The sequence below is a fragment of the Pseudophryne corroboree genome, assembly GCF_028390025.1.
Source record: "Pseudophryne corroboree isolate aPseCor3 chromosome 3 unlocalized genomic scaffold, aPseCor3.hap2 SUPER_3_unloc_34, whole genome shotgun sequence".
Lineage (NCBI taxonomy): Eukaryota > Metazoa > Chordata > Amphibia > Anura > Myobatrachidae > Pseudophryne > Pseudophryne corroboree.
In genome coordinates, this window is record NW_026967524.1 from 729,574 (window position 1) to 801,662 (window position 72,089).

Consider the following 72,089-nt stretch of genomic DNA (forward strand, 5'->3'; position numbering starts at 1 on the left):
TCTGCTGTCTTCCCTGCATTCTCACTCAGATGTTCACTGCTGCCAGTAGCACACGTATGAGAAGCAGAAGTATGGCGGCAGCTGTATAGATTCTGATATGTAATTCTCTATATCATACTTACCGTACACACATCATCCTTATTACTTTTGAGAGAGAATGATGATGGGGATGTAAAAATAGGATTTGAATTACCTACCAGTATATCCTTTTCTCGTAGTCTGTTGGGGATGCTGTGGTCCATTTAGTACCATGGGGTCTAGACGGGTTCTTTGGGACCAACTGGCACTTTAAGAGTTTAACAGTGTAGGCTGGTCCCTACCTCTATGCCCCTCCTACCAGACTCAGTCTAGAAACTGTGCCCGAGGAGACGGACATACTTCAAGAGAAGGAAATACACAGATAGTGGTGAGATTCACACCAGCTCACACATAACAAAAATCCAAACTAACCAACTTGGAACAATTCAGCAATGGCTGATCCAACAATACTGAACCAAGTAACAATGCAGTAATACGAAGCACATGGCGGACACCCCAGCATCCTCTACGGACTACGAGAATAGGATTTATCGGTAGGTAATTAAAATCCTATTTTCTCTTACGTCCTAGAGGATGCTGGGATCCATTTAGTATCATGGGGATGTACCAAAGCTCCCAGTACAGGAGTGAGAGTGCTGAGGTTCCTGCAGAACTGATTGACCAAACTTGAGGTCCTCAGAGGCCAAAGTATAGAACTTGTAAAACCTAGCAAACGTGTTCGACCCTGACCAAGTAGCTGCTCGGCAAAGCTGAATAGCCGGGACACCCTGGGCAGCTGCCCAGGAAGAACCCACTTTATGGGTAGAGTGGGCCTGAACAGATTTTGGAATTGGCAATCCTGCCATGGAATAAGCATGCTGGATAGTAAGCCTGATCCAGCGTGAAATTGTCTGCTTAGAAGCAGGACACCCAATGTTGTTGGGATCATAAAGTACAAATAGTGCGTCCGACTTCCTGTGATGAGTAGTTCTCTTCACATAGATTTTCAAAGCCCGCACGACATCCACGGACTTTGAGGTAATTGAGGTGTCAGTAGCCACTGGCCCCACAATAGGTTGGTTGATATGAAAAGCCGACACAACCTTATGGAGAAATTGCTGACGCATTCTGAGCTCAGCTCTATCCTCATGGAAAATCAAGTAGGGGCTCTTGTGCGAAAATGCCCCCAATTCTGACAGGTGTCTGGCAGAAGCCAAGGCCAACAACGTGACCGCCTTCCAAGTAAGAAACTTTACGTCCACCTCCTGTAAAGGTTCGAACCAATCCGATTGCAGGAACTGCAGCACCACATTAAGATCCCGAGGCGCCTTAAGAGGCACAAAGGGTGGTTGGATGTGCAGAATTCCTTTCAAGAAAGTCTGAACCTCAGGGATAGCAGCCAATTGTTTCTGGAAGAAAATAGACAATGCCGAAATCTGGAACTTGATGGAGCACAAACGTAGGCCAACATCCACACCCGCTTGCAGAAAGAGGAGAAAATGTCCCAGTTGAAACTCCACCGTAGGAAACTTCTTTGATTCACACCAAAACACATACTTTTTCCAAATCCGATGGTAATGCTTAGACGGTACCCCCTTCCTAGCTTGGATCAGAGTAGGAAAAACTTTATTCGGAATGCCCTTCCGAGCTAAGATCTGGCATTCAACCTCCATGCCGTCCAACGGAGCCGCGGTAAGTCGTGATAGGCAAATGGCCGTTGCAGTAGAAGGTCCTCGCGAAGAGGAAGAGGTCTCGGAAGATCCGCGTGCTAAGCCTTCCTTGGCCAGTCAAGAGCAATGAGGATCACCGGAACTGTTTATCTTTTTATTAGTTTTAGAATCCTTGGGATGAGTGGAAGTGGAGGGAACACATATACTGACTGGAACACCCACGGAGTCACCAGGGTGTCCACAGCCACTACCTGTGGGTTTCGTGACCTGGAACAGTACCTCCGAAGCATCTTGTTGAGGCGAGAGGCCATCATGTCTATCTGAGGTACACCCCATCTGCGTGTTACCTCTGTGAATACTTCTGGGTGGAGGCCCCATTGTCCTGGAAGAACGCCTACAGTGCCAGCGCGTGTCGTTCTACCCAGAGGAGGATTCTTGTACCTCTGACATTGCATCCCTGCTCTTCGTTCCACCCTGCCTGTTTATGTAGGACACCTCTGTGATGTTGACCGACTGAACCTGCATGACTCGATATTGCAGAAGATGAGCCACTTTTAGAAGGCCATTGTATATGGCTCTTAGTTCCAGAATGTTTATTGGAAGGACCAGTTCCCGGCTTGACCACTTTCCTTGGAAGTTTTCCCCCTGGGTGACTGCTCCCCAAGCTTTGAGGCTTGCATCCGTGGTTAGAAGAATCCAATTCTGAATCCTGAACCTGCGGCCGTCAAGCAGGTGAGAAGTTTGCAGCCACCAGAGTAGTGAAATTCTGGCATTCGGTGACAGGCATATCCATTGGTGCATGTGAAGATGCAATCCAGACCAGTTGTCCAGGAGATCCAGCTGGATGAAGCGTGCATGGAATCTTCCGTATTGTAGAGCCTCGTAGGAGAATACCATCTTCCCCAGAAGCCAAATGCACCGATGAACCGATACCCGGGGAGGTTTCAAGACATCCCGGACCATTGATTGGATCACCAAAGCTTTCTCCACCGGTAGAAACACCCGCTGCACTTCCGTGTTGAGTATCATCCCCAGGAAGGTCAGTCTCCTTGTCGGTTCCAAATGTGACTTTGGAAGGTTCTGGATCCACCCATGATCCCAGAGTAGTTGAGTTGAGAGCGCAATACTCTGCAACAGCTTCTCCTTGGAAGATGCCTCTATCAGCAGATCATCCAGATATGGAATTATGTTCACTCCCTGTTTGCGTAGGAGGAGCATCATCTCTGCCATGACCATGGTGAACACCCTCGGTGCTGTGGAGAGGCCAGATGGCAATGTTTGGAACGGATAGTGACAGTCCTGTAGTGCAAACCGTAGATAGGCCTGGTGAGGTGGCCAGATCAGAATGTGAAGGTACGCATCCTTGATATCCAGGGATACTAGGAATTCCCCCTGTTCCAGACCTGAGATCACCGCTCTCCGAGACTCCATCTTGAATTGGAAAACCCTTAAGTAGGGGTTCAACGCCTTTGGGTTCAATATAGGCCTTACCGAACCATTTGGTTTTGGTACTACAAACAAGTTTGAGTAATAACCCTTGATTTTTGGGTGAGGTGGAACTGGAACAATAACATTTGTTCGTACCAGTTTTTTAACGGCTTCCTGTAGAATAGCACTTTCTGTCTGTGAACCTGGTAAGCCTGATTTGAAGAATCTGTGAGGTGGGAGTACCTGAAACTCCAGTCTGTACCCCTGGGTAACAATATCCATCACCCAGGGGTCTAGGCATGATGACGCCCAGACGTGACTGAAATCTTTTAGTCTCGCTCTCACCTGTCTGATCTCCAGGCTGAGAGGTCCACCATCATGCTGAATATTTGGTGGAAGCAGAACCTGGATTCTGTCCCTGGGAACCTGTTGGTGCAGGTTTTTTTGGATCTTCCCCGACCTCCTCTAAAGAAGGTGGGAGGGGGTTTGGATTTTTTAAATTTTGAGGTCCAAAAGGACTGCAGTGTAGGTGTAGGATAATATTTTCTACCTGGGGCTGCTGCAGAGGGAAGAAATGTTGTCTTACCCGCAGTCGCCGTGGAAATCCACAAATCCAATGCGTCCCCAAATAGTGCCTGACCTTGAATGGCAGGTTCTCCACACTTTTCTTGGATACTGCATCTGCAGTCCATTGGCGTATCCTGAGTCCTCTGCGTGCCGAGACAGCCATGGAAGTAGCAGGCCAATGTCCTTCATGGCCTCCACCATGAAACCTGCAGAATCCTGTATGTGCCGAAAAAACAAGTCAATGTCACTCCTATCCATAGTATCTAAGTTCTCTAGTAAGGTGCCTGACCACTTTACTATGGCTTTAGAAATCCATGCACAAGCAATAGTGGGCCTTAAAGCCATGCTTTTAGCAGTGTATAGTGATTTGAGCGTAGTCTTAATCTTGCGGTCAGCCGGCTACTTTATGGCGGTTGAACCAGGGACAGGTAAAACCACCTTTCTCTGACGTCCTAGTGGATGCTGGGAACTCCGTAAGGACCATGGGGAACAGCGGGCCCCGAAGGAGGCTGGGCACTCTAGAAAGATCTTAGACTACCTGGTGTGCACTGGCTCCTCCCACCATGACCCCCCTCCAAGCCTCAGATTTCGTGCCCGGCCGAGGTTGGATGCACACTAGGGGCTCTCCTGAGCTCTTAGAAAGTAATAGTCTTAGATTTTTTTATTTTCAGTGAGACCTGCTGGCAACAGGCTCACTGCAGCGAGGGACTAAGGGGAGAAGAAGCGAACTCGCCTGCTTGCAGCCGGATTGGGCTTCTTAGGCTACTGGACACCATTAGCTCCAGAGGGATCGACCGCAGGCCCAGCCTTGGTGTTCGGTCCCGGAGCCCGCGCCGCCGTCCCCCTTACAGAGCCAGAAGCAAGAGGTTGGTCCAGGAAAATCTGCGGCATGAAGACTCAGTCTTCACCAAGGTAGCGCACAGCACTGCAGCTGTGCGCCATTGCTCCTCTCACACTTCACACTCCGGTCACTGAGGGTGCAGGGCGCTGGGGGGGGGCGCCCTGAGGCAGCAATAAAAACACCTTGGCTGGCTAAAATACCTCAATATATAGCCCCAGGGGCTATATATGAGGTAAATACCCCTGCCAGAAATCCATAAAAAGCGGGAGAATAGGCCGCGAAAAAAGGGGCGGATTTTATCTCCTCAGCACACTGGCGCCATTTTTCCCTCACAGCTCCGCTGGAAGGAAGCTCCCTGGCTCTCCCCTGCAGTCTACAGTACAGTAAGAGGGAAAAGAGAGGGGGGGCATTAAATTTGGCAGTATATATATTATATTTTATTGAAAAGCAGCTATTAGGGACATAACTCAGTTAGTCCCTGTATATATATAGCGCTCTGGTGTGTGCTGGCATACTCTTACTCTGTCCCCCCAAAGGGCTTTTGTGGGTCCTGTCCTCTGTTTGAGCATTCCCTGTGTGTGTGGGGTGTGTCGGTACGGCTGTGTCGACATGTTTGATGAGGATAATGATGTGGAGGCGGAGCAGATGCCTTTAGCAGGGGGGCAGACACCTGAGTGGATGAGCTTATGGAAAGAAATGAGTGCACGTATAGACTCTTTACATAAAAAATTTGACGACATGCCGACTGTGGGACAGCCGAGTCTTCAGCTCGTGCCTGTCCAGGTGTCTCAAGGGGCATCAGGGGCTCTAAAACGCCCGCTATCTCAAGTGGCAAACGTAGATGTCGACACTGATACTGACACCAGTGTTGACGAGGATGAGTCGAATCTAATGCCCGTCAGGGCCATTCACTGCATGATTGAAGCAATGAAAGAGGTGCTAAACATTTCTGATTTACATCCAGGTACCACAAAAAAGGGTATTATGTTTGGGGAGAAAAAAACTACCCGTAGTTTTTCCCCCTTCAGATGAATTAAATGAGGTGTGTGAGGAAGCGTGGTTTCCCCTGATAAAAAAATTAGTAATTTCTAAAAAGCTACTAATGGCGTTCCCTTTCCCGCCAGAGGATAGGTTACGCTGGGAAACACCCCCTAGGGTGGATAAAGCGCTCACACGTTTGTCTAAAAAGGTGGCACTACCGTCACAGGATACGGCAGCCCTTAAGGAGCCTGCTGATAGGAAGCAGGAGGCGATCCTGAAGTCTGTTTACACACACTCAGGCATTATACTTAGACCAGCTATTGCGTCAGCGTGGATGTGCAGTGCTGCCGCTGCGTGGTCAGATAAATTGTCAGAAAATATTGACACACTAGACAGAGACACGATTCTGCTAACAATTGACCATATCAAAGATTCAGTCTTGTATATGAGAGATGCACAGAGGGAAATCTGCCGGCTGGCATCTAAAGTAAGTGCATTGTCCATTTCTGCTAGGAGAGGCTTATGGACTCGCCAGTGGACAGGAGATGCAGATCCCAAAAGGCACATGGAAGTTTTGCCTTATAAGGGGGAGGAATTATTTGGGGATGGTCTCTCCGACCTAGTTTCCACAGCAACGTCTGGGAAGTCAGCATTTCTACCCCATGTCCCCTCACAGCCTAAGAAGGCGCCATTTTATCAGGTTTAGTCCTTTCGGACACAGAAAAGCAAGTGTGGAAAAGGAGGTTCTTTTCTGTCTAGGGGCAGAGGTAGGGGAAAAAGGCTGCAACAAGCAGCAGGTTCCCAGGAGCAAAAGTCCTCCCCCGCTTCTTCTGCTAAATCCGCCGCATGACGGTGGGGCTCCACAGGCGGAGCCAGGTACGGTGGGGGCCCGCCTCAAAAATGTCAGCGATCAGTGGGCTCGCTCACAAGTGGATCCCTGGATCCTTCAAGTAGTATCTCAGGGGTACAAGCTGGAATTCGAGGCGGCTCCACCCCACCGGTTCCTAAAATCTGCCTTGCCGATTGCTCCCTCAGACAGGGAGGCGGTGCTAGCGGCAATTCACAAGCTGTATTCCCAGCAGGTGATAATCAAGGTACCCCTACTTCAACAAGGTCGGGGTTACTATTCCACACTATTTGTGGTACCGAAACCAGACGGTTCGGTGAGACCCATTTTAAATTTTAAATCCTTGAACAAGTACATAAAAAAATTCAAGTTCAAGATGGAATCGCTCAGGGCGGTTATTGCGAGCCTGGACGAGGGGGATTACATGGTTTCCCTGGACATCAAGGATGCTTACCTGCATGTCCCCATTTACCATCCTCACCAGGAGTACCTCAGATTTGTGGTACAGGACTGCCATTACCAATTCCAGACGTTGCCGTTTGGACTCTCCACGGCACCAAGGGTTTTTACCAAGGTTATGGCGGAAATGATGATACTCCTTCGAAGAAAGGGAGTTTTAATTATCCCGTACTTGGACGATCTCCTAAGAAAGGCACGGTCCAAGGAACAGTTGTTGGTGGGAGTAGCACTATCTCAGGAAGTGCTGCGCCAGCACGACTGGATTCTGAATATTCCAAAGTCACAGCTGGTTCTGACGACACGTCTAATGTTCCTGGGGATGATTCTGGACACAGCCCAGAAAAAAGTGTTTCTCCCGGAGGAGAAAGCCAGGGAGTTGTCTTCTCTAGTCAGAGACCTCCTGAAACCAAAACAGGTATCGGTGCATCACTGCACGCGGGTCCTGGGAAAGATGGTAGCTTCTTACGAAGCAATTCCATTCGGCAGGTTCCATGCCAGAATTTTCCAGTGGGATCTGTTGGACAAGTGGTCCGGATCGCATCTTCAGATGCATCGCTTGATAACCCTGTCTCCAAGAACAAGGGTGTCTCTTCTATGGTGGCTGCAGAGTGCTCATCTTCTGGAGGGCCGCAGATTCGGCATACAGGACTGGGTCCTGGTGACCACGGATGCCAGCCTGCGAGGCTGGGGGGCAGTCACAAAGGGAAGAAACTTCCAAGGACTATGGTCAAGTCAGGAGACTTCTCTTCACATAAATATTCTGGAGCTAAGGGCCATCTACAATGCCCTAAGTCAAGCAAAATCCCTGCTCCTAAATCAGCCGGTGCTGATCCAGTCAGACAACATCACGGCAGTCGCCCATGTGAATCGACAGGGCGGCACAAGAAGCAGGATGGCAATGGCAGAAGCCACAAGAATTCTCCGATGGGCGGAAAATCATGTACTAGCACTGTCAGCAGTGTTCATTCCGGGTGTAGACAACTGGGAAGCAGACTCTCAGCAGGCACGACCTCCACCCGGGAGAGTGGGGGCTTCATCCAGAAGTCTTCCAAATGATTACAAATCAGTGGGGTCGTCCACAGGTGGACATGATGGCGTCCCGTCTAAACAAAAAACTAGAGAGGTATTGCGCCAGGTCAAGAGACCCTCAGGCGATAGCGGTGGACGCTCTGGTAGCACCGTGGGTGTACCAGTCAGTTTATGTGTTCCCTCCTCTGCCGCTCATACCAAAGGTATTGAGAATAATAAGAAAGCGAGGAGTAAACACAATTCTCGTAGTTCCGGATTGGCCAAGAAGAGCGTGGTACCCAGAACTTCAAGAGATGATCTCAGAGGACCCGTGGCCTCTGCCACTCAGACAAGACCTGCTACAGCAGGGGCCCTGTCTGTTCCAAGACTTACCGCGGCTGCGTTTAACGGCATGGCGGTTGAACACCGGATCCTGAAGGAAAAGGGCATTCCGGAGGAAGTCATTCCTACGCTTATTAAAGCCAGGAAAGAAGTTACAGCAAATCATTATCACCGCATATGGCGGAAATATGTTGCATGGTGTGAGGCCGAAAAGGCCCCAACAGAGGAATTTCAACTAGGTCGATTTCTGCATTTCCTGCAAGCAGGAGTGAATATGGGCCTAAAACTGGGCTCCATTAAGGTACAGATCTCGGCTCTGTCGATTTTCTTTCAGAAAGAACTAGCTTCAGTACTTGAAGTTCAGACATTTGTAAAGGGAGTGCTGCATATTCAGCCCCCGTTTGTGCCTCCCGTGGCACCTTGGGACCTCAACGTGGTGTTGAGTTTCTTAAAATCACATTGGTTTGAACCACTAAAAACCGTGGATCTGAAATATCTCACGTGGAAAGTGGTTATGTTATTGGCCTTGGCTTCTGCCAGGCGAGTATCAGAATTGGCGGCTTTGTCTTGTAAAAGCCCTTATCTGATTTTCCATATGGATAGGGCAGAATTGAGGACTCGTCCCCAGTTTCTACCTAAGGTGGTGTCAGCGTTTCACCTGAATCAGCCTATTGTGGTGCCTGCGGCTACTAAGGACTTGGAGGACTCCAAGTTGTTGGACGTGGTCAGGGCCCTGAAAATTTATGTTTCCAGAATGGCTGGAGTCAGGAAATCTGACTCGTTGTTTATCCTATATGCGCCCAACAAGCTGGGTGCTCCTGCTTCTAAGCAGACTATTGCTCGTTGGATTTGTAGTACAATTCAGCTTGCGCATTCTGTGGCAGGCCTGCCACAGCCAAAATCTGTTAATGCCCATTCCACAAGGAAGGTGGGCTCATCTTGGGCGGCTGCCCGAGGGGTCTCGGCTTTACAACTTTGCCGAGCTGCTACTTGGTCAGGGGCAAACACGTTTGCAAAATTCTATAAATTTGATACCCTGGCTGAGGAGGACCTGGAGTTCTCTCATTCGGTGCTGCAGAGTCATCCGCACTCTCCCGCCCGTTTGGGAGCTTTGGTATAATCCCCATGGTCCTTACGGAGTTCCCAGCATCCACTAGGACGTCAGAGAAAATAAGAATTTACTCACAGGTAATTCTATTTCTCGTAGTCCGTAGTGGATGCTGGGCGCCCATCCCAAGTGCGGTTTATCTGCAATACTTGTAAATAGTTATTGTTAACTAAATCGGGTTATTGTTGAGCCATCTGTTGAGAGGCTATGTTGTTTCATACTGTTAACTGGTTTTCATATCACGAGTTGTACGGTGTGATTGGTGTGGCTGGTATGAGTCTTACCCGGGATTCAAAATCCTTCCTTATTGTGTACGCTCGTCCGGGCACAGTATCCTAACTGAGGCTTGGAGGAGGGTCATAGGGGGAGGGGCCAGTGCACACCAGGTAGTCTAAGATCTTTCTAGAGTGCCCAGCCTCCTTCGGGGCCCGCTGTTCCCCATGGTCCTTACGGAGTTCCCAGCATCCACTACGGACTACGAGAAATAGAATTACCGGTGAGTAAATTCTTATTTTTTAGACAGCCTAGATACAGAAGTGTCTGCTATAGGTGGGTTTTCCCACTTCTTTCTATCCTCTTCAGGGAAAGGGAAAGCAATGAGAATTCTTTTAGAGATCTGGAATTTTTTCTCTGGGTTTTCCCAGGATTTTTCAAACAAGGAGTTTAACTCCTTAGAAGCAGGGAAGGTGAGGGAGGATTTCTTATTTACTGTAATATAAGATTCCTCTACTTGTTCCGGAACCTTCTCAGAAATATGCAAAACATATGGCTTCAATCATTAGCTGCACCCCTTTAGCAATGGATGCATCCCCCCCTGCATATCGCCATCACCGTCCCCTGTATCAGAGTCGGTATCAGTGTCAGCTTGCATTATCTGGGCAAGTGTACGTTTTTTGGGGTATGTAGGGGGGGTTTTAGATGAAGTAGTGGGAGCTGAATACTTCAAATCCACTACAGATTGTCTCAAAAACCTGCGTCTCTTTCTCAGTATGTGACATCCTTGTTGAAATCTGGGATATCATTCCCCTTAAAGAATCCACCCATGGGGGTTTGGATTCAGAAGGCTGAGACAACACATTGCAGTCCGGAGTACATGGAATAGACTCCACAGGAGAAGATACACACTCTGCAGCATAGGACACAGAGTCCTTAGACATGGCAATGTGGATATACACTTACACACACACACACACACACACACACACAGGAAAATGTCAGACACAGTTTCCCCCAGAGTACCTTCAGAGAGTCATAGAGTATAAGGAGCCAGCCACACAGCGCCCCTGTAGACAGTTATTATTATAAAAGCCCGGCGCTGACTGACTGACCTTAATAGGGAGGGCAGCGCTCCCTGTCAGTGTTCTAGTTCCTATAATCTGCAGGGAGAAAATGGCGCTGGTGAGTGCTGGATCCACTCTGAGAGGAAGCCCCGCCCCTTGTAATGGCTTCCCGCACTAATTGTTTATACTGGCCTGAGGATTTTAGTGATAACAGGTATATTAGCCCCTGTTATCTGCGTGACCAGTGTAGGGTTTATCCATGCTGGCTCAGGACGCCCCTCAAAGCGCCTACACTGTGTGTTGCTGAGCCTTCCTGGAGCACAGCCTGTCAGAGCTGCGCTCCCACCCTTGTGCCGCCATACCCGCCGGCGACCCGCAAACCGGGTCGCCGACGCTGTACTCAACACTTTCTTCTGGCTTTGTTAGGGGGTGGCGGCCGTACTGCGGGAGTGAGTAGTCGCCCGTGGGCTTGTGATCAGCACCCTCAGGAGCTCAGTGTCCTGTCAGTGGAGTAGAGAACCATTAACTCTTCAAGACGTTGGTTCCTTCCCCCTCCCTAAGTCCCACGAAGCAGGGATTCTGTGGCCAGCAGCCTTCCTGTAACCTAACTAACTCTAGAAAATAAAAAACTAAGAAAACTCCTAGGAGCTCCCCTAGCTGTGACCGGCTCCTCCGTGCACATTTTCTAAACTGAGTCTGGTAGGAGGGGCATAGAGGGAGGGGCCAGCCTATACTATTAAACTCTTAAAGTGCCAGTGGCTCCCAAAGGACCCGTCTATACCCCATGGTACTAAATGGACCCCAGCATCCTCTAGGACGTAAAATAAAGTAGATTATAACCTAGCAGATGATGATGATGATTACAGGGTATCATATGTTGTATTGCAGGTAATATACCTTGTTCCACACCTACTCTGCTGTAGCAATATACCTTATATAAGGGTGAGTAACACATGTACAGGCTTACCAGCGTATGAGCACACACATAAAGGAATGCTACCTTACCAATGCTTCCAGGAGTAACGTTAGGAGACATTTCTCTGATCCATCAGCTCATATGACTGATGTTATTGTTCATCTAGAATCTCCAATTCATACGATATGTTCCCCATCCATTGTTTTACATTGGTGCTGACATAGGACTTGGCGAGTGACTACATCTCCATTTATACTTCATGGTTAGTTACCAGTACAAGAGAGAGATATATCTAAGTCTTATTATAATATTACATATGTTATTGTGAGTGTTCTCAGGAGGGTGGACACAATGATAGTCTGAGACACAATACTATAAAGCCTTCATTAAAAGTTATGTTTTATTATACACACACATTTACAATTAAGTGTCCCAGAGAGTCGTCTTCTCCTATTGTTTACAAGATTAATATTGTTACAGAAAATGTCACATTTCCATAATGTGTTTTATTTCCAGCAGATGGACACACAAGCAGGAATATCTCAGAAGGACATCTAATGTTATCCCCGGATTGTGACATAAAAGATAATGACAGTAGACAGGATTCTCCAGGAGATAATCCCATTACCCCAATTATACATCCAGCTCTATCAGCTGATCCCTCTGATCCTGGGAAATGTTCTTCTGATCACTCTGATATTGGTGCATCTGTTACAGCTCTGACAGTAGATACAGTGTTTCCCTGTTCTATAGATGCCAAATGTTTTACACAGAACACAAAACTTATTACCCATCAGCCAGCTAAGGCAGGACAGAGGCCATTTCCATGTTCTGAGTGTGGGAAATGTTTTACATACAAATCAGCTCTTGTTACACATCAGAGAAGACACACAGGTGAGAAGCCATTTCCATGTTCTGAGTGTGGGAAATGTTTTGCACACAAATCAGCTCTTGTTAGACATAACAGAAATCTCACAGGTGAGAAGCCATTTTCTTGCTCTGAGTGTGGGAAATGTTTTGTACGTAAATCACATCTTGTTATACATTACAGAAGTCACACAGGTGAGAAGCCATTTTCTTGCTCTGAATGCGGGAAATGTTTTACACAGAAATCAGATCTTATTGCACATCAACGAACTCACACAGGTGAGAAGCCATTTCCATGTTCTGAGTGTGGGAAATGTTTTACACAGAAATCAGATCTTATTACACATCAGCGAACTCACACAGGTGAGAAGCCATTTCCATGTTCTGAGTGTGGGAAATGTTTTACACAGAAATCAGATCTTATTACACATCAGCGAACTCACACAGGTGAGAAGCCATTTCCATGTTCTGAGTGTGGGAAATGTTTTGCACACAAATCAGCTCTTGTTAGACATAACCGAAATCACACAGGTGAGAAGTCATTTTCTTGCTCTGAGTGTGGGAAATGTTTTGTACGTAAATCACATCTAGTTATACATTACAGAAGTCACACAGGTGAGAAGCCATTTTCTTGCTCTGAATGCGGGAAATGTTTTACACAGAAATCAGATCTTGTTAGACATCACAGAAGTCACACAGGTGAGAAGCCATTTCTATACTCTGAGAAATAAATCCGCTCTTGTTGCACACAATAGACATCACTCAGGTGAGGAACCATTTTAATCTTCTGGAGTATACTTATCATTGCCATGCGTTGTTCTTCAAGGTTCTTATCCTATCTCCTATGCTTTTTGCAATATACATGTTACCACTGAGCGAAATAATCAGATGTCATGCCCTCATCTACCACTGCTATGCAGATGACCTGTCTTTTGCTCTGGGTACTGAGAACTCAGTACCAATCCTAAATGGTTGTCTAGCTGAGCTCCAGGTGTGGGTGATGCCAGTTGGCTGTGACTCAGTCCTGGTGAAACAGGTCTTTATGATAGAAGCTCACCAACAAAGGGCAGGGCTACAGCTCAGCTTTGCTACCAGCCAGACTTACGCTTGGGGGTTCAGAGTTACAAAATGCTGATCATGTGCGGAATCTTGGTGTCCTGGATGGTGGAGTGACACTTAGACATCAGGTATCAGCCACAATCATATCCTCATCTGAGGAACATAGCCAGACTCCAGCACTTATTTCCCTCAGAAGATCTTCCTACAGTCATACATTCACTTGTATCATCACACATAGACTACTGCAATGTCCTCTACCTGGGTCTCCCAGCAATAGAATTGCACTGCTTGTAGCTTGTACAGAATGCTGCAGCCAGGCTGTTACCTAACCGGCCCGTTCCTGCCACATAACACCCATTCTCTGCTCCCTTCACCGGCTGCCTGTAAAATGGTGACTCTTTTACATAATCTTACTGACTCTCCCAGCCCTACATGACCAGGGTCAGTGGTACCAGAAGCAGCTTCTGCCTCCTTACTGACTTACTGTAGGCCCCTATTACAGAATCTTACTGACTCTCCCAGCCCTACATGACCAGGGTCAGTGGTACCAGAAGCAGCTTCTGCCTCCTTACTGACTTACTGTAGGCCCCTATTACATAATCTTACTGACTCTCCCAGCCCTACATGACCAGGGTCCATGGTACCAGAAGCAGCTTCTGCCTCCTTACTGACTTACTGTAGGCACCCTATTACATAATCTTACTGACTCTCCCAGCCCTACATGACCAGGGTCCATGTACCAGAAGCAGCTTCTGCCTCCTTACTGACTTACTGTAGGCCCCTATTACATAATCTTACTGACTCTCCCAGCCCTACATGACCAGGGTCCATGTACCAGAAGCAGCTTCTGCCTCCTTACTGACTTACTGTAGGCATCCTATTACATAATCTTACTGACTCTCCCAGCCCTACATGACCAGGGTCCATGTACCAGAAGCAGCTTCTGCCTCCTTACTGACTTACTGTAGGCACCCTATTACATAATCTTACTGACTCTCCCAGCCCTACATGACCAGGGTCCATGTACCAGAAGCAGCATCTGCTATCCTTACTGACTTACTGTAGGCCCCTATTACATAATCTTACTGACTCTCCCAGCCAGGGTCCATGTACCAGAAGCAGCTTCTGCCTCCTTACTGACTTACTGTAGGCCCCTATTACATAATCTTACTGACTCTCCCAGCCCTACATGACCAGGGTCCATGTACCAGAAGCAGCTTCTGCCTCCTTACTGACTTACTGTAGGCCCCTATTACATAATCTTACTGACTCTCCCAGCCCTACATGACCAGGGTCCATGTACCAGAAGCAGCTTCTGCCTCCTTACTGACTTACTGTAGGCCCCTATTACATAATCTTACTGACTCTCCCAGCCCTACATGACCAGGGTCCATGTACCAGAAGCAGCATCTGCTATCCTTACTGACTTACTGTAGGCCCCTATTACATAATCTTACTGACTCTCCCAGCCCTACATGACCTGGGTCCATGGTACCAGAAGCAGCTTCTGCCTCCTTACTGACTTACTGTAGTCCCCTATTACACAATCTTACTGACTCTCCCAGCCCTACATGACCAGGGTCCATGTACCAGAAGCAGCTTCTGCCTCCTTACTGACTTACTGTAGGCACCCTATTACATAATCTTACTGACTCTCCCAGCCCTACATGACCAGGGTCCATGTACCAGAAGCAGCTTCTGCCTCCTTACTGACTTACTGTAGGCCCCTATTACATAATCTTACTGACTCTCCCAGCCCTACATGACCAGGGTCCATGTACCAGAAGCAGCTTCTGCCTCCTTACTGACTTACTGTAGGCATCCTATTACATAATCTTACTGACTCTCCCAGCCCTACATGACCAGGGTCCATGTACCAGAAGCAGCTTCTGCCTCCTTAGTGACTTACTGTAGGCACCCTATTACATAATCTTACTGACTCTCCCAGCCCTACATGACCAGGGTCCATGTACCAGAAGCAGCATCTGCTATCCTTACTGACTTACTGTAGGCCCCTATTACATAATCTTACTGACTCTCCCAGCCCTACATGACCAGGGTCCATGTACCAGAAGCAGCTTCTGCCTCCTTACTGACTTACTGTAGGCCCCTATTACATAATCTTACTGACTCTCCCAGCCCTACATGACCAGGGTCCATGTACCAGAAGCAGCATCTGCTATCCTTACTGACTTACTGTAGGCCCCTATTACATAATCTTACTGACTCTCCCAGCCCTACATGACCAGGGTCCATGTACCAGAAGCAGCTTCTGCCTCCTTACTGACTTACTGTAGGCCCCTATTACATAATCTTACTGACTCTCCCAGCCCTACATGACCTGGGTCCATGTACCAGAAGCAGCTTCTGCCTCCTTACTGACTTACTGTAGGCCCCTATTACACAATCTTACTGACTCTCCCAGCCCTACATGACCAGGGTCCATGTACCAGAAGCAGCTTCTGCCTCCTTACTGACTTACTGTAGGCACCCTATTACATAATCTTACTGACTCTCCCAGCCCTACATGACCAGGGTCCATGTACCAGAAGCAGCTTCTGCCTCCTTACTGACTTACTGTAGGCCCCTATTACATAATCTTACTGACTCTCCCAGCCCTACATGACCAGGGTCCATGTACCAGAAGCAGCTTCTGCCTCCTTACTGACTTACTGTAGGCATCCTATTACATAATCTTACTGACTCTCCCAGCCCTACATGACCAGGGTCCATGTACCAGAAGCAGCTTCTGCCTCCTTAGTGACTTACTGTAGGCACCCTATTACATAATCTTACTGACTCTCCCAGCCCTACATGACCAGGGTCCATGTACCAGAAGCAGCATCTGCTATCCTTACTGACTTACTGTAGGCCCCTATTACATAATCTTACTGACTCTCCCAGCCCTACATGACCAGGGTCCATGTACCAGAAGCAGCTTCTGCCTCCTTACTGACTTACTGTAGGCCCCTATTACATAATCTTACTGACTCTCCCAGCCCTACATGACCAGGGTCCATGTACCAGAAGCAGCTTCTGCCTCCTTACTGACTTACTGTAGGCCCCTATTACATAATCTTACTGACTCTCCCAGCCCTACATGACCAGGGTCCATGTACCAGAAGCAGCTTCTGCCTCCTTACTGTATTACTGTAGACCCCTATTACATAATTTTACTGACTCTCCCAGCCCTACATGACCAGGGTCCATGTACCAGAAGCAGCTTCTGCCTTCTTACTGACTTACTGTAGTTCCCTATTACAGAATCTTACTGACTCTCCCAGCCCTACATGACCAGGATCCATGTACCAGAAGCAGCTTCTGCCTCCTTACTGACTTACTGTAGGCCCCTATTACATAATGTTACTGACTCTCCCAGCCCTACATGACCAGGGTCCATGTACCAGAAAGAAGCAGCTTCTGCCTCCTTACTGACTTACTGTAGGCCCCTATTACATAATCTTACTGACTCTCCCAGCCCTACATGACCAGGGTCCATGGCACCAGAAGCAGCTTCTGCCTCCTTACTGCCCTGTTTCTTCCACCTGCAGATGAAGGACTGTTACCAGCAGTACCAAGAATCCCCAAGAAGTTCTGAGATGTCAGAGGTGGAGACAGGGTGGTAGCACTAGTGCTGTAGCGGGGGCTGCCGGAGGCACTGTCTGTGGGTAATATTGTCCCCAAGCAGCGCTAAGGTGTCAGAGGGGAGACAGGGCGGGTGGCAGTAGCGGAAAGAGAGGGTGGATGGTCACAGTGCAGTACCAGGGGCTGCTGGAGGCAGTAAAGAGGTGTATGGGTCCCGCACAGAGTCAGTTGATAATTAGACTTAATGATGATTATACTTCCTTATGTCTAATTAATCCCTTGTATGTGTTACTGTTATTTGCTGTGTCAGCCTTTATGTGTGTTCTGTGTAATAATCCTGAAAGTAGTGCTGCTACCGATCTCATATCATTTGTAGTAACTTGGAAAAGATGAGATATGAGGTGCACTCTGGAAGCTTATAGGGGGTTAATCAGAGATGAACGCAGATGTGACATCACGCAGCCCCCCCGGAAAATGGTCCCGGCCCGCCCACGTTCACCCCTCAGGGATGTGACCACAATGTGTGTGTCTGCGCGGCCGCTGCGTACGTGCATTTTGTCACCACCAGCAAACTGCTGCACGACGCTATTGCGGCTGGTTCTGAATGACCCCCATAGGGTTTTGGCTCCTGATGTGTATCTGTTTTACTTACCTGCAATACTATAATGTAACTTGAATTGTTTCTGTGATTTAAGGACATTTTATCCATGTTGTGCAGAGTAAAGTATTTTTTAAGTTTAAAATATAGAGAAAAATCTGTTTATTAAAGATATAAAATAAAGTTGTTTAAAAACAAAAGATTTCCGTTGAGTCTTTTTATGTGTCTGTGTATTATCTTATTTCCAGATAATTGTCGCTATGATGGCAGAAACAATTTCCTGTTAATGTGTCACTTGTATTGTTACTTTTGTGTCCAGCGGGTGGGCTCGGAAATGTTATCCTTTTCCTCGCAGCCCCAGTTGCTGGAGAAAATGAAGGAGGAGCTGTTGGCGGGTCACGTTCCGCTTGAGTTGACCATTTTCTCACCAGCAGGTCTTTCCACCTAGTGTTCACTCTAGGCTGTTTTAGCAGGGCGCCGCACCCTGCCCGTTTTTTAACAGGCAAAACCCGCCCTGCCCCTTTTGCGGCGCCCTGCTAAAACAGCCGCCCGCTCCCTGCCCTCCCGGCGTGTATAGATGCCGTGCGCATGCGCGCGGCATCCATTCACGCATTGGGAGAGGGCTGGGGGAAGCCCAGTACCGACGGAGGTGCTGGGCACGCCCCCAACAGTGACGTCGCCGGCCACAGACGCTCTCTATAGTAGCGTCTGTGGGTCGCACCGCCCCCTAAAATGACGGAGGCGTGGCCACGCCCCCTAATTTGCGTGGCCGCGCCCCCATTTCGGGCGCGCGCATGTGCCCCCCTGAGTCCGGCGCCCTGCCCCAGTTCACTCCTAGAGTGAACACTACCACCTCTGCAGACTTGTGTCCGGAAAGAGAGATACAACGTAGGCTTTAAACCTAGGATCGAGCACGGTGGCCAAAATGTAGTGCTCTGATTTCAAGAGATTGACCACCCTTGAATCCTGGCAAAGCGAATGAAGGTCTCCATCCACAAGTATTTCCAGGGAAGACGTTAAGTCTGAGGGACTATGCACAGGCCCAAATGATAATTGTTTTATGATCCTTCTATGTATGAACCAACCGATAGAGGGAATAATCCGAAAGTGTTAATACCAAAGATTAGCTAATCTGGTTGGAGGTGCGCCATTAAGCAAATTGCAATGATTGGTTAGGGGGTTTAGAAAAAAACGCTAGTGGGCTTATATCTAAAGAAGTCTTAATATGTGGTGCACTCTTTTTTTCTTTATGTTTCATGAATAAATTAAAACATAACTTTTATTTTTTTATTTAAGATAGATTTTTCAATAGGCATGACATAAGACAATTGATTGTCAGCCTGGAAAGACAAAAAAATGAATGAAAGACATGAAATAATTTATATACCAGCACTACCTATGTATGGGTATATGGGTAGAGCAATAATTGATATAAGCAAGTGAAATATAAAAGGAATTTATACAGGTTTTATTTATCAAATTTATGAGATCCTTTCACAACGGGATTGTGATCTCAGAAAAATCCTGTTTTACAGCTGTGCCCTGCAGAGCGTTACTACTGCATGCAACCTAAGTGCTCCCTGCAGAGCATTACTACTGCATACAACCTAAGTGCTCCCTGCAGAGCGTTACTACTGCATACAACTTAAGTGCTCCCTGCAGAGCATTACTACTGCATACAACCTAAGTGCTCCCTGCAGTGTTACTACTGCTTACAACCTAAGTGCTCCCTGCAGAGCGTTACTACTGCATACAACCTTAGTGCTCCCTGCAGAGCGTTACTACTGCATACAACTTAAGTGCTCCCTGCAGTGTTACTACTGCATACAACCTAAGTGCTCCTTGCAGAGCGTCACTACTACATACAACCTAAGTGCTCCCTGCAGAGCGTTACTGCTGCATACAACCTAAGTGCTCCCTGCAGAGCGTTACTGCTGCATACAACCTAAGTGCTCCCTGCAGAGCGTTACTACTGCATACAACCTAAGCGGCCTTTTCTGATAACCACTATGTCTTACAATGACCACTTTGTTACTACCCGTAGCGTATCACACGCTAAGACAGTGGCCCTCATTCCGAGTTGTTCGCTCGCAAGCTGCTTTTAGCAGAGTTACACACGCTAAGCAGCCGCCTACTGGGAGTGAATCTTAGCTTCTTAAAATTGCGAACGAAAGATTCTCAAAATTGCGATTACACACCTCTTAGCAGTTTCTGAGTAGCTCCAGACTTACTCGGCATCTGCGATCAGTTCAGTGCTTGTCGTTCCTGGTTTGACGTCACAAACACACCCAGCGTTCACCCAGACACTCCTCCGTTTCTCCAGCCACTCCTGCGTTTTTCCCAGAAACGGTAGCGTTTTTTCACACACACCCATAAAATGGCCTGTTTCCGTCCAGAAACACCCACTTCCTGTCAATCACACTACGATCGCCTGAACGAAGAAAAAGCCGTGAGTAAAATACCCAACTTCATAGCAAATTTACTTGGCGCAGTCGCAGTGCGAACATTGCGCATGCGCACTAAGCGGAAAATCGCTGCGATGCGAAGACATTTACCGAGCGAACAACTCGGAATGACCACCAGTGTTACTACCTATAATGTATAACAGTGGGATCGTTCTCAAAGGCACAAAGAAACATATGTTCAATGTTTCACTTGCTTATATCAATTATTGCTCTACCCATAAACCCATACATAGGTAATGCTGGTATATAAATTATTTTATATCTTTCTTTAAGTTTTTGTCTTTCCAGGCTGACAATTGTCTTATGTCATGCCTATTGAAAAATCTATCTTAAATAAAAATAATAAACGTTATGTTTTCATTTATTCATGGAACATAAACAAAAAAGAGTGCGCCACACATTAAGCCTTCTTTAGATATAAACCCTCCATCCACAAGTCCCACATACTTAGCGAAATTGCTCCGTGTTAGCTCCTCCTTCAACACCCTTAGAAAGTTTCTCCCTTTGAAAGCTTTCACCCCACACTGAATCAGCTACGCTGTTTCAGCTAGACTACAAACTAATATCATACCAATCATGTGATGGCGTTGCCGACGGAGACACAATCATCTGCTCCACCTCCTCCTTGGATGAGCCTTCTGCTTCAGACATGTCGACACACGCGTACCGACACTCTCACACACACACACACACATACACACAGGGATCTATCTATAAGAGGACAGGTCCCCAACAAGGACCTTTGGAGAGACAGAGAGAGAGTATGCCAGCACACACCCAGCGCCAACTGACACTGGAAACAATTCCCAGATATAGCACTTTTATATTATGTCAATCGTGTAATACACTCACTGCGCCAAAATGTGCCCCCTCCTCCCCCTCTTTTTCAGCCCTGTGTCACCGTTCTGCAGGAGAGAGTCCGGGTAGACAGCTTCTCTTCAGCACACTGTGGAGAAAATGGCGCTGGTTAGCGCTGTGCAACCAAGCTCCGCCCCGTCTAGTGGCGGGCTTCGATCCCACTCAAATTTACAATTAATGGCGGGGGATAAACATATTCACTGACTCCGCAGCCTATATGTGTCTAATATGCCAAAAAAAGAAGTATATATTGCTGCCCAGGGCGCCCTGCACCCATCAGTGCCTGCCGTGTGTGTAACATGCGGGAGCAATGGCGCGCAGCGGAAACGCTGCACGCTTCCCTTAGTGAAGATCAGAAGTCTTCTGCCGCCTGAGACGTCTTCTTTTTTCTTATACTCACCCGGCTTCTATCTTCCGGCTCTGCGAGGAGGACGGCGGCGCGGCTCTGAGATGAACGGCAGGGGGAGACCTGCGTTCCGATTAGTGATGAGCGAGGTTCGGTTTTACTCGGTTTTACTCGGTTTTACTCGGTTCTCAAAACGGCATCTTATTGGCTATCCAAAACACGTGACATCCGTGAGCCAATAAGATGCCGTTTTGAGAACCGAGTAAAACCGAGTAAAACCGAATCCGCTCATCACTAGTTCCGATCCCTCTGGAGCTAATGGTGTCCAGTAGCCTAAGAAGCAGATCCTATCATTTAAGTAGGTCTGTTTCTCTCTCCTCAGTCCCACGATGCAGGGAGTCTGTTGCCAGCAGAGCTCCCTGAAAATAAAAAACCTAACAAAATTCTTTTATCGGAGAAACTCAGTAGAGCTCCCCTGTAGTGCACCCAGTCTCCTCTGGGCACAGAATCTAACTGAGGTCTGGAGGTGGGGCATAGAGGGAGGAACCAGTGCACACCCATATCTCCTGCCCATATCTCCTGCGGAGCCCGTTTAAACCCCATGGTCCTTACAGAGTCCCCAGCATCCTCTAGGACGTAAGAGAAATAAAAGCTATACAGCAATAATTAGATGCAAACAAAAGCTTTTATTATGAAATCATACAGGGGAGTATCCGCACCATATAGATGTAACATGCAACAAACCACTGCAGATGAAACCTGGGTGGCTCTAATGCACATGATAATGTACAGGGTATATTTGGATCGGATCTTGTATCTGCAAACACTCAACACTCCTTATCAAGATGAGTGTCTGCAACAAGTTAGGCAAACTAGAAGTGAAAACACGTTCCAATGGCCGCCATATTGTCATGCAGCAATACAGATTGTGCAAACTGGTATTAGACATTCACATTTATACAAAGCACAAGAGACCAAATAAACAGCAGAAAAAATAAGAATTTACTTACCGATAATTCTATTTCTCGTAGTCCGTAGTGGATGCTGGGGACTCCGTAAGGACCATGGGGAATAGTGGCTCCGCAGGAGACTGGGCACAAATAGAAAGCTTTAGGACTACCTGGTGTGCACTGGCTCCTCCCCCTATGACCCTCCTCCAGGCCTCAGTTAGGATACTGTGCCCGGAAGAGCTGACACAATAAGGAAGGATTTTTGAATCCCGGGTAAGACTCATACCAGCCACACCAATCACACCGTACAACTTGTGATATGAAACCCAGTTAACAGCATGATAACAGAGGAGCCTCTGAATAGATGGCTCACAACAAGAACCCGATTAGTTAACAATAACTATGTACAAGTATTGCAGACAATCCGCACTTGGGATGGGCGCCCAGCATCCACTACGGACTACGAGAAATAGAATTATCGGTAAGTAAATTCTTATTTTCTCTGACGTCCTAGTGGATGCTGGGGACTCCGTAAGGACCATGGGGATTATACCAAAGCTCCCAAATGGGCGGGAGAGTGCGGATGACTCTGCAGCACCGAATGAGTGTCAAATTTGTAAAATTTTACAAAAGTATTTGACCCTGACCAAGTAGAAGTTGTAAAGCCGAGACCCCTCGGGCAGCCGCCCAAGATGAACCCACCTTCCTTGTGGAGTGGGCTTTTACAGATTTTGGCTGTGGCAGGCCTGCCACAGAATGCGCAAGCTGAATTGTACTACAAATCCAGCGAGCAATAGTCTGCTTAGAAGCAGGAGCACCCAGCTTGTTGGGTGCGTACAGGATAAACAGCGAGTCAGATTTTCTGACTCCAGCCGTCCTGGAAACATATATTTTCAGGGCCCTGACAACGTCCAGCAACTTGGAGTCCTCCAAGTCTTTCGTAGCCGCAGGCACCACAATAGGCTGGTTCAGGTGAAATGCTGAAACCATTTTAGGGAGAAACTGAGGACGAGTCCTCAATTCCGCCCTGTCCGAATGGAAAATCAGATAAGGGCTTTTACAGGATAAAGCCGCCAATTCCGACACGCGCCTGGCCGAAGCCAGGGCCAACAGCATGACCACTTTCCACGTGAGATATTTTAAATCCACAGATTTAAGTGGTTCAAACCAATGTGATTTTAGGAACCTCAAAACTACATCGAGATCCCAAGGTGCCACTGGAGGCACAAAAGGAGGCTGTATATGCAGCACTCCCTTGACAAACGTCTGAACTTCAGGAACTGAAGCCAGTTCTTTTTGGAAGAAAATCGACAGGGCCGAAATCTGAACCTTAATGGATCCCAATTTGAGGCCCATAGACACTCCTGTTTGCAGGAAATGCAGGAATCGACCAAGTTGAAATTCCTCCGTTGGGGCCTTCCTGGCCTCACACCACGCAACATATTTTCGCCAAATGCGGTGATAATGCTTTGCGGTTACATCCTTTCTGGCTTTTATCAAAGTAGGGATGACTTCCTCTGGAATGCCTTTTTCCTTCAGGATCCGGCGTTCAACCGCCATGCCGTCAAACGCAGCCGCGGTAAGTCTTGGAACAGACAGGGTCCCTGCTGGAGCAGGTCCCTTCTTAGAGGTAGAGGCCACGGGTCCTCTGTGAGCATCTCTTGAAGTTCCGGGTACCAAGTCCTTCTTGGCCAATCCGGAGCCACGAGAATAGTTCTTACTCCTCTCCGTCTTATAATTCTCAGTACCTTGGGTATGAGAGGCAGAGGAGGGAACACATAAACCGACTGGTACACCCACGGCGTTACCAGAGCGTCCACAGCTATCGCCTGAGGGTCCCTTGACCTGGCGCAATAACTTTTTAGTTTTTTTGTTGAGGCGGGATGCCATCATGTCCACCTTTGGTTTTTCCCAACAGCTTATAATCATGTGGAAGACTTCCGGGTGAAGTCCCCACTCTCCCGGGTGGAGGTCGTGTCTGCTGAGGAAGTCTGCTTCCCAGTTGTCCACTCCCGGAATAAACACTTCTGACAGTGCTATCACATGATTTTCGCCCATCGGAGAATCCTTGCAGCTTCTGCCATCGCCCTCCTGCTTCTTGTGCCGCCCTGTCTGTTTACGTGGGCGACCGCCGTGATGTTGTCCGACTGGATCAACACCGGCTGGTCCTGAAGCAGAGGTCTCGCTTGGCTTAGGGCATTGTAAATGGCCCTTAGCTCCAGGATATTTATGTGAAGTGAGGTCTCCAGGTTTGACCACAATCCCTGGAAATTTCTTCCCTGTGTGACTGCTCCCCAGCCTCGAAGGCTGGCATCCGTCGTCACCAGGACCCAGTCCTGAATGCAGAATCTGCGGCCCTCTAACAGATGAGCACTCTGCAACCACCACAGGAGAGACACCCTTGTCCTTGGTGACAGGGTTATACGCTGATGCATCTGAAGATGCGATCCGGACCATTTTTCCAGCAGGTCCCACTGGAAAGTTCTTGCGTGGAATCTGCCGAATGGAATTGCTTCGTAAGAAGCCACCATTTTTCCCAGGACCCTTGTGCATTGAAGCACTGATACTTGACCTGGTTTTAGGAGGTTTCTGACTAGATCGGATAACTTCCTGGCTTTCTCCTCCGGGAGAAATACCTTTTTCTGGACTGTGTCCAGAATCATCCTTAGGAACAGAAGACGTGTCGTCGGGATCAGCTGTGATTTTGGAATATTGAGAATCCAACCGTGCTGTCGTAACACTTCTTGAGATAGTGCTACCCCGACTACCAACTGTTCCCTGGATCTCGCCCTTATCAGGAGATCGTCCAAGTATGGGATAATTAAAACTCCCTTCCTTCGAAGGAGTATCATCATTTCGGTCATTACCTTGGTAAAGACCCTCGGTGCCGTGGACAATCCAAACGGCAGCGTTTGGAACTGATAGTGGCAGTTCTGTACCACAAACCTGAGGTACCCTTGGTGAGAAGGGTAAATTGGGACATGCAGGTAAGCATCCTTGATGTCCAGTGACACCATATAATCCCCTTCCTCCAGGCTCGAGATAACCGCTCTGAGTGACTCCATCTTGAATTTGAACTTCTTTATGTAAGTGTTCAATGACTTTAGATTTAAAATGGGTCTCACCGAGCCGTCCGGCTTCGGTACCACAAACCTTGTGGAATAATACCCCTTTCCTTGTTGCAGGAGGGGTACCTTGGTTATCACCTGCTGGGAATACAGCTTGTGAATGGCTTCTAATACCGCCTCCCTGTCGGAGGGAGTTGTCGGTAAGGCAGACTTTAGGAAACGGCGAGGGGGAGACGTCTCGAATTCCAATTTGTACCCCTGAGATACTACCTGAAGGATCCAGGGATCTACTTGTGAGCGAGCCCACTGTGCGCTGAAATTCTTGAGACGGGCCCCCACCGTACCTGAGTCCACCTGTAGAGCCCCAGCGTCATGCTGAGGACTTGGCGGAAGCGGGGGAGGACTTCTTTTCCTGGGAACTGGCTGTTTGCTGCAGCCTTTTTCCTCTCCCTTTGCCACGGGGCAGAAAAGAGGAGCCTTTTGCCCGCTTGCCCTTATGGGGCCGAAAGGACTGCGCATGATAATACGATGTCTTCTTTTGCTGAGAGGCGACCTGGGGTAAAAACGTGGATTTCCCAGCAGTTGCCGTGGAAACCAGGTCCGACAGACCTACCCCAAATAACTCCTCCCCTTTATAAGGCAATACTTCCATATGCCTTTTAGAATCGGCATCACCTGACCACTGCCGAGTCCATAACCCTCTCCTGGCGGAAATGGACATAGCACTTATTCTTGATGCCAGCCGGCAAATATCCCTCTGTGCATCAAGCATGTATAAAAATGCATCTTTTAAATGCTCTACAGTCAGTAATATACTGTCCCTATCCAGGGTATCAATATTTTCTGTCAGGGAGTCTGACCAAGCCACCCCAGCACTGCACATCCAGGCTGAGGCGATCGCTGGTCGCAATATAACACCAGTGTGTGTGTATATACACTTTAGTATAGTCTCCTGCATCTGTCAGCAGGTTCCTTAAGGGTGGCCGTATCCGGAGACGGAAGTGCCACCTGTTTGGACAAGCGTGTGAGTGCTTTATCCACCCTAGGGGGTGTTTCCCAACGTGCCCTATCCTCTGGCGGGAAAGGGTACACTGCCAATAACCTCTTAGGAATTATCAGTTTTTTATCGGGGGAAACCCACGCTTCATCACACACTTCATTTAATTCCTCAGATGCAGGAAAAACTACAGGTAGTTTTTTCTCACCAAACATAATACCCTTTTTAGTGGTACCTGTGGTATTATCAGAAATGTGTAAAACATTTTTCATTGCCTCAATCATGTAACGTGTGGACCTACTGGAAGTTACATTTGTCTCCTCGTCGTCGACACTGGAGTCAGTATCCGTGTCGACGTCTGTATCTGCCATCTGAGGTAGCGGGCGTTTTAGAGCCCCTGATGGCCTTTGAGACGCCTGGACAGGCACAAGCTGAGAAGCCAGCTGTCCCATGTCATCAAACTTCTTATGTAAAGAGTTGACACTTTCACGTAATTCCTTCCATAAGCCCATCCACTCAGGTGTCGACTCCCTAGGGGGTGACATCTCCACTACAGGCAATTGCTCCGCCTCCACATCATTTTCCTCTTCATACATGTCGACACAGCCGTACCGACACACAGCACACACACCGGGAATGCTCTGAAAGAGGACAGGACCCCACTAGCCCTTTGGGGAGACAGAGGGAGAGTATGCCAGCACACACCAGAGCGCTATATATACACAGGGATATCACTATATAGAGTGTTTTCCCTTATAGCTGCTGTTATATGTAATACTGCTCCTAAATAGTGCCCCCCATCTCTTTTTTGCCCTTTTCTGTAGTGCAGGACTGCAGGGGAGAGTCAGGGAGACGTCCTTCCAGCGGAGCTGTGAGGGAAAATGGCGCCAGTGTGCTGAGAGAGATAGCTCCGCCCCCTTTTTGGCTGACTTTTCTCTCGCTTTTTTGTAAAATCTGGCAGGGGTTAATGTACATCCATATAGCCCTGGGGGTTATATGTGATGTATTTTTGCCAGCCAAGGTGTTAATATTGCTGCTCAGGGCGCCCCCCCCCAGCGCCCTGCACCCATCCGTGACCGCAGTGTGAGGTGTGCATGAGGAGCAATGGCGCACAGCTGCAGTGCTGTGCGCTACCTTGATGAAGACTGATGTCTTCTGCCGCCGATTTTCCGGACCTCTTCTTGCTTCTGGCTCTGTAAGGGGGCCGGCGGCGCGGCTCTGGGACCGGACTCCGAGGCTGGGCCTGTGTTCGATCCCTCTGGAGCTAATGGTGTCCAGTAGCCTAAGAAGCCTAAGCTGGCTGCAAGCAGGCAGGTTCGCTTCTTCTCCCCTTAGTCCCTCGATGCAGTGAGCCTGTTGCCAGCAGGTCTCACTGAAAATAAAAAACCTAAAACTAACTTTCTTCTAAGAAGCTCAGGAGAGCCCCCTAGATTGCACCCAGCTCGGTCGGGCACAAAAATCTAACTGAGGCTTGGAGGAGGGTCATAGGGGGAGGAGCCAGTGCACACCAGGTAGTCCTAAAGCTTTCTATTTGTGCCCAGTCTCCTGCGGAGCCGCTATTCCCCATGGTCCTTACGGAGTCCCCAGCATCCACTAGGACGTCAGAGAAAAGACTAAAGCATTTGGGATGTATTATTTAGGAACTAAATAGAGGTACATTAATGAAAAGCGTGAGTAACAGTCACCAGTCTGCTTGTGAAGGTCTCTAGAGTGGAGGGCTCTTGGACTGTGCAAGGCAGTGAGTTCCATGGTCAGGGCTGCAAAGCTAAACATTCAACCCTTAAATGAATTACAGGAGATTCTTGGTACTGCTGGTAACAGTCCTTCATCTGTAGAAGCCAGCAAGCAGGGCAGTAAGGAGGCAGAAGCTGCTTCTAGTACCTTGGACCATGTAATGCTGGGCTGGCATCATCCACCCCTGGCGCTCTCGCTAGACAAACATTTAGGATTGGTATTAGGTTCTCAGTACATGGAGCAAAAAGCAGGTCATATGCATAGCAGTGGTAGACCAGGCCATGATGTCTGATTATATAACCTATGGTAGCATGTATATTTTATAAAGCATAGGAGATAGGATTGACCCTTGAGGAACATTGCACGAGTGATAATTATACTCCAGAAGATTTAAATGGTCCCGTACTTGGGTAATGTCTAATATGTTCAACAAGAGCGGATTTATTTATCTCTCAGCATGAAAATGGCTTCTCACCTGTGAAATCGCTGATGTGTAACAAGATCTGATTTCCGTGGAAAACATTTCCCACACTCAGCACAGGTATATGGCTTCTCACCTGTGTGACTTCTCTGATGTGTAACAAGAGCTGATTTCCGTGCAAAACATTTTCTACACTCAGCACAGGTATATGGCTTCTCACCTGTGTGACTTCTCTGATGTGTAACAAGATCTGATTTCCGTGCAAAACATTTCCCACACTCAGAACAGGAATATGGCTTCTCACCTGTGTGACTTCTCTGATGTGTAACAAAATTTGATTTATATGCAAAACATTTCCCACACTCAAAACAGGAATATGGCTTCTCACCTGTGTGACTTTTCTGATGTGTAACAAGAATTGATTTCAATGCAAAACATTTCCCACACTCAGTACAGGAATATGGCTTCTCACCTGTGTGACTTCTCTGATGTGTAACAAGAATTGATTTCAATGCAAAACATTTCCCACACTCAGAACAGGAATATGGCTTCTCACCTGTGTGACTTCTCTGATGTGTAACAAGATATGATATATATGTAAAGCATTTCCCACACTCAGAACAGGAAAATAGCTTCTCACCTGTGTGACTCCTCTGATGTGTAACAAGATTTGATTTATATGCAAAACATTTCCCACACTCAAAACAGGAATATGGCTTCTCACCTGTGTGACTTTTCTGATGTGTAACAAGATATGATTTCGATGCAAAACATTTCCCACACTGAGAACAGGAATATGGCTTCTCACCTGTGTGACTCCTCTGATGTGTAACAAGATTTGATTTCCATGCAAAATATTTCCCACACTCAGAACAGAAGTACGGCTTCTCACCTGTGTGACTTCTCTGATGTGTAACAAGATCTGATTTCCGTGGAAAACATTTCCTACACTCAGCACAGGTATATGGCTTCTCACCTGTGTGACTTCTCTGATGTGTAACAAAAGCTGATGTCTGTGCAAAACATTTCCCACACTCAGAACAGGAATATGGCTTCTCACCTGTGTGACTTCTCTGATGTGTAATAAGTTCTGATTTCCGTGGAAAACATTTCCTACACTCAGAACAGGAATATGGCTTTTCACCTGTGTGACTTCTCTGATGTGTAACAAGAGCTGATTTGTGTGTAAAACATTTCCCACACTCAGAACATATCAGTGGCCTCTCACTTGCCTTAGCTGGCTGATGGGTAATACGCTTTGTGTTCTGTGTAAAACATTTGGCATCTATAGAACAGGGAAACACTGTATCTACTCTCAGATTTGTAACAGATGCACCAATATCGGAGTGATCAGGAGGACATTTCCCAGGATCAGGGGGATCAGCTGATAGAGCTGGATGTATAATTGGGGTAATGGAGTTATCTCCTGGAGAATCAGGTCTACTATCATTATCTTTAATGTCACAATCCGGGGATACCATTTGATGTCCTTCTGTGATATTCCTGCTTGTGTGTCCATCTGCTGGAAATAAAATACATTAAAATATAAAATGAGTAGACAAGACCCAGGGTGTTACAGGTTACAATATATAATTCTATAACTGACATTTTTTTATCTGTAATCATTAAAAAACAAAAAAGCTAGGATGCTTAGACTGGAGCTTGATCATGTGGGATTACTAGAGGTGACACGGACGCTTGTGTGGGATTACAAGAGGTGACACGGACGCTTGTGTGGGATGACTTGAGGTGACATGGGCACTCATGTGGGATTACTAGAGGTGACATGGACGCTCATGTCTGATTACTAGATGTGACATGGACGCTCATGTGGGATTACTAGAGGTGACATGGACGCTCATGTCTGATTACTAGATGTGACATGGACGCTCATGTGGGATTACTAGAGGTGACATGGACGCTCATGTGGGATTACTAGAGGTGACATGGATGCTCATGTGGGATTACTAGAGGTGACATGGACGCTCATGTGGGAATACTAGAGGTGACATGGACGCTCATGTGGGATTACTAGAGGTGACATGGACGCTCATGTGGGATTACTAGAGGTGACATGGACGTTCATGTGGGATTACTAGAGGTGACATGGACGCTCATGTGGGATTAGTAGAGGTGACATGGACGCTCATGTGGGATTACTAGAGGTGACATGGACGCTCATGTGGGATTACTAGAGGTGACACGGACGCTCATGTGGGATTACTGGAGGTGTCACGGACGCTCATGTGGGATTACTAGAGGTGACATGGACGCTCATGTGGGATTACTAGAGGTGACATGGACGTTCATGTGGGATTACTAGAGGTGACATGGACGCTCATGTGGGATTAGTAGAGGTGACATGGACGCTCATGTGGGATTACTAGAGGTGACATGGACGCTCATGTGGGATTACTAGAGTTGACATGGACGCTCATGTGGGATTACTAGAGGTGACATGGGCGCTCATGTGGGATTACTAGAGGTGACATGGACGCTCATGTGGGATTACTAGAGGTGACATGGACGCTCATGTGGGATTACCAGAGGTGAGATGGGTTTTGCAATAATAAAACAGAAAAGTAGAGAAAGTGCTGTCCTGTTTGCGCACTAAAATAATATATAACCTTTAGTAAGTACAGTAAAGTATGTAAGATAAATCAGTGATATATAAAACACAAAAGTAAATGTATAAAGGTGAATAAAGTAATAAAGAAACAAGTGTATTTGTTGTTAAACATTGGCATGTATATTATATTGGGTGATAACTGATTCAGTGCTGGTAATCCTGGTCAGTAAGAATATATTAATATATTACACCCATACGAGGACGGGCTAAATTACACATTCAATAATATTGTGGCAGAGTTTGCTCCAGCGGTAATCTCAATGTAACATCATACTGTATGTATAAACACTTTATGGGGGGGATTCAGTTCATCGCAAAAACTCCCTAACCAATTAGCCACAAAAAGTTAGTGGTGAAAATTCTCCATAGGTTTTACTGCAAGTTTTTTTATTTTGCGCACAAATGTCTGCGCACTGAGCAGTTGTGCGGTGTTAGGAGGAACTCGTTTAAAAAGCCTTTTTAAATGTTTCCTACTGTATTGTCTTACTGACCTATTGTTTCTTACTGTATTGTCTTACTGACCTATTGTTTCTTACTGTATTGTCTTACTGACCTATAGTTTCTTACTGTATTGTCTTAGTGACCTATAGTTTCCTACTGTATTGTCTTACTGACCTATAGTTTCTTACTGTATTGTATTACTGACCTATAGTTTCCTACTGCATTGTCTTACTGACCTATAGTTTCTTACTGTTTTGTCTTATTGACATATAGTGGCTTACTGTATTATCTTACCGACATATACTTTCGTCTGTATTGTCTTACTGACCAAGTTGCCTTCTGTATTGTCTTACTGACCTATAGTCTCCTTCTATATTGTCTTACTGACCTATAGTTTCCTACTGTATTACTGACCTATAGTTTCCTACTGTCTTACTGACCTATAGTTTCCTGTCTTACTGACCTATAGTTTCCTACTGTATTGTCTTACTTACCTAGTTTCCTTCTGTATTGTCTTACTGACCTATAGTTTCTAACTGTATTGTCTTACTGACCTATAGTTTCTGACTGTATTGTCTTACTGACCTATAGTTTCCTTCTGTATTGTCTTACTGACCTATAGTTTCTTCTGTATTGTCATACTGACCTATAGTTTCCTACTGTATTGTCTTACTGACCTATAGTTTCTTCTGTATTGTTTTACTGACCTATACTTTCTTCTGTATTGTCTTACAGACCTATAGTATCTGTATTGTCTTACAGACCTATGGTTTTCTATATATCCCTCAGTTTAGAAAATTTGACCGAGAGAACAGGACATGATACTATAGCACATGGCGAGGAACCGAACCGTACAACATATCAAACAGCATCCAAGAAACTCTTAACAGAAAAACTAACGCTGTTTGCACGAACTGTTTGAATAAGAACCTTGAACACAGCAGGTTGACAGCACCGAGGTGGGCATCCAGTGTCCCATAGAGGATTCAGAGAAATGGATTTATCGGTAAGTACCAAAATCCTCTTTTCTCTTTCATCCACTAGGTGACACTGGAGTCCTACACAGTAGGGGCGTCCCAAAGTTATCCCCCAGGGAGGGAGTGCTGTCGGTGCCCTGCAAAACTAAACGTCCGAACTTAACGAGTCTCCGGACGCAAAGGTATCAAACTTGTAAAATTTCGCGAACGTGTGGGTTGAGGACCACGTCGCCGCTCTGCAAAGTTCAGTAGTGGAAACACCTCTGGCAGCCGCCCATGAGGCACCCACTGATCTGGTGGTATGAGCACCCGTCTGAACCGGAACCTGTTTGCCACAGGAAATATAAGCTTGCCGAATGGCAAGTCGAATCCATCTAGACAAAGGCTGCTTAGATGCTGGCCAGCCCTTCTTTGGCCCATCATAAAGAACAAACTATGGTCCGACTTTCTGAAGGAAGACGTAACTTGTACGTATACCCGTAAAGTTCGGACAACATCCAAGGACACTTCCCCATCTGCGAGACCCTGAAAAGATGTGACCACAAGTGGCTGGTTTACGTGAAATCCCGAAACCAACCTTAGGAAGGAAACCTGCTCTTGTACGGAGTTCTGCCCTGTCCTGATGAAACATTCAAAGGACTCTTACACGATAAGGCTCCCAACTCAGAAACCCGTCTGGCCGAAACCAAGGCAAGCAATAACGTGACCTTCCAAAAGAGATATTTCAGGTCTGTTCTTGCTAACGGCTCAAAAGTTGGAGATCTCAAAAATTCCAACACCAAATTTAAGTCCCATGGTGCAGTGGTAGGACGAAAAGGGGGTTGTATCCTCAGAACTCCCTGTAAAAAGGTTTGAACCCCTGACAAGCATGCTAACTGCTTGTTGAAATAGGATGGAGAGAGCCCAGCCTCAGTCCTACATCTAGACCGGCCTGAAGGAAAAGTAGAAGTCTGGATAAGTGGAAGTTCGTCGAATTCCACCGACGTTCTTGACACCAGTCCATGTACCTCTTCCAAATCCTGTAGTAGTGCATGGCTGTGACCGGCTTCCTAGCGGCAAACATCGTAGGAATGGCCGTTCTTGGTATCCTTCTGTTTCTTAAGATCCGGGTTTCAATAGCCACGCCATTAAACGCAGCCTGTGCAGGTCTGGGTGTTGGAACAGTCCCTGAGATAGCAGGTCCTCCCTCTGAGGTAACCGCTAAGGATCTTCCACTAGTAACCCTCGCAGGTCTGAGTACCAACTCCTGCGGGGCCAATCTAGTGCGATTAGAAATGCCCACACTCGTTCTCGTTTCAACCGTTTCAGAACCCTGGGTATGAGTGGGAAAGATGGAAAAATGTAAACCCTCCTGTAACACCAAGGAAGTGTTAATGCGTCCACTCCTTCTGCTGCTGGATCTTTTGTCCTGGACACATATCTGGGCAGCTGATGGTTTTGCCGAGACGCCATTAGATCTACTTGAGGTAGACCCCATCTCCTCACCACCATGTCAAAAATCCGTGGATGTAGGCACTACTCTCCCGGATGCATGTCCTGGTGGCTGATAATCTGCTTCCCAGTTTTCCACACCTGGAATGAACACTGCCGAGAGGATGAGGTTTCGCCTTTCTGCACACAGAAAGATCTTTGTGGCTTCCTTTAATGCCATCCTGCTCTTTGTTCCTCCTTGATGGTTTATGTAAGCCGTCATCGTGACATTGTCCGACTGTATCTTTAAGTGTTGACCCATGACTAGGTTTAGGGCTAAGAGAAGCGCACTGTAAACTGCTCTCAGTTGGAGAATGTTTATGGGTAGGCTGCTCTCCTGTAACGTCCATCCTTTATGTCCATGGATACCATGACCCCTCCATGTTCTAAACCCACAATAACTGACTGGATTTATTCCATCTTGAATCTGCAAACCGTTAGGAATTTGTTCCACTAGGACGGCACCCCAACCTCTGAGACTGGCGTCCGTTGTCAGGATCCTCCAATCCCAAATGCCGAATCTCTTGCCTGCTGCGAGATTCTTGTGCAACGACCACCAAATCAAGAAGGCATGGTGGAAGCTGGATTCTTCGATGTAGAAGCCAGTATGAACCTGCTCCCTGAGCAATGAGTTTCATCTGGAATGGTCAGGAATGAAGTCCTCCGTACCGGAGAGCTGCGAACGACGCCATCCTCTTCTCGAGAAGTAGCACAGAGGTGTAGAGAACCCGTCTGTGTCCTTAGTACCTGAGCCACTAACCTCTGTGGGTCCTAGATCTAGTTCTCTGGTAGGAATACTCTTAATTGTATCGTGTCCAAGATGAGACCGAGGAATTGAATCCGTTGAGTTGGCATGAGGTTGGATTTCTGGAAGTTCACAATCCACCCATGTTGAATGAGAAATTGATGAGATGTCTGAGCATCCTTTTTCAGCTGTTTCTGAGATGAGGCCTTGATCAGTAGATCGTCTAGATAAGGTATGATCGTGACCCCTGTCTCAATCCTGTCACCACTATTGCTATGATCTTTATAAAGATTCTTGGGGCTGATGATAGACCGAATGGCAGGGCCCTGATTCGGTAGTGATCCCACACAGGTGCAAATCTTAAGTAAGCTTGGTGAGGGGTCCAAATCGGGATATGAAGGTATTTTGCACTACCAAAAGTTTTGAATAAAATCCCGTTCCTCATTGAGAATCCGGGACTGGCGACTTAACCCTTTGTATGCAGGAGTCTTTGAAGTTGCCTCCTGTAACGCTACTGCTTGCAATGGGCACCTAGGCCCTCGCGCTGCAAATAAATGGACTGTGTGGACGCTCTTGTAACTATCCTGTAACCCTGGGAAATATCTGGTTGACCCAGACTTCTGGTGATGTTTTGGCCCAGGCGTCCCGAAAACCTTCCAACTCTGCGCCCCCAAAGGGGGACCCCGGGTGAGCAGGAAAACCGTCATGCCACGGGTTTGTCAGCAGGTCTGTTCTGCTTTTCTGGTGTCGACTATGAACGACCTCTACCTCTGGTTCCACGAGTCTGTTGCTCCAAAATCTCTTCTGGCTCGGTACGACAGCGATCGAATGAATTTAAACACTGGTCCCGAGCAACCTCCTCTAACGTGTGACGTGGTGCTCGAGTAAGAAGTAGGTAGAAAGGTAGATGTCACTGCAGTTGCCTGCGAAATCCACTTGTCTAACTCATCAAACATCATCTAACCCCCAAATGGAATAGCCTCTACTCTCTATAAAAGGGGAGCGGCAGAGGAGCTGCGCTGCTAGCCTACCAGGGCTTAAGTTATAAGGCATCAGCGTATGAGAATCCCTCGTACTAGCGCCGACGGCGGAAGGAAGTGTGCGGGGGATATAGCCCGGGTCCCGGCGAGTGCAGGGGAAGCTGCGGCTGCAGCCGCGAGAGATATGTCGTTTCAGCGGGCGGCGGGAGGGGACGCTCTTTTCAAGCGCCCCGCTGTGTGTTTAAGAGGCGGCGGTATACGCTGCCGCTGACAGCCGCGCTGTGTCTCCCTCAGCCCTCTGTCTGTAGAGGAAGGAGGGGCAGGCGGGCGGGGGAGCTGACATGAAGCGGGAGTATATAGCCGGCCAGGGAGTGTTTTAGACCGTTTGTTCTGTCACAGCGGCAGCGTAAGGAGGGGGGTGGCGGGGAAGCTGCGCTTCTGAGTCCCAGGGCTTAGAGCTAGAAGGTAGCAGCGTTGTGTGTGGTCCGCGGGAGGAAGTCTGTCATACTGCCTCCTGGATCCATGAAGAAGCTATGGTTACCGTAAGTGTAACTGTAACTAGGGCCCCTTTACAACCAGTACTCACTGCTGACTCTGTGCTCCGGATTCTGAGGAGAGATGCAGATCCCCTTTAGTAGGGATCATTGTATCTCTATTCTGAAGACTTTCATCCCCCTTTACATTAGGGTAACTCAGTCTCAGTACTGAAATGGAGCAGGAGCTCCCTTCTTGTCCTTGTACCTCCTTGGCACAATTTGTCAAACTGAGGGATGTGAAGGAGGAGGAGCCGGCTGTGCAGACAATGCTAATTTTTAGATTGTGCCACACCTCGGTTGCAAGCTTCACACCCCTACTGTATAAGACTCCAGTGTCCCCTAGTGGATGAAAGAGGAAGGAGGTTTACTTCTTTCTTTCCCGACCGCTCTTCTATGTAGAAGGGAAATATCTGCTGTTATTGAGAGATGCTCCCTGTAAGGAATATAGAAATTTGCCACTTGTAGCTGAACGTGCAAAAGACCCCCACCCAATTTGCATCAGTTAAATTAAAGTCTCCCATGATTATGACTTCTCCCTTTAAAACCATTTTAGTGATGTCCAACAATAGATTCCTGTCCAAATCCTGCCCCTGGCCAGGTGGTCTACAGATCACCCCAATGCGAATAATGTCCTTCTCCCCGGTTTCTGTGGTGACCCAAAGGGCCTCAGATTTGTCTAAAATATTTTGTATTAATTGAAGTAGCCTTTATGCTTTTTTTCCACATACATTGCTACCCTTTCTTCTATACTGACCATTCTATCCTTCCTAAATAAATTGTATCCTGGAATAGCTATGTCCCAGTCATGATCCTCATTGCACCATGATATTGCCACAATACCCAGGTTATCCCTTGTCATTATCACAATTAGCTCTGGCATTTTGTCTCCTAAGCTCCTAGCATTTGCACATATAGCTTTAAGAATTATGTCTGTGCATCTGTTATTAGTAGCCATGTCCAGACAGTACAAAATAAATGACAAGTTTAAAGTTGAAATTACCTGTTTGGTGATGTTGTTCAGTATTTGGTATTTGTTTTTTTAACTAATCAGGAATTATACTCTGTCCTTTACACCATGACTACACCTCGCTAAATGTAAAAGATATAAACATGACCACAAATGGCCAAATAGGTCAACTATATACAAGGAATTATTTAATACCTGCATAATCTAACAAAATTAAGGTTATTTAATAAAAGGTTGCTAAACTGAGAAATTTAGATCCCATACAAATTAGGCGCTCCACAAAAAACACACTACTACTTATATATGATCCCTAAAAATAAACTTCTGCTTGTTACATTTAATAACATTATAGTGATGTGTGTAATAACTCTCTTCATCTGATGTTTGTCATGGATAACCTTGTGTTATAAACACCCAACTGAGAACAGGGCTGATGGCAGAGGAGGGTGTAGAATAAAAGATTGCTGTAGTGACTGAGCAATGAGAATATGTGACTTCTGTAATAAGTGTTTATTACTCACCTGTGCTGATATCTGTAGGGATCTCCTCCTCCTTACACTGCTGATCACCCCTCACATACGTCTCTTCTTCTCCCTCTATATCTTCTGCCTTTATATCAGTCACATACGTCTCTTCTTCTCCCTCTGTATCTTCTGCCTTTATATCAGTCACATACGTCTCTTCTTCTCCCTCTGTATCTTCTGCCTTTATATCAGTCACATACGTCTCTTCTTCTCCCTCTGTATCTTCTGCCTTTATATCAGTCACATACGTCTCTTCTTCTCCCTCTATATCTTCTGCCTTCATATCATTCACATACGTCTCTTCTTCCTCTATATCTTCTTCCTTTATATCTGTCACATACGTCTCTTCTTCTCCCTCTGTATCTTCTGCCTTTATATAAGTCACATACGTCTCTTTTTCTTCCTCTATATCTTCTGCCTTCATATCAGTCACATACGTCTCTTCTTCTCCCTCTATATCTTTTGCATTCATATCAGTCACATACGTCTCTTTTTCTTCCTCTATATCTTCTGCCTTCATATCAGTCACATACGTCTCTTCTCCTCCCTCTATATCTTCTTCCTTTATATCAGTCACATACGTCTCTTCTTCTCCCTCTATATCTTCTGCATTCATATCAGTCACATACGTCTCTTCTTCTCCCTCTATATCTTCTGCCTTCATATCAGTCACATACGTCTCTTCTTCTCCCTCTGTATCTTCTGCCTTTATATCAGTCACATACGTCTCTTCTTCTCCCTCTGTATCTTCTGCCTTTATATCAGTCACATACGTCTCTTCTTCTCCCTCTGTATCTTCTGCCTTTATATCAGTCACATACGTCTCTTCTTCTCCCTCTATATCTTCTGCCTTTATATCAGTCACATACGTCTCTTCTTCTCCCTCTGTATCTTCTGCCTTTATATCAGTCACATACGTCTCTTCTTCTCCCTCTATATCTTCTGCCTTCATATCAGTCACATACGTCTCTTTTTCTTCCTCTATATCTTCTGCCTTCATATCAGTCACATACGTCTCTTCTTCTCCCTCTATATCTTTTGCATTCATATCAGTCACATACGTCTCTTTTTCTTCCTCTATATCTTCTGCCTTCATATCAGTCACATACGTCTCTTCTCCTCCCTCTATATCTTCTTCCTTTATATCAGTCACATACGTCTCTTCTTCTCCCTCTATATCTTCTGCATTCATATCAGTCACATACGTCTCTTCTTCTACCTCTATATCTTCTGCCTTCATATCAGTCACATACGTCTCTTCTTCTCCCTCTGTATCTTCTGCCTTTATATCAGTCACATACGTCTCTTCTTCTCCCTCTGTATCTTCTGCCTTTATATCAGTCACATACGTCTCTTCTTCTCCCTCTGTATCTTCTGCCTTTATATCAGTCACATACGTCTCTTCTTCTCCCTCTATATCTTCTGCCTTTATATCAGTCACATACGTCTCTTCTTCTCCCTCTGTATCTTCTGCCTTTATATCAGTCACATACGTCTCTTCTTCTCCCTCTATATCTTTTGCATTTATATCAGTCACATACGTCTCTTTTTCTTCCTCTATATCTTCTGCCTTCATATCAGTCACATACGTCTCTTCTCCTCCCTCTATATCTTCTTCCTTTATATCAGTCACATAAGTCTCTTCTTCTCCCTCTATATCTTCTGCATTCATATCAGTCACATACGTCTCTTCTTCTCCCTCTATATCTTCTGCCTTCATATCAGTCACATACGTCTCTTCTTCTCCCTCTGTATCTTCTGCCTTTATATCAGTCACAAACGTCTCTTCTTCTCCCTCTATATCTTCTGCCTTTATATCAGTCACATACGTCTCTTCTTCTCCCTCTGTATCTTCTGCCTTTATATCAGTCACATACGTCTCTTCTTCTCCCTCTATATCTTTTGCATTCATATCAGTCACATACGTCTCTTTTTCTTCCTCTATATCTTCTGCCTTCATATCAGTCACATACGTCTCTTCTCCTCCCTCTATATCTTCTTCCTTTATATCAGTCACATACGTCTCTTCTTCTCCCTCTATATCTTCTGCATTCATATCAGTCACATACGTCTCTTCTTCTCCCTCTATATCTACTGCCTTCATATCAGTCACATACGTCTCTTCTTCTCCCTCTATATCTTCTGCCTTTATATCAGTCACATACGTCTCTTCTTCTCCCTCTATATCTTCTGCCTTTATACGAGAAAGACGTTCTACCTAAATAACCCAAAAAATACAATGGCATTTGCATACTGTTTGATTAAAGTGAGGAGAAATAGTATAATATCAGTGTACTATACGCACACAGCTTCTCTGAACATCATATAGTGACCGTCACTTTGGTGTATTGGATGATACCCTAAATCCCACCTACCTGATCCTCCTGTGGGATCCTGTGATTCTCCTCTGTACAATCCTGGGAATACAGAGGACGGGGACATCTCTCTGGGGTATCTCTGTTACTGGGTCCATCTGTAGGAGACACACAGTGATTGAGTACAGTGTATATATGTGATTATCAGATGATGTGTGTATATAGGGGGCCCCCATACCTGCTCTCCCCTGTACAATACATGACAGTTTCCTCTTACCCAGTGATGTGAGGGGCCGGTGATTCTCCATCATCACGTCCTTGTACAGACCCCTGTGCTCCTCTATATACTCCCCCTCCTGCATGAAGACATAGACAGTGACATCCTGACACCTTATAGACACCAGACACACACAGTGATACAGTCATCACCCAGACACGTCTCCTGGTGTAACTGTATAATGTCCAATTCCCAGCAGTCACCTCTCCAGTCATCACCCAGACACATCCCCTGGTGTTACTGTATAATGTCCCATTCCCAGCAGTCACCTCTCCAGTCCTCACCCAGACACATCCCCCGGTGCTACTGTACTCCCAAGTCTCCTCAGACCCCAGTCATGTCCCTGTATTATTACTATAGATATAAGTGATGTTATTGTGACGCTCCCAGATCTCCTCACCTCCCCAGTCATGTCCCTGTATTATTACTATAGATATAAGTGATGTCACTGTGACACTCCCGGTCCCCTCACCTCTCCAGTCATGTCCCTGTATTATTACTATAAATAGAAGTGACATTATTGTGACGCTCCCAGATCCCCTCACTTCCCCAGTCATGTCCCTGTATTATTACTGTAGTACTTTAGTGATCTGAAGGCCTTGGGACACTATGAGGGGGCAAATCAATTAATGAATGTGTAGATCTATAAGGTAATAGAGATGGTGCCAACCGATGTATACCATATATGTGATAATAACTTGGATCTTTCTAGTGATCCAATAATGTATAGTGTTTATGCATGTTATTATTCTGTGCCTGCTGAAGGTGAGGGGACTCTGGTTAGCGCGCAGTGCGCGGGGGAGATCATGGAGAAGCTTCCAGAGGTCCCGTGTGCTGAGAGAGGTGGCTGGGCGCGTGTAGTGGCGGTTTTGTTGGTGGGCTGACTTTGGGGAGAGAAAAAGGCTGGCGGCTGAGACAAGGGAGCTTACAGGAAGGCGGTTCCCTGCGAGTGAGAGAGCCCCTGTGGGGGAAAGGAATTGGATGTTTTCCGCTGCGGGTGAGAAGCGCTGTGTTAATTTCCCCTGATGGACGCCGAGTAGGGACGACCCGGTGGCTGGATGTCACGGAAAGTGCTGGGAGGTAGAGCACTGGTGGGGCAGGCTAGTACATGGGAGGAGACCGCAGTGCGGGCAGCAGCTACCAGGAGTCCAGCAGTAGCAGACAGTTTATCCCCGAGGCAGAGCTGTGTCCCTCATCCCATCCAACCCGCAGGGAGAGCCCGGTTGTTGGAGGAGGCGGAGTCGGGGGGAGGTCCAGACCGGGCACACTATCATTGTAAGTGCAGGATACCCCCATATAAATCCTGCTAATCTGCATATTCCCCTATCAGCCTTTAACTATTAAAGTACCAGCCCCCAGCACAGTAACACAGGGACCAGCAGCATCGGTGGATCTGAGGAGTACAAATAGCACCTCTAGAGACTCCATATCCATTACATAATGACCAGCCGGGTAGCAGTCATAGAGTGCGGTGGTGTATAATGATGAAAGCAGCTCGGAGAGGGTGCAGTGTCACCTAAACTTGGAAATGGTACACTAGGGAGACTAAGCTCCCCTCGCCTATCAGAGACAGGTGCCAATAACCGGGACTTCTGTATGTTCTGGAGCCACCCCCACGGATCTACAGTGGGGCTATGCTTATACTGGGACAGGTAACACAGATCATCACCCCACTATATGTAACGAGTAGATCACGGGTGTCCGTGATTCCAGGGTGGAGAGCTCCACGTACTACCTTCCTGTTTCAGGTTGTCTAGGAGCGCTACATTTAGATCTTCCATGGAAACCATGCTGTTCATTGCCGTAAAGTAGGGATTGCTCAACAATCGTGAGGACAATTGCTCCAAGTGGATACCCATATAACCCAGAGTACTTCTTATACACAGACACGAAAGGGCCCCAACCGTGCACGATTATAGTAAGAGAACCCGGGTGGTTTTTCAAACGCAGCCCCACAACTTTCTTGTGGAATCATATTTTATGTATTGTATGCATTACCTTATGTATAGGTGGGGTATATTATTATGTATAGGTGGGGTATATTATTATGTATAGGTGGGGTATATTATTATGTATAGGTGGGGTAGATTATTATGTATAGGTGGGGTATTAGTAGAACGGTTCATGGTTTGAGTATTATATGATATAACTGTATAAGGTGGCCTATAACTTCTTGCATTTTAAAACTAGTATATTTACCGGTGGAACTGTCTCCGTATCTGTGGAAGAGCCTGAAATCACAAAGGAAAGGTACGATAGGTAAATGTGCATAGTCCTATCTGGTTACATCACATACCGACCACTACAGGGGTAGGGTATTTCTTAAGCGATTAGAGTATTGGGCTCTAAATAGCTTGGGTGGAGGCACATTGCACATATACACTGTACCCCCAGGAAAAAGAGGGGTTACATTACAATAGATATGTGATGTCACGGTGACACTCCCAGATCCCCTCACCTCCCCAGTCATGTCCGTGTAATATTACTATAGATATGTCATGTCACTGTGACACTCCCAGCTCCCCTCACCTCCCCAGTCATATCACTGTATTATTACTATAGATATGTGATGTCACTGTGACATTCCCAGATCCCATCACCTCCCCAGTCATGTCCCTGTATTATTACTATATATATATAAGTGATCTCACTGTGACACTCCCAGTTCCCCTCACCTCACCAGTCATGTCCCTGAATTATTACTAGAGATATAAGTGATGCCACTGTGACGCTCTCAGATCCCCTCACCTCCCCAGTCATGTCCCTGTTTTATTACTATAGATATAAGTGATGTCACAGTGACACTCCCAGGTGTGTGATATACATATGCTTCATACTGAGCAATATATTCAATCCCAACAATTACATATAATAACATTTATAATAATAACAATAATAATAAAAATAATAATAATAAAGACACAAAAGGCTGCACCCCAGTATAAAAATAATAACAGATGTCTTTAAAAGCAGGACACCTCAGACCATTCCTCCAGTATTGTAGGACATCACCACCACTCCCAATGTATAATAATAATAATACCAGGACACCACAAGCTGCTCCACCTGTATAATAATAATAATAATAAAAACAATAATAATAATTACAGGACACCACAGGCCGGTCCCCCTGTATAATAGTAATAATAATAATAACAGGACACCACAGACCGCTCAACCTGTATTATAATAATAATAATAATAATTACTGGACACCACAGGCCGCTCCCCCTGTATAATAATAATAATAATAATAATATTAACAGGACACCACAGGCCGCTCCCTCTGTATAATAATAACTGGACACCATAGGCTGCTCCCCCTGTATGTAACAACAGGACAACATAGGCTGCTCCCCTTGTATAGTATTAATAACAGGACACCACAGGCTGCTCCCCCTGTATAGTTTTAAAAATGAGACACCACAGGCTGCTCCCCCTGTATAATAATAATAACGACACCACAGGCTGCTCCCCCTGTCTAATAATAATAACAGGACACCACAGGCTGCTCCCCCTGTATAGTAATAATAACAGTACACCAAAGGCTGCTCACCCTGTATAATAATAATAATAATATCAGGACACCACAGGCTGCTCCCCCTGTATAGTAAGACGTCATTACCTGATCTCCACGGACACTGGGAGGCTGCAGCAGTCGATGAAAACTCACTTCCTGTATGTGGAACGCACAGTCCGGAAATAAGGTGGAACGCACAGACAGGAAGTAGGGCATGATTGGCAAAGGCTGCTTACTGGTTACTGGCCCCTCCCCTCCTTCACCCTGCCAACAGCCCCGCCCTCTGTAAATACTATTGCCATATATGTCCTCAGTGCAGGAGGCCGGCGGCCATTTTCTTGTAGACCAGTCTGGCAGAAGCAATAGGTTCCCTGACCGTGTAGTGACGTCAGGAGCGGCGGCCATTTCCCCCTGGTCTGAGCTCCGCCTTCCTTCTATCATTCCCACAAGGCAGCAGGAGCAGAGAGCAGCCATTGCTGTGTCTGGCAGCAGGTAATGATATTATTATTATTATTCTATAGGCTGAGCAGCTCTGGTGTCAGGTTCTGTACTACAGGGGGAGCAGCCTCTGGTGCCTTGTTATAGTGCAGCTGGAGCAGCCTCTGGTGCTGCATTATCCCTGTACAGGTGGCTGACACTCTAGTGTCCTATTACTGTAATACAGGTGGCGCAGACCCCGCCGTTACCATAATACAGGTGGCGCAGACCCCGCCATTACCGTAAAACAGGTGGCGCAGACCCTGCCGTTACCGTAATACAGGTGGAGCAGAGCCCGCCGTTACCGTAATACAGATGGCGCAGACCCCGCCGTTACCGGAATACAGGTGGCGCAGACCCCGACGTTACCGTAATACAGGTGGAGCAGAGCCCGCCGTTACCGTAATACAGGTGGAGCAGAGCCCGCCGTTACCGTAATACAGGTGGAGCAGAGCCCGCCGTTACCGTAATACAGGTGGAGCAGAGCCCGCCGTTACCGTAATACAGGTGGCGCAGACCCCGCCGTTACCGTAATACAGGTGGAGCAGAGCCCGCCGTTACCGTAATACAGGTGGCGCAGACCCCGCCGTTACCGTAATACAGGTGGCGCAGACCCCGCCGTTACCGTACTACAGGTGGCGCAGACCACGCCGTTACCGTAATACAGGTGGCGCAGACCCCACTGTTACCGTAATACAGGTGGCGCAGACCCCGCCGTTACCGTAATACAGGTGGCGCAGACCCCGCCGTTACCGTACTACAGGTGGCGCAGACCACGCCGTTACCGTAATACAGGTGGCGCAGACCCCGACGTTACCGTAATACAGGTGGAGCAGAGCCCGACGTTACCGTAATACAGGTGGAGCAGAGCCCGCCGTTACCGTAATACAGGTGGAGCAGAGCCCGCCGTTACCGTAATACAGGTGGAGCAGAGCCCGCCGTTACCGTAATACAGGTGGCGCAGACCCCGCCGTTACCGTAATACAGGTGGAGCAGAGCCCGCCGTTACCGTAATACAGGTGGCGCAGACCCCGCCGTTACCGTAATACAGGTGGCGCAGACCCCGCCGTTACCGTACTACAGGTGGCGCAGACCACGCCGTTACCGTAATACAGGTGGCGCAGACCCCGCTGTTACCGTAATACAGGTGGCGCAGACCCCGCCGTTACCGTACTACAGGTGGCGCAGACCACGCCGTTACCGTAATACAGGTGGCGCAGACCCCGCTGTTACCGTAATACAGGTGGCGCAGAGCCCGCCGTTACCGTAATACAGATGGCGCAGAGCCCTCCGTTACCGTAATACAGGTGGAGCAGACCCCGCCGTTTTCATAATACAGGTGGCGCAGAGCCAGCCGTTACCGTAATACAGGTGGCGCAGACCCCGCCGTTACCGTAATACAGGTGGCACAAGACCCCGCCGTTACCGTAATACAGGTGGAGCAGAGCCCGCCGTTACCGTAATACAGATGGCGCAGAGCCCGCCGTTACCGTAATACAGGTGGCGCAAGACCCAGCCGTTACCGTAATACAGGTGGCGTAGAGCCCGCCGTTACCGTAATACAGATGGCGCAGAGCCCTCCATTACCGTAATACAGGTGGAGCAGACCCCGCCGTTTTCATAATACAGGTGGCGCAGAGCCAGCCGTTACCGTAATACAGGTGGCGCAGACCCCGCCGTTACCGTAATACAGGTGGTGCAGACCCCGCCGTTACCGTAATACAGGTGGCGCAAGCCCCCGCCGTTACCGTAATACAGGTGGAGCAGAGCCCGCCGTTACCGTAATACAGATGGCGCAGACCCCGCCGTTACCGTAATACAGGTGGCGCAGACCCCGCCGTTACCGTAATACAGGTGGCGCAGACCCCGCCGTTACCGTAATACAGGTGGTGCAGACCACGCCGTTACCGTAATACAGATGGCGCAGAGCCCGCCGTTACCGTAATACAGGTGGCGCAAGACCCAGCCGTTACCGTAATACAGGTGGCGTAGAGCCCGCCGTTACCGTAATACAGATGGCGCAGAGCCCTCCATTACCGTAATACAGGTGGAGCAGACCCCGCCGTTTTCATAATACAGGTGGCGCAGAGCCAGCCGTTACCGTAATACAGGTGGCGCAGACCCCGCCGTTAACGTAATACAGGTGGTGCAGATCCCGCCGTTACCGTAATACAGGTGGCGCAAGCCCCCGCCGTTACCGTAATACAGGTGGAGCAGAGCCCGCCGTTACCGTAATACAGATGGTGCAGATCCCGCCGTTAACGTAATACAGGTGGCGCAGACCCCGCCGTTACCGTAATACAGGTGGCGCAGACCCCGCCGTTACCGTAATACAGGTGGTGCAGACCACGCCGTTACCGTAATACAGGTGGCGCAGACCCCGCCGTTACCGTAATACAGGTGGCGCAGAGCCCGACGTTACCGTAATACAGGTGGAGCAGAGCCCGCCGTTACCGTAATACAGGTGGAGCAGAGCCCGCCGTTACCGTAATACAGGTGGAGCAGAGCCCGCCGTTACCGTAATACAGGTGGCGCAGACCCCGCCGTTACCGTAATACAGGTGGAGCAGAGCCCGCCGTTACTGTAATACAGGTGGCGCAGACCCCGCCGTTACCGTAATACAGGTGGCGCAGACCCCGCCGTTACCGTACTACAGGTGGCGCAGACCACGCCGTTACCGTAATACAGGTGGCGCAGACCCCGCTGTTACCGTAATACAGGTGGCACAGACCCCGCCGTTACCGTACTACAGGTGGCGCAGACCACGCCGTTACCGTAATACAGGTGGCGCAGACCCCGCTGTTACCGTAATACAGGTGGCGCAGAGCCCGCCGTTACCGTAATACAGATGGCGCAGAGCCCTCCGTTACCGTAATACAGGTGGAGCAGACCCCGCCGTTTTCATAATACAGGTGGCGCAGAGCCAGCCGTTACCGTAATACAGGTGGCGCAGACCCCGCCGTTACCGTAATACAGGTGGCACAAGACCCCGCCGTTACCGTAATACAGGTGGAGCAGAGCCCGCCGTTACCGTAATACAGATGGCGCAGAGCCCGCCGTTACCGTAATACAGGTGGCGCAAGACCCAGCCGTTACCGTAATACAGGTGGCGTAGAGCCCGCCGTTACCGTAATACAGATGGCGCAGAGCCCTCCATTACCGTAATACAGGTGGAGCAGACCCCGCCGTTTTCATAATACAGGTGGCGCAGAGCCAGCCGTTACCGTAATACAGGTGGCGCAGACCCCGCCGTTACCGTAATACAGGTGGTGCAGACCCCGCCGTTACCGTAATACAGGTGGCGCAAGCCCCCGCCGTTACCGTAATACAGGTGGAGCAGAGCCCGCCGTTACCGTAATACAGATGGCGCAGACCCCGCCGTTACCGTAATACAGGTGGCGCAGACCCCGCCGTTACCGTAATACAGGTGGCGCAGACCCCGCCGTTACCGTAATACAGGTGGTGCAGACCACGCCGTTACCGTAATACAGATGGCGCAGAGCCCGCCGTTACCGTAATACAGGTGGCGCAAGACCCAGCCGTTACCGTAATACAGGTGGCGTAGAGCCCGCCGTTACCGTAATACAGATGGCGCAGAGCCCTCCATTACCGTAATACAGGTGGAGCAGACCCCGCCGTTTTCATAATACAGGTGGCGCAGAGCCAGCCGTTACCGTAATACAGGTGGCGCAGACCCCGCCGTTAACGTAATACAGGTGGTGCAGATCCCGCCGTTACCGTAATACAGGTGGCGCAAGCCCCCGCCGTTACCGTAATACAGGTGGAGCAGAGCCCGCCGTTACCGTAATACAGATGGTGCAGAGCCCGCCGTTAACGTAATACAGGTGGCGCAGACCCCGCCGTTACCGTAATACAGGTGGCGCAGACCCCGCAGTTACCGTAATACAGGTGGTGCAGACCACGCCGTTACCGTAATACAGGTGGCGCAGACCCCGCCGTTACCGTAATACAGGTGGCGCAGACCCCGCCATTACCGTAATACAGGTGGCGCAAGACCCAGCCGTTACCGTAATACAGGTGGCGCAGAGCCCGCCGTTACCGTAATACAGATGGCGCAGAGCCCTCCGTTACCGTAATACAGGTGGCGCAGACCCCGCCGTTTTCATAATACAGGTGGCGCTGAGCCCGCCGTTACCGTAATACAGGTGGCGCAGAGCCCACGTTGCCGTAATTCTATACACGGGACAATACAGGTGTTGTGTCCTGTGGCATTTTGCTGTACAGGGGGAGCAGTCTGTGTTGTCATAATCTACAGGGGTAGCGTCCTGTGCTGTCATAGTATACAGGGGGAGCGGCATGTGTTGTCATAATATACAAGGGTAGAATCCTGTGCTGTCATAGTATACAGGGGGAGTGGCCTGTGCTGTCATAGTATACAGGGGGAGTGGCCTGTGCTGTCATAGTATACAGGGGGAGCGGCATGTGTTGTCATAGTATACAGGGGTAGCGTCCTGTGCTGTCATAGTATACAGGGGGAGCGGCATGTGTTGTCATAGTATACAGGGGTAGCGTCCTGTGCTGTCATAGTATACAGGGGGAGCGGCCTGTGTTGTCATAATATGCAGGGGTAGCATCCTGTGTTGTCATAATATACAGGGGTAGCATCCTGTGCTGTCATAATATACAGGGGTAGCATCCTGTGCTGTCATAGTATACAGTGGGAGTGGCCTGTGTTGTCATAATATACAGGGGTAGCTTCCTTTGCTGTCATAGTATACAGGGGGAGTGGCCTGTGTTGTCATAGTATACAGGGGCAGCATCCTGTGTTGTCATAGTATACAGGGGTAGCATCCTGTGCTGTCATAGTATACAGGGGGAGTGGCCTGTGTTGTCATAATATAGAGGGTTAGCATCCTGTGCTGTCATAGTATACAGGGGGAGTGGCCTGTGTTGTGATAATAGACTGGAGGAGCAGCCTGTGGCATCCCACTCTACAGGGGGAGCAGCCTGTAGTGTCCTGTTGTAGTTATTATTATTATTATTATTATTTCTCTTACATCCTAGAGGATGCTGGGGACTCCAAAAGGACCATGGGGTATAGACGGGATCCGCAGAAGACATGGGCACACTATAAGACTTTGAATGTGTGTGAACTGGCTCCTCCCTTTATGCCCCTCCTCCAGACCTCAGTTAGACTTTGTGCCCAGGAGTGATGGGACACACACTAGGGGAGCTCTACTGAGTTTCTCTAAAAGACTTTATGTTAGGTTTTTTATTTTCAGGGAGATGTGCTGGCTACAGGCTCCCTGCTTGATGGGACTGATGGGAGAGAAGCAGACCTACTTCTTCTCAGTTAAAGGCTCTGCTTCTTAGGCTACTGGACACCATTAGCTCCAGAGGGTTCGATGACTTGGTGCGCCTAGCTGCTTGTTCCCGGAGCCGCGCCGTCACCCTCCTCACAGAAGCCAGGAGAAAGAAGCCGGGTGAGTATACAGAAGAAAGAAGACTTCAATGACGGCAGAAGACTTCGGTAATGAGGTACAGTGCAGCGGTCGCGCTGCGCGCCATGCTCCCACACATACTTCCAGCGGCACTCACAGGGCGCAGGGGAGGGGGGGCGTCCTGGGCAGCATGTTATTGGGGGGGTGGCACAGTAATTTGGTGCTATTTAAACAGCGCAGACATCATATATTATTTGGGGTGTGAGCTGGTATACTCCCTGTGTGTTCTCTCTGATAGGCTTCCCTGTGGGTCTGTCCCCTATAGCCAGTGTGAGTGTGAGTGTGTCGGTACAGTGTGTCGACATGTCTGAGACTGAGTGCTCCTCCCCGGAGGTAGTTACTGGGGGCGCAGAGAAGGATGTGGGAGTGACTCTGTCGGCACTGCCGACTGCTGATTGGGTGAATATGTTGAGTGCATTGAATGCAAATGTGGTGTTATTGTCTAAGAGGCTGGATAAATCTGATTCTCAGACACAAACGTGGAGAAAATCCATGGAGGACGACTTATTCCAGGTACAGGCCCCTCAAGGTCACAAAAGCGGTCATTTACCCAAATAGCTGATACGGATAGCGACACAGACACTGGCTCCAGTGTCGACTATAGTGAGGCCAGTTTACATCCAAAATTGGTTAAGAGTATTCAGTACATGATTGTGGCTATTAAAGATGTTTTCCATATTTCTGAGGAACTTCCTGTTCCAGATACAAGGGTTTGTTTGTATAAGGGAAAGAAACCTGAGGTGACATTTCCCCCCTCTCATGAACTGAACGCTCTTTGTGAAAAGGCTTGGGAATCGCCTGACAAAAGGTGGCAGATTCCTAAGAGAATTTTTATGGCATATCCTTTCCCCTCTGACTACAGGGAAAAGTGGGAGTCATCTCCCAATGTGGAAAAGGCTCTATCCCGGCTGTCCAAGAAGGTGGCACTTCCGTCTCCCGACACTGCTGCCCTCAAGGATCCTGCGGATCCTAAGTAGGAAACGACATTAAAAGCCATTTATGTCACTACGGGTGCGCTCCTCAGACCTGCCGTGGTGTCGGCTTGGGTGAGTAGTGCTATTACTAAATGGGCTGATAATTTGGCATCTGACATGGATAACCTGGATAGGGATAACATTCTTTTGACTCTCGGTTATATCTGGGACGCTGCAGCTTACCTAAAGGATGCAACGAGGGATATTGGCCTCTTAGGATCAAGGGCCAATGCCATGGCGGTCTCGGCCAGAAGAGCGCTGTGGATTCATCAATGGAATGCTGATGCCGACTCCAAGAAAGCTATGGAAGCTCTCCCTTATAAAGGTAGTGTCTTGTTTTGGTGACAGCCTCGCTGACCTGGTGTCTACCGCTACAGCGGGTAAGTCATCTTTTCTTCCTTATGTTCCAGCACAACAGAAAAAGGCACCCCATTATCAGATGCGGTCCTTTCGGCCTAATAAATACAAAAAAGGAAGAGGCTAGTCCTTCCTTGCTTCAAAGCGCAGAGGAAGGGGAAAAAGGTCCCCTGCTGTGTCAGGCTCCCAGGACCAAAAGTCTTCCCCGGCCTCTGCCAAGTCCACCGCATGACGCTGGGGCTTCCCTATGGGAGTCCGTGCCGGTAGGGGCGCATCTCCGACTCTTCAGTCGGGTCTGGTGTCACTCGGGCCTAGATCCTTGTGTCTTAGACATAGTTTCCCAAGGGTACAAACTGGAGTTTCAGGAGGTGCCCACCACAGATTTTTCAAGTCAGCCTTGCCAGTTTCTATCCCAGAAAGGGAAGTAGTGAGTGCTGCAATACAAAAGCTATGTCAACAGAGTAATTGTCCCGGTACCCCCGTCCCAATGGGGAGAAGGGTTTTATTCGAGCCTCTTTGTTGTACCAAAGCTGGACGGCTCGGGCAGACCGATCCTGAACTTAAAATCCCACAATCTGTATTTAAAAACTTTCAAGTTCAAGATGGAGTCTCTTCGAGCAGTGATCTCCAGTCTAGAAAGGGGGGATTTTATGGCGTCAGTCGACATAAAAGATGCCTACTTACACCGTCCCGATATATCCACCACATCAAGCTTTCCTGAGATTTGCGGTGCAGGATTGTCATTACCAATTTCAGACGTTGCCGTTTGGGCTTTCCACGGCCCCGAAGGTCTTTACCAAGGTGATGGCGGAAATTATGGTACTTTTACGCTAGCAGGGTGTCACAACTATCCCGTACTTTGACAATCTCCTGATAAAGGCGAGCTCGAAGGAGCAGTTGCTAAGAAATGTGGAACTGTCCCTGACTGTTCTGTAAGACCATGGTTGGATTCAGAATTTGCCAAAGTCTAAGTTGATTCTGACAAATCGGCTGCCTTTCTTGGGCATTATCCTGGACACGGAACTGCAAAGAGTGTTTCTTCCGCCGGAAAAAGCTCTGGAAATCCAATGCATGGTCAAGGAGATTCTGAAACTGGCAAGAGTGTCGATTCATCAATGCAATCGAGTGCTAGGGAAGATGGTTGCGGCTTACGAAGCCATTCTATTTGGCAGGTTTTATTCAGTGGGATCTGCTGGACAAATGGTCCGGGTCTCACCTGCACATGCACCGGAAAATAAGTCTATCTTCCAGGACCAGAATTTCTCTCCTGTGCTGGCTGCAAAGTTCTCACCTTCTAGAGGGATGCAGGTTCGGGATCCAGGATTGGGTCCTGCTGACCACGGATACAAGTCTCCGAGGCTGGGGAGCAGTCACAGCAGGGAATATGGTCAAGCCAGGAAACTTGTCTCCACATAAACGTTCTGGAGTTAAGAGCCATTTACAATGCCTTCTGCAAGCGGAACACCTTCTTCAAGGTCTACCTGTCCTGATCCAGTCGGACAACGTAACAGCGGTGGAGTACGTAAACCGCCAGGGCGGAACAAAGAGCAGAGCGGCGATGGCAGAGGCCACAAGAGTTCTCCGCTGGGCAGAAAAACACGTGAGCGCTCTGTCAGCAGTTTTCCTACTGGGCGTGGACAACTGGGAAGCAGACTTCCTCAGCAGACACGATCTCCATCCAGGAGAGGGGGCTCTTCATCAAGAGGTATTTCCAGAAGTGACAAGTCGTTGGGGAATTCCTCAAATAGACATGATGGAGTCTCGCCTTAACAAGAAGCTTCTGAGGTATTGTTCCAGGTCGAGGGACCCCCAGTGCAGTGACTCTGTGGGTGTTTCAGTCGGTATATGTGTTCCCTCCACTTCCTCTCATTCCAAAAATGTTGAGGAACATAAGACGAACAATGGTTCCGGCAATACTCGTCGTTCCAGATTGGCCACAGAGGGCCTGGTATCCGGATCTTCAGGAATTGCTCATAGAAGATCCTTAGCCGCTTCCTCTCAGAGAGGACCTGTTACTAAAGGGACCATGCGTATTTCAAGACTTACCGCGGCTGCGTTTGACGGCGTGGAGGTTGAACGGCAAATCCTAGCTCGAAAGGGGGTATTCCCGGGGAAGTCATCCCCACTCTTAAGGCTAGAAGGGAGGTCACGGTGAAGCATTATCACCGTATTTGGAGAAAATATGTGTTGTGTTGTGGTGTGAAGCCAAGAAAGCTCCTACGGAGGAGTTTCAGCTGGGTCGTTTCCTCCATTTTTTTCAGGCAGGCGTGGAGGCAGTCCTAAAATTGGATTCCATCAAAGTGCAGATTTCGGCTTTATCTATTTTCTTTCAAAAAGAATTGTCCGCCCTTCCTGAAGTTCAGACCTTCATGAAGGGAGTGCTGCATATCCATCCTCCGTTTGTGGCACCGTGGGATCTTGACGTGGTGTTACAATTTCTTATGTCTCACTGGTTTGAACCTTTGCGGAAGGTTGAGTTGAAATATCTCACTTGGAAAGTGGTCATGCTTTTGGCCTTAGCGTCCGCCAGACGGGTGTCGGAATTGGAGGCTTTGTCTCACAAGAGCCCATATTTGATTTTCCATGTGGATAGAGCGAAATTGAGGACTCGTCAACAATTTCTGCCAAAGGTGGTGTCTTCATTTCACATAAATCAACCTGTTGTGGTGCCTGTGGCTACGGATGCCCTGACTGTGCCAAAATCTCTCGATGTCGTGAGAGCTTTGAAAATTTATGTTGCCAGAACGGCTCTTGTTAGGAAAACGGATGCTCTGTTTGTCCTGTACGCTTCCAACAAGATTGGAAATCCTGCTTCCAAGCACGCTCATTCTACGGCCAGATTGCCATTGCCGAAGTCAGTAAAGGCCCATTCTACCAGGAAGGTGGGCTCATCTTGGGCGGCTGCCCGAGGGGTCTCGGCACTTCAACTTTGCCGAGCAGCTACGTGGTCGGGTTCAAACACTTTTGCTAAGTTCTACAAGTTTGATACCCTAGCTGATGAGGACCTCATGTTTGCTCAGTCGGTGCTGCAGAGTCGTCCGCACTCTCCCGCCCGGTCTGGAGCTTTGGTATAGACCCCATGGTCCTTTTGGAGTCCCCATCATCCTCTAGGACGTAAAAGAAAATAGGATTTTAATACCTACCGGTAAATCCTTTTCTCCTAGTCCGTAGAGGATGCTGGGCGCCCATCCCAGTGCGGACTGTTACTTGCAGTTGTATTGTTTTCGGTTACACGTAGATTGTTCATCCGTTATGTTCAGCTTGTTGCTGTTTTTCATTCATACTGTATCTGGTATTCCTGGTAATCCAGTTGTACGGTATGTTTGTGGTGTGAGCTGGTATGTATCTCACCCTTAGTGTAACAAAAATACTTTTCCTCCAAATGTCCGTCTCCCTGGGCACAGTTCCTATAACTGAGGACTGGGGGAGGGGCATAGAGGGAGGAGCCAGTTCACACCCATTCAAAGTCTTATAGTGTGCCCATGTCTCCTGCGGATCCCGTCTATACCCCATGGTCCTTTTGGAATCCCCAGCATCCTCTACGGACTAGGAGAAAAGGATTTACCGGTAGGTATTAAAATCCTTTTTATTATTATTATTATTATTATTATTATACAGGAGGATCAGCCTGTGTCCTATTATTATTATTTTTTTGCAAAGGGAGCAACCTGTGGTGTCATTTTATTATTACTATAAAGGAAGAGCAGAATGGGGTGTCCTGTTGTTATTAGTATAATACGGGGGGAGCAGGTTTTTGTGTATGGTTATTATTATACAGGGACAGCAGCTTGTGGTTTCCTGGTGGTATTATTATTATTATTATTATTATTATACATTGGGAGTGGTGGTGATGTCACAGTGATTTCACTTATATCTATACTAGTAGTACAGGGACATGACTGGGAGGTGAGAGGATCTGGGAACATCACTTTGACATCACTTACAGCTATAGTAACAATACAGGGACATAGCTGGGGTGGTGAGGGGATCTGCTAGTGATACAGTGACATTACATATCTATAGTAATAATACAGGGACATAACTGGTGAGGTGAGGGATCTGGGAGTATACCAGTGCCATCACTTATATCTAGTGATAATACAGGAACATGACTGGGGAGGTAAGGGTATCTGGTAGCATCACTTATATTTATAGTAATAATACAGTGACATGACTGGGAAGGTGAGGGCATCTGAGAATGTCACAATGACATCACTTATATCTATAGTAATAATACAGGGACATGACTGGAAGGTGAGGGGGATCTGGGAACGTCACATTTACATCACGTATAATTACAGTAATAATACAGGGACATGACTGGGGAGGTGAGGGGGATCTGGGAGCATCACAGTGACATCACTTATATCTATAGTGATAATACAGGGACATGAATAGGGAGATGAGGTGATCTGGAAGCATCACTTATATCTATAGTAATAATACAGGGACATGACTGGTGAGGTGAGGGGCTGTGGTAATGTCACAGTGACATCACTTATATTTATAATAATAATAATACAAGGACATAACTGGGAAGGTGAGGGTATCTGGGAATGTCACAGTGACATTAATTACATCTATAGTAATAATACAGGGACATGACCGTGGCAATGAAGGGGTCTGGGAGTGTCATAGTGACATCACTTTTATCTATAGTAATAATACAGGGACATGACTGGGGAGGTGAGGAGATCTGGGAGTATTTACAGTGATATTGATGTCACCCCCATTTAGCAGGATTACACCATAGTGAAGACATCCGGTAAGCGTGAGACCCCCAGCAACCATCCTCATGTTGCAGGTGGACTAAGCAGGACCTAGAGCCCTATCACGGTGCCTCCACCTCACTCACTGATACATAAGAGACACAATGACCAGAAGATCCTGGAACTCGCCAACAAGATCAATCAGCTGCTGACTAGAGAGGTGACTCCTGGGAATGGGGCATTATACTGTAACACCAGTGGTCGTGTCTGGGTGATGACTGGAGAGGCGACTCCTGGGAATGGGGCATTATACAGTAACACTGGGGGACGTGTCTTGGCGATGACTGGGGAGGTAGCTGCTGGGAATGGGACATTATACAGTAACACCAGGGGATGTGTCTGGGTGATGACTGGAGAGGTGACTGCTGGGAATGGGACATTATACAGTAACACCAGGGGATGTTTCTGGGTGATGACTGTATCACTGTGTGTGTCAGGTTCCTATAAGATGTCAGGATGTCACTGTCTATGTCTCCATGCAGGAGAGGGAGTATATAGAGAAACACAGAGGTCTGTACAAGGACATGATGATGGAGAATCACCGGCTCCTCACAACACTGGGTAAGAGGAGACTGTCATGTATTGTACAGGGTAGAGCAGGTATGGGGGCCCCTATATACACACATCATCTGATAATCACATATATACACTGTACTCAGTCACTGTGTGTCTCCTACAGATGGGCCCAGTAACAGAGAAACCCCAGAGAGATGTCCCCGTCCTCTGTATTCCCAGGATTATACAGAGGAGAATCACAGGATCCCACAGGAGGATCAGGTAGGTGGGATTTAGGGTCTCACCCATATACCAAAGTGACTGTCACTATATGATCTGTAGAGAAGCTGTGTGTATTATACACTGATATTATACTGTTTCACCTCAGTTTAATCTGACTGTGTGCAAATGTCATTATAGTGTTTGTTTGTTTTTTAGGTAGAACGTCTGTCTAATATTTAAACAGAAGATATAGTGGGAGAAGAGACGTATGTGACTGTTATAAAGGCAGAAGATATAGAGGGAGAAGAAGAGACGTATGTGACTGATATAAAGGCAGAAGATATAGAGGGAGAAGGAGAGACGTATGTGACTGATATGAAGGCAGAAGATACAGAGGGAGAAGAAGAGACATATGTGATTGATATAAAGGCAGAAGATATAGAGGGAGAAGAAGAGATGTATGTGACCGATATAAAGGCAGAAGATATAGAGGGAGAAGAAGAGACGTATGTGACTGATATAAAGACAGAAGATATAGAGGGAGAAGAAGAGACGTATGTGAGGGGTGATCAGCAGTGTAAGGAGGAGGAGATCCCTACAGATATCAGCACAGGTGAGTAATAAACACTTATTACATAAAAGAGTCACATATTCTCCTTGCTCAGTCACTACAGCAATCTCTTATACTACACCTTCCTATATTTATTTTTCCAGTGAGGGAGTCAGGAGCCATCAGCCCCCATTGTACTCCTGCTCTCCCCCTCACATCATGTCACTGTGTGTTACCAGCCCTGAGATCTGACCAGTCTCCTTCCCACACTCTCTGGTGTATCTCATACATCAGGAGCCATCAGCCCCTATTATACTCCTGCTCTCCACTCACATCATGTCACTGTGTGTTACCAGCCCAGAGATCTGACCAGTCTCCTCCCCACACTCTCTGGTGTATCTCATACATCAGGAGCCATCAGCCCCTATTATTCTACTGTTCTCCCCCTAACATCATGTCACTGTGTGTTACCAGCCCAGATATCTGAACAGTCTCCTCCCCACACTCTCTGGTGTATCTCATACATCAGGAGCCATCAGCCCCTATTATACTCCTGCTCTCCACATCACATAATGTCACCGTGTGTTACAAGACCAGAGATCTGACCAGTCTCCTCCCCACACTCTCTGGTGTATCTCATACTTCAGGAACAATCAGTCCCTACTATACTCCTGCTCTCCCCCTCACATCATGTCACTGTGTGTTACCAGCCCAGAGATCTGACCAGTCTCCTCCCCACAATCTCTGGTGTATCTCATACATCAGGAGCCATCAGCCTCTATTATAGTCCTGCTCTCCCCCTCACATCATGTCACTGTGTGTTACCAGCCCAGAGATCTGACCAGTCTCCTCCCCACACTCTCTGGTGTATCTCATACTTCAGGAACCATCAGTCCCTACTATACTCCTGCACTCCCCTTCACATCATGTCACTGTGTGTTACCAGCCCAGAGATCTGACCAGTCTCCTCCCCACAATCTCTGGTGTATCTCATACATCAGGAGCCATCAGCCTCTATTATAGTCCTGCTCTCCCCCCTCACATCATGTCACTGTGTGTTACCAGCCCAGAGATTTGACCAGTTTCCTCCCCACACTCTCTGGTGTATCTCAAACATCAGGAGCCATCAGCCCCTATTATACTCCTGCTCTCCCCCTCACATCTTGTCACTGTGTGTTACCAGCCCAGAGATCTGACCAGTCTCCTCTCCACACTCTCCGGTGTATCTCATACATCAGGAGCCATCAGCTCCTATTATACTCCTGCTCTCCCCCTCACATAATGTCACTGTGTGTTACCAGCCCAGAGATCTGACCAGTCTCCTCCCCACACTCTCAGGTGTATCTCATACTTCAGGAACCATCAGTCCCTACTATACTCCTGCTCTCCCCTTCACATCATGTCACTGTGTGTTACCAGCCCAGAGATCTGACCAGTCTCCTCCCCACACTCTCTGGTGTGTCTCATACATCAGGAGCCATCAGCCTCTATTATCCTCCTGCTCTCCCCCTCACATCATGTCACTGTGTGTTACCTGCCCAGAGATCTGACCAGTCTCCTCCCCACACTCTCTGTTGTATCTCATACATCAGGAGATATCAGCCCCTATTATACTCCTGCTCTCCCCTCACATCATGTCACTGTGTGTTACCAGCCCAGAAATCTGACCAGTCTCCTCCCCACACTCTCTGGTGTATCTCATACATCAGGAAATATCAGCCCCTATTATATTCCTGCTCTCCCCCTTACATCATGTCACTGTGTATTACCAGCCCAGAGATCTTACCAGTCTCCTCCCCACACTCTCTGATGTATCTCATACATCAGGAGCCATCAGCCCCTATTATACTCCTGCTCTCCCCCTCACATCATGTCACTGTGTGTTACCAGACGATAGTATAAGGTATATAGTTACGGGAAAAGAAGCGTCACATAAATGTCCTGTATGTCAGAGCAGTATGGACAGTAGATCAATGTTTCCATCAGTAGTTATTGGAGAAGCGTCTCCGAGTATTCTCAGACAGCGGGTGTGCCAGGAAAGCAATGGGATGGTGGTAGAGGTGGGAAAGATGATATATTGTGTAGAGAGAGTCACCTCACACGTTCCATGTATCAGGCTAGGAGTATACAGTGGCCGAATAGCTGAGACTGAGGCAGGATGTTCCAAGGGACTGGTCCCTACATCAGGAAGTCTTCCAGCTACCGAAAGAAAGATTTGGGCTTCTTCAAGTAGACATTATGGCAGCAGCTCATGTCACCTGTAGTAATACCACGTTATCTCTCAGTGGTAGTTATACTCCAGTCCGATCATCCTGGTTTTAATAAAATAAACATAACACCAATGCTTACAGGTAATGTCATTTATAGAGTTATATATTGTAACCTGTAACACACTGGGTCTTGTCTACTCATTTTATAGTAATTTGCTATTTTCAATTATAATCTTTACTAGATTAAAATTGTTACAGGAAAATTCATATTTACATAATGTATTTTATTTCCAGCAGATGGACACACAAGCAGGAATATCTCAGAAGGACATCTAATGTTATCCCCGGATTGTGACATAAAAGATAATGACAGTAGACAGGATTCTTCAGGAGATAACCCCATTACACCAGTTATACATCCAGCTCTATCAGCTGATCCCCCTGATCCTGGGAAATGTTCTCCTGATCACTCTGATATTGGTGCATCTGTTACAGCTCTGACAGTAGATACAGTGTTTCCCTGTTCTATAGATGCCAAATGTTTTACACAGAACACAAAGCGCATTACCCATCAGCCAGCTAAGGCAGGTGAGAGGCAATTTCCGTGTTCTGAGTGTGGGAAATGTTTTACATACAAATCAGCTTTTGTTACACATGAGAGAAGTCACACAGGTGAAAAACCATTTCCATGTTCTGAGTGTGGGAAATGTTTTATACATAAGTCACATCTTGTTGCACATCAGAGAATTCACACAGGTGAGAAACCATTTCCATGTTCTGAGTGTGGAAAATGTTTCATACAAAAATCACTTCTTGTTAGACATGAGAGAAGTCACACTGGTGACAAACAATTTCCATGTTCTGAATGTGAAAAATGTTTTATACAAAAATCAGCTCTTGTTATACATGAAAGAAGTCACACTGGTGAGAAACCATTTCCATGTTCTGAGTGTGGGAAATGTTTTATACAGAAATCACATCTTGTTAGACATGAGAGAAATCACACAGGTGAGAAACCATTTCCATGTTCTGAATGTGGGAAATGTTTTATACATAAGTCACAACTTGTTAGACACGAGAGAAGTCATACTGGTGAGAAACCATTTCCATGTTCTGAGTGTGGGAAATGTTTTATACAGAAATCAGATCTTGTTACACATGAGAGAAGTCACACAGGTGAGAAACCATTTCCATGTTCGGAGTGTGGGAAATGTTTTGCACACAAATCACATCTTGTTAGACATGAGAAAAGTCACACATGTTCTGAGTTTGAGAAATAAATCTGCTTTGTTTCACACATTAGACATCACACAGGTGAGGAACCTTTATTATCTCATCATCACCATTGCCATGTAATGTTCCTCATGGTCCTATCCTAGCTCCTATGCTTTTTGCAATATACATGCTGCTACTGGGTGAAACAATCAGACGTCACGTGGAGGCCACACACACTACTGAGCCTCATTTTGACTTGTTTTAAGGACATTACATCAAAGTTGGATCAGCCTGTAGTGTGTTTCTCCACTTTAATTTTGAGGGTGACTCCAAATCCAGACCTCCATGGGTTCATAAATTTGATTTCCATTGATAATTTTTGTGTGATTTTGTTGTCAGCACATTCAACTATGTAAAGAACAAAGTATTTAATAAGAATATTTCATTCATTCAGATCTAAGATGTGTTATTTTAGAGTTCCCTTTATTTTTTTGAGCAGTGTATAAACAGGACATGCACACTTTAACGAACCCATCATTTCAGCGACAGGGTCTGCCACACGACTGTGGTTGAAATGACTGGTTGGTTTGGGCCCCCACCAAAAAAGAAGCAATCAATCTCTCCTTGCACAAACTGGCTCTACAGAGGCAAGATGTCCACCTCCTCCTCATCGTCTGATTCCTCATCCCTTTCGCTGTGTACACCTCCTCCTCACAGATTATTAATTCGTCGCCACTGGAATCCACCATCTCAGGTCCCTGTGTACTTTCTGGAGGCAATTGCTGGTGAATGTCTTCACCGAGGAATTGATTATAATTCATTTTGATGAACATCATCTCCACATTTTCTGAAAGTAACCTCATACGCCGATTGCTGACAAGGTGAGCGGATGCACTAAACACTCTTTTGGAGTACACACTGGAGGGGGGCAACTTAGGTAAAATAAAGCCAGTTTCTGCAAGGGCCTCCAAATTGCCTCTTTCCTGCCAGTATACGTACGGACTGTCTGACGTGTCTACTTGGATGCGGTCACTCATATAATCCTCAACCATTCTTTCAATGGTGACAGAATCATATGCAGTGACAGTAGACAACATGTCAGTAATCGTTGGCAGGTCCTTCAGTTCGGACCAGATGTCACCACTCACTCCAGACTGCCCTGCATCACCACCAGCGGGTGGGCTCTGAATTCTTAGCCTTTTTCTCGCAGCCCCAGTTGCGGGAGAATGTGAAGGAGGAGCTGTTGACGGGTCACGTTCCACTTGACTTGACAATTTTCTCACCAGCAGGTCTTTGAACCTCTGCAGACTTGTGTCTGCCGGAAAGAGAGATACAACATAGGTTTTAAATCTAGGATCAAGCACGGTGGCCAAAATGTAGTGCTCTGATTTCAACAGATTGACCACCCGTGAATCCTGGTTAATCGAATTAAGGGCTCCATCCACAAGTCCCACATGCCTAGCGGAATTGCTCTGTTTTTGCTCCTCCATCAATGTCTGCAGCTTGTTCTGCAAAAGCCTGATGAGTGGAATGACCTGACTCAGGCTGGCAGTGTCTGAACTGACTTCACGTGTGGCAAGTTCAAAGGGTTGCAGAACATTGCACAACGTTGAAATCATTCTCCACTGCGCTTGAGTCAGGTGCATTCCCCCTCCTTTGTTTGTATCATAGGCAGATGTATAGGCTTGAATGGCCTTTTGCTGCTCCTCCATCCTCTGAAGGATATAGAGGGTTGAATTCCACCTTGTCACCACCTCTTGCTTCAGATGATGGCAGGGCAGGTTCAGGACTGTTTGCTGGTGCTCCAGTCTTCGGCACACGGTGGCTGAATGCCGAAAGTGGCCCGCAATTCTTCGGGCCACCGACAGCATCTCTTGCAAGCCCCTGTCGTTTTTTTTAAATAATTCTGCACCACCAAATTCAATGTATGTGCAAAACATGGGACGTGCTGGAATTTGCCCAGATGTAATGCACGCACAATATTGGTGGCGTTGTCTGATGTCACAAATCCCCAGGAGAGTCCAATTGGGGTAAGCCATTCTGCGATGATGTTCCTCAGTTTCCGTAAGAGGTTGTCAGCTGTGTGCCTCTTTTGGAAAGCAGTGATACAAAGCATAGTCTGCCTAGGAACGAGTTGGCATTTGCGAGATGCTGCTACTGGTGCCGCCGCTGCTGTTCTTGCTGCTGGAGGCAATACATCTACCCAGTGGGCTGTCACAGTCATATAGTCCTGAGTCTGCCCTGCTCCACTTGTCCACATGTCCGTGGTTAAGTGAACATTGGGTACAACTGCATTTTTTAGGACACTAGTGACTCTTTTTCTGACGTCTGTGTACATTTTCGGTATCGCCTGCTTTGAGAAATGGAACCTAGATGGTATTTGGTACCAGGGACACAGTACCTCATTCAAGTCTCTAGTTGCCTGTGAATTAACGGTGGATACCGGAAACATGTTTCTCACCACCCAGGCTGCCAAGGCCTGAGTTATCCGCTTTGCAGCAGGATGACTGCTGTGATATTTCATCTTCCTCGCAAAAGACTGTTGCACAGTCAATTGCTTACTGGAAGTAGTACAAGTGGTCTTCCAACTTCCCCTCTGGGATGACGATCGACTCCCAGCAGCAACAACAGCAGCAGTAGGCGTTACACTCAAGGATGCATCGGAGGAATCCCAGGCAGGAGAGGACTCGTCAGACTTGACAGTGACATGGCCTGCAGGACTATTGGTTTTCCTGTGTAAGGAGGTAATTGACACTGAGGGAGTTGGTGGTGTGGTTTGCAGGAGCTTGGTTACAAGAGGAAGGGATTTAGTGGTCAGTGGACTGCTTCCGCTGTCATCCAAAGTTTTTGAACTTGTCACTGACTTCTGATGAATGCGGTCCAGGTGACGTATAAGGGAGGATGTTCCTATGTGGTTAACGTCCTTACCCCTACTTATTACAGCTTGACAAAGGCAACACACGGCTTGACACCAGTTGTCCACATTTCTGTTGAAATAATTCCACACCGAAGAGCTGATTTTTTTTATATTTTGACCAGGCATGTCAATGGCCATATTCGTCCCACGGACAACAAGTGTCTCCCCGGGTGCCTTACTTAAACAAACCACCTCACCATCAGAATCCTCCCCAGCGCCAGCAACACCCATATCATCCTGGTGTACTTCAACAGTGACATCTTCAATTTGACTATCATGAACTGGACTGCGGGTGCTCCTTCCAGCACTTGCAGGGGGCGTGCAAATGGTGGAAGGCGCAACCTCTTCCCGTCCAGTGTTGGGAAGGTCAGGCATCGCAACCGACACAATTGGACTCTCCTTGGGGATTTGTGATTTAGAAGAACGCACAGTTCTTTGCTGTGCTTTTGCCATCTTAACTCTTTTAAGTTTTCTAGCAGGAGGGTGAGTGCTTCCATCCTCAGGTGAAGCTGAACCACTAGCCTTGAACATAGGCCAGGGCCTCAGCCGTTCCTTGCCACTCCGTGTCGTAAATGGCACATTGGCAAGTTTACGCTTCTCAGACGATTTTGATTTAGATTTTTGGGTAATTTTACTGAGCTTTATTTTTTTGGATTTTACATGCTCTCCACTATGACATTGGGCATAGGCCTTGGCAGACGACGTTGATGGCATTTCATCGTCTCGGCCATGACTAGTGGCAGCAGCTTCAGCACAAGGTGGAAGTGGATCTTGATCTTTCCCTATTTTACCCTCCACATTTTTGTTCTCCATTTTTTAATGCGTGGAATTATATGCCAGTATCACTAGTAATGGCCTACTACTATATATACTGCGCACAACTTAAATGCACCATAGGTATGGATGGATAGTATACTTGACGACACAGAGGTAGGTAGAGCAGTGGCCTACTGTACCGTACTGCTATATATTATATATAGTGGTGGTCAGCAAACTGTGCAAAACTGAAATGCACCACAGGTATGGATGGATAGTATACTTGACGACACAGAGGTAGGTAGAGCAGTGGCCTACTGGACCGTACCGCTATATATTATATATACTGGTGGTCAGCAAACTGTGCAAAACTGAAATGCACCACAAGTATGGATGGATAGTATACTTGACGACACAGAGGTAGGTAGAGCAGTGGCCTACTGTACCGTACTGCTATATATTATATAAACTGGTGGTCAGCAAACTGTGCAAAACTGAAATGCACCACAGGTATGGATGGATAGTATACTTGACGACACAGAGGTAGGTAGAGCAGTGGCCTACTGTACCGTACTGCTATATATTATATATACAGGTGGTCAGCAAAACTGTGCAAAACTGAAATGCACCACAGGTATGGATGGATAGTATACTTGACGACACAGAGGTAGGTAGAGCAGTGGCCTACTGTACCGTACTGCTATATATTATATATACTGGTGGTCAGCAAAACTGTGCAAAACTGAAATGCACCACAGGTATGGATGGATAGTATACTTGACGACACAGAGGTAGGTAGAGCAGTGGCCTACTGTACCGTACTGCTATATATTATATATACTGGTGGTCAGCAAACTGTGCAAAACTGAAATGCACCACAGGTATGGATGGATAGTATACTTGATGACACAGAGGTAGGTAGAGCAGTGGCCTACTGTACCGTACTGCTATATATTATATACTGGTGGTCAGCAAACTGTGCAAAACTGAAATACACCACAGGTATGGATGCATAGTATACTTGACGACACAGAGGTAGAGCAGTGGACTACTGTACCGTACTGCTATATATAGTTATACTGGTGGTCAGCAAAATTCTGCACTGTCCTCCTACTATATACTACAATGCAGCAGATATGGAGCGTTTTTCAGGCAGAGAACGTATAATACTGGTGGTCACTGGTCAGCAAAACTCTGTACTGTACTCCTCCTATATAATACTGCTGGTCCCCAGTCCCCACAATAAAGCAATTAGCACACTGAGCAAAGATATTTGCAGCACACCGATCACAGATATTTGCAGCACACCGATCACAGATATTTGCAGCACACTGAGCATAGATATTTGCAGCACACTGAGCACAGATATTTGCAGAACACTGAGCACAGATATTTGCAGCACACTGAGCACAGATATTTGCAGAACACTGAGCACAGATATTTGCAGCACACTGAGCATAGATATTTGCAGCACACTGAGGACAGATATTTGCAGCACACTGAGCACAGATATTTGCGGCACACTGAACACAGAAACTGAGCGAACGCCAGCCACCTCCTCTCACGATCATCTCCAATGCACGAGTGAAAAATGGCGGCGACGCGCGGCTCCTTATATAGAATACGAATCTCGCGAGAATCTGACCGCGGGATGATGACGTTCCGACGCGCTCGGGTTAACCGAGCAAGGCGGGACTATCCGAGTTGCTCGTACCAGTGCAAAAAAAGGTGAAGTTCGGGCGGGTTCGGATCCCGAGGATCCGAACCCGCTCATCACTACTCGGAACCCAATACCAATCCTAAGTGGCTGTCTAGTTGAGCTCCAGGTGTGGGTGATACCAGTTGGCTGTGACTTAGTTGTGGTGAAATGTCCTTATGATAGAGTCTCACCTACAATGGGCAAGGCTACAGCGTTACCAACCAACATGGGGGAAGCTTTCTGTCTGACCTCTCATTACGCAACGTATCCTGATCCCGGCTCTATGTGACCATCTATTACCTGTGTTACATTACATCTTATACCTGCAGTTTTATGTTTCTGTTGTTTCCCTGTTATCTGTTCTGTAAGATCACCTGCTCTCATTGTGTGAGGGGGATGGGGGGGTCACTTTCTAGCATGAGTGGTAGTTTCTGGAATTGGATCGCCCAGAGGAGTGTGGGAGTACCAACCTGGGGTGACGGAGTGTGGGAGTACCAGCCTGGAGGTGACGGAGTGTGGGAGTACCAGCCTGGAGGTGACGGAGTGTGGGAGTACCAGCCTGGAGGTGACGGAGTGTGGGAGTACCAGCCTGGAGGTGACAGGGGTTAGTGCCTATTACCTAATGATGGGGATACGGTCTGACTGTCACGTTCCTGGTACACACCTCCGCTCTGCCTAATAATGAGTGCCACTTTATATATGGGCAGCTGTGCCAGTGTCACCCCACATCTGTATCTCACAGGCTGTCATATAAGCCCCTATATCTGTTGTAGAGGCAGTAATCAGCCTGGGGCATAATTTTATATATATATATACACACATTCATGTGTTCAGCACTCCCAAAGCCTGGTAGACAGCTGCGTTGACTCTGGAAATAATAAAGCACAGTGGACCAACACCAGCAGGTGACATGGTTCACTAAATCAACACAGACTGTGGAAACTTCACACTGGACTTCAAGCATCTTGGATTTTGTGCCTCTCCATTCTTCCTCCTCCATCCTCTGGGACCTTGGTATTCAAATGAGATGCAAAATTTGCTCTTATCAGAAAAGGACTTTGGACCACTGAGCAACAGACCAGTCTTTTTTTCTTTAGCCAAGGTAAGACGCTTCCTACTAGGCCATTTTAGTGCACATCATACATCCTACAGCCGACAAGCTTTATGGAGATACTGACTTCATTTTCTAGCAGGACTTGGCACCTGCCCACACTGCCAAAAGTACCAAAACCTGGTTCAATGACTGGGTTTTCTGTGCTGGATTGGCCAGCAAATTCACCTGACCTAAACCCTATAGAGAATCTATGGGGCATTGCCAAGAGAAAGACGAGACATAAGATTGAACAATGCAGAAGAGCTGAAGGCCGCTATTGAAGCATCCGGGTCTTCCATAACACCTCAGCAGTGCCACAGGCTGATAGAATCCATGCCACGCTGCATTGAGGTAGTAATTCATGCAAACGGGGCCCAAACCAAGTACTGAGTACATATGTATGATTATACTTTTCAGAGGGCCGACATTTCTGTATTTAAAATCTTTTTTTATTGATTTTATGTGATCTAATTTTCTGAGATTTGGGATCTGGGGTTTTCTTAAGCTGTAAGCCACAATCATCAAAATTATAACAAATAAAGGCTAGAAATATCTCACTTTGCATGTAATGAGTCTATATAATATATTAGTTTCACCTTTTAAGTTAAATTACTGAAATAAATGAACTTTTGCACAATATTCTAATTTTCTGAGTTTCACCTGTACAGTGGCATTATTACATCTTTCTGCTGCTGATTCCTCACCCAATGCAGCCAAGCATCTGACTAGCCTTCCTCATTGCTTTGTTACATTGCTTACCTGCCTTTAAGTCACCTGAAAAAGTGACTCCTAGATCCCATAGCTCCTCAGTAGTTTCCAGTATAGAGCCATTAATACTATACTGTATTTAGCCTTTGGAATTTTGAGACCCAAGTGCATGATTTTGCATTTTTTGTCATTAAACTGTAATTGCCACACTCTTGACCATTCCTCTAGTCTACCTAGATCCTCAATCATTTGTTTTACCCCTCCTGGTGTGTCTACCCTGTTCCATACCTTTGTGTCATCTACAAAAAGGCATACTATCCATTTAATGACAATTGCAATGTCACAAATAAAGATATTAAAAAGCACTGGTCCAAGTACAGATCCCTGGGGTACTCCACTGGTATCATTTCACTCCTGTAAATGCACTCCATTTACTGTAACTCTCTGTTTTTTATCATGTAACCAAGATCTTACCCATTCAACAATCTTAGTATCCAATTCCAAACTTTTGAGCTTATTTAGCAGTCTGCAATGTGGAACAGTGTCAAAAGCTTTACTAAAGTCTAGATAAGCTATATCCACGGATCCAAATTTATACATCACTTTAATCACACAGTCAAAAAAGTCAATAAGGTTTGTTTGACATGATCTTCCCCCAGTGAGTCCATGCTGTTTGGGATTCTGTAAATTGCTGGATTTGAGATAATCTACAACACTTAAGAGTGTTTCCATCAAGTTCCCTACTACTGATGTAAGACTCACTGGTCTGTTGTTGTTTGCCTCTTCCTTGCTTCCACTTTTGGGCAGTGGGACTACGTTTTCTCTTTTCCAGTCCTCTGGAAGTACTCCTGTAGCTAATGACTGGTTGAATAATTCTGTCAATGGTGCTACCAGCACATCTTTAAGCTCTTTTAGTATCCTTGGATGTATCCCATCTGGCCCCAGAGATTTATCCACTTTCAGCTTTAAGAGTTCTGTTAGGACCTTCTCCTCTGTAAATTTACTTGTTTAATTTTCCTGAATATCGCTGCAACTTAACTGTGGCCCCTTCCCCTCTCAGTAGTGATCACTGAGCAAAAATAATTAAGATGATCTGCTATTACATTGTCTCCCTCAACAAGACTCCCAGTCTCTGTCTTTTAGTTTTATTATTCTGCCTTTTTTTTTTCTTCTTTCACTTATATACCTAAAAAAAGTTTTGCTTCCTTCACCCACTTACTGGTCCATTTTCTCCTCAGATTGTGCCTTTGCACATCTGATTACCTTCATAGACAGGACATTAACAAGATATTTCTCCTGTAGGGTCCACTGTGGTATCCACAGGATATACCTTTGGATATTAGGTAGCGGCAGTGGAAATGCACCAACGATCTAAGCTTTTCAGACTCTCAGGATGCAATGGGCCAGTCCCCTGTATCCTCGACTTTTGGCTCAGGCAATTCAGTTTTTTTGTTTGGTGCGACAGGAGCCAGACGACGGTCTATAGGGCTGCTGAGTTTTTGTAGCCATAAGCTTTTTTTAATTTATTTTTATAGTCTTACCTTTTTTTGAGTGATCTTTCATAAAGCGTCTTATACGCACCTTAGAAAGAGTAGCTCCAACAACTCTCCACTGGGTCGCGACAATGCTTACTACCGTGTAGAGTGCAGTTTTGGCCGGGCGTCAGCTAGGATGCACTAGCAAGTCCAGCTGACGTTACCAGGCTGTGGCCGGAGAACAGGGAAAAGGTAAGGCATCGGTTCCACTTAGCGGGTTAAGATGCAGGACACAGCCGCACTGTTTTGGGGGGACCCTACTGAACAGTCGCTTGTGCGGCTGTCACCTCAGGTGCACCAGGACAAAGCTTCAGGGATCATAGTTTCCAGGGATTAGTAAAAGACCACGACCCCTGGGGTTGATGTCAGCAGTGGGGCGTAAGACGCTCTCCTGCTCGGCCCTCTTCCCCAGTTCATGACCAGTTTCCTTTGAGGTTCCCGCTTCCATCTGAGATGGTAGAAATCAAACTAACCCAGTCTGAGCATGGTGCGGCTGTGTCACTGGTGCGTCTGTGTTCACTAGTAGCGTCTGGATCCACTCAGCGTTTGTAAGCGTAATGATCAATCCTGGAAGTCTCCCTGTATCCCGCTCTCCTGAGGCAGGTGATACAGAATTGAGTCTCTACCTACCCTTTGGGTATTGAGTAGTTGTATAAGTGCCTGATGCATATGAGTGTTGTAAACATTTACTGCTGTTTCTTTCACTGTGTGTCTGAATACGTCAAAGTCCTATAGAAAGCAATGCAGTAATATGTTTTCCTACATACCTGAAAGGAGGATTTTGGTACTTACCTGATAAATCCTTTTCTTCGAATCCACAGGGTGCACTGGAGTGCTGTTGGGGATATGGATGGGGCATTAGCAGGGATAGGCACATTTAAATATATTTAAATATTTAAATTAGTAACCTTCCATCCCCTCCATACTCCCAAGATACCACAGTGAGGTTTTTTTTTTTTTACTGAGTTGAACAGGAGCGATAGGGAGGATGAACAATGGAGAATTACATATAACATAACGGACAACTAGAAACTTGACACAACAATAGATAACAGTCACCTTAACATTTGAATAAGTCGGTGAGAATGTGTTACCATAAGATTTACTGAACTTACCACAAGACAGGTGAAACTGCTCTGGGAGGATATCCAGTGCCCCCTGTGGATTAAAAGAAAAAGATTTATCTGGTAAGTACCAAAATCCTCTTTTCTTTTTCATCCATTGGAGTACTCTTGGGATGTACCAAAGTTTCCCCCTTGAGCGGGAGAGTTGGTAGGCACCGTAACACTAGGTGGTCAAAGCTAGAAGCTGATGCCGCAAACGTGTCAAACTTGTAAGAGCGCACAAACGTGTGCACTAATGACCATGTAGCTGCATGGCAAAGTTTCATCATAGAAGCCCCACAACCTGCTGCCCGTGACGTTCCCACAGAACGTGTGGAATGTGCTGAAACAGATGTAGTCGGTGTTAGACTAGCATGAAAGTACACCTGACGAATGGTCAGCTTAATCCATCTAGCCAAGGTCTTGTTTGGAAGCTTTACTGTATCATAGAGAACAAACAATGTATCCGTTTTATGTACAGTTGATGTTCGGGCTACATAAACGCTGAGTGCATGTACCACATCCAAATTAGCTGGAGTTACTGAATCCTCTGAACTACAATTGGTTGATTGATGTGAAAAGAAGAAACTACTTTTGGTATAAAAGTGGGATTCGTCCAAAGTTCCGCTCTGTCATCATGAAATACCAGATACAGTGGCTTGCATAACAAGGCAACCAATTCTGAAACACGCCTTGCCGAAGCTAAGGCTAGGAAAAACACTGTTTTCCTGTTTTAGAAACTTAACATCCAATTGTTGTAAGGGTTCATAAATTGAAGACTGCAAAAATTCCAAAACTAGATTCAAGTCCCATGGAGCTGTAGGTGGAGGTTGAACTCTAAGGACACATTGTAGGAAATTGTGAACTGTTCGTAAAAGAGACAAATGCCTTTGAAAGAAAGTTAACAAGGCAGAGACCTGCACTTTTAGTGTAGCTAAACGTAGTCCTCCATCTAACCCCGCCTGTAAAAATAGCAAAAGACTGGATAACTTGAAAGAAGATGTTGGAAACTTCTGAGCTTCACACCAACCAATATAAGCTCATCTAATCCTGTGATAATGAGCTGCTGTAACTGGTTTTGTAGCACTTAACATGGTTGGTATAACAGAGTCTGGAATGCCATCTCATCTTAAGAGAGCGGTTTCAACAGCCACCCCATCAAATGCAGACGCATTAAATCGGGGTAAAGGAATAGACCCTGTTGTAGTAGGTCTGGACGTAGCGAAAGCGGCCATGGATCATTTGTGAGTAGACCACGGAGATCCGAGAACTATGCTTTCCAAGGCCAATGAGGTGCCACTACTATGACGGTCATGGATTCTCTTTTGATCTGCTTTAGCAACCGAGGAGGCAGCGGAAATGGAAACAGATACACGAAGTTGTACGTCCACACTATTGTGAGAGCATCCACTGCCCCTGCCTTTGGGTCTCTTGTTCTGGACACATACTGGGGTGTTTGATGATTTTGGCAAGATGCCATTAGATCCACCTGTGGGTAACTTCACCGCTGGACCAACATCTGGAACACTCCTGGATAAAAATCCTGATGGCTGAGATAGTCTACTTCCCAGTTGCCCACTCCTGGAATGAACTCTGCCGACAAGATCACTTGGTGATGCTCGGCCCAATTAAGGATTCAAGCAACTTCGACTTCGAGTCCCTCCTTGTTTGTTGATATATGCGACTTCCGTTGCGTTGTCTGACTGAACCTGAACAGTCTTTGACTGGAGCAAGTAAACTGCCTCTCGCAGTA

General features: G+C 47.0%; 2 protein-coding genes and 1 long non-coding RNA gene across 3 annotated transcripts; 2 read left to right on the forward strand and 1 right to left on the reverse strand.

Annotated features, from left to right (window-relative positions):
• Positions 1 to 11,998: 11,998 nt before the first annotated feature.
• Positions 11,999 to 60,619, forward strand: LOC134984083 (zinc finger protein OZF-like). Its single transcript, XM_063949719.1, has 2 exons — positions 11,999 to 13,031; positions 59,983 to 60,619. Exons 1-2 carry the CDS (start codon positions 12,023 to 12,025, stop codon positions 60,588 to 60,590), a joined length of 1,617 nt encoding a protein of 538 aa, XP_063805789.1. The 5' UTR covers positions 11,999 to 12,022; the 3' UTR covers positions 60,591 to 60,619.
• LOC134984082 (zinc finger protein ZFP2-like) lies at positions 27,819 to 38,393 on the reverse strand. The gene is made up of 2 exons (XM_063949718.1): positions 37,680 to 38,393; positions 27,819 to 29,935 (listed from the first exon to the last, which is right to left on the reverse strand). The coding sequence occupies exons 1-2, from the start codon at positions 38,344 to 38,346 to the stop codon at positions 28,464 to 28,466; spliced, it is 2,139 nt and encodes a 712-aa protein (XP_063805788.1). The 5' UTR covers positions 38,347 to 38,393; the 3' UTR covers positions 27,819 to 28,463.
• On the forward strand, positions 56,314 to 56,940 carry LOC134984085 (uncharacterized). Its single transcript, XR_010191710.1, has 3 exons — positions 56,314 to 56,394; positions 56,513 to 56,610; positions 56,767 to 56,940. It is a non-coding gene; the product is annotated as an uncharacterized LOC134984085 (long non-coding RNA).
• Positions 60,620 to 72,089: the final 11,470 nt, after the last annotated feature.

Excerpts from the sequence above, each read along its gene's own strand:
- LOC134984082 (XM_063949718.1), bottom strand. The coding sequence starts at position 38,346 with ATGAAGGCAGAAGATATAGAGGGAGAAGAAGAGACGTATGTGACTGAT. Across the intron at positions 29,936-37,679 it reads CCCTACAGATATCAGCACAG|CAGATGGACACACAAGCAGG; the intron begins GTGAGTAATAAA and ends TTTTATTTCCAG.
- LOC134984083 (XM_063949719.1), top strand. The coding sequence starts at position 12,023 with ATGTTATCCCCGGATTGTGACATAAAAGATAATGACAGTAGACAGGAT. Across the intron at positions 13,032-59,982 it reads ACATCACAGAAGTCACACAG|GTGAAAAACCATTTCCATGT; the intron begins GTGAGAAGCCAT and ends GAAGTCACACAG.